Source organism: Leptodactylus fuscus, chromosome 2 (genome assembly GCF_031893055.1).
Source record: "Leptodactylus fuscus isolate aLepFus1 chromosome 2, aLepFus1.hap2, whole genome shotgun sequence".
In the NCBI taxonomy this organism is placed as follows: Eukaryota; Metazoa; Chordata; class Amphibia; order Anura; family Leptodactylidae; genus Leptodactylus; species Leptodactylus fuscus.
In genome coordinates, this window is record NC_134266.1 from 262,329,663 (window position 1) to 262,401,751 (window position 72,089).

General features: G+C 44.9%; 1 protein-coding gene across 1 annotated transcript; it reads left to right on the forward strand.

Moving 5' to 3' along the window:
* The first annotated feature begins 30,487 nt into the window (after positions 1-30,487).
* GPR83 (G protein-coupled receptor 83) lies at positions 30,488-59,456 on the forward strand. The gene is made up of 4 exons (XM_075266135.1): positions 30,488-31,042; positions 49,326-49,451; positions 52,663-52,796; positions 58,419-59,456. Exons 1-4 carry the CDS (start codon positions 30,656-30,658, stop codon positions 59,041-59,043), a joined length of 1,272 nt encoding a protein of 423 aa, XP_075122236.1. The 5' UTR covers positions 30,488-30,655; the 3' UTR covers positions 59,044-59,456.
* Positions 59,457-72,089: the final 12,633 nt, after the last annotated feature.

Below are 72,089 nucleotides of genomic sequence, written 5' to 3' on the forward strand. Positions count from 1 at the left end.
CGTCCAACTACATGAGAGGAACAGATGTCTCTATTGGCTGCCGTGAATCTACTTAAGATTTTATATAAATATGTGCTCCAGGACTTTGTACCGAAATCAAAATATCCACTGCCATGTAATTTGTACGGCCTCCACCGCTCCCTTATAGCCGGCCAGCATAAATCATTAATTTTGAGTTTGTGCATATCTATAATAAAGCTGGAGGTAGATACCATTGGGGACATCACTGACTATACCTCAAATCTCCCCCCCCTTCAAATATCACAGACAATACTCACTACACTCTCCAGTAGAAGTCAATGAGATGTTTTCTAACTTGAGTCAGCTATTTTCCACCTTTACTCCACAAATTCCATTAAGAATTTAAGTTTCCTATGACAGAAATTCAACGTTATTGCAACATGCTACGAAAACCCTCATCAGGCCACAAATCGTATCACAACCATTTGGCGACCACATATAGACAAATAAAGCAAAAAACAACTCCAAGCAGAGTATCACAAAACCATGAGGTTTTTTTTGGCCAACTTGTTCCAGACATCTCATTATATTTCAAGAGAAGAGGAAAGGTATGAATTTCATGAGAAAATTTTAGGTCCCCGGGGAGAACTGTCATATCAAGACCTTGGAGGGTGAGAGAGCTACTATTGAAAGGGGAAGGATGTCTCTCTCAATAGCCATAATGAGAAATCAGCAATGCACAGAAGAATCCAGAGCACCTATTCTCCTGCAGAACAGAGCCAATGAGCTTTTGTCCCAACTTCATGGCCGCCATGGCCAGTAAGTGCCAATCAACACATGTCCCGCACAGCTACATGTGACCATTGATGTGATGGACAGAAAAGCCACCATGACAGTGGTGACTGTTGTAAACTGGATGCGTATTATAGTAGCGGCACCCGATAGTAATTACTGCAAACTGCTATAAGGGTCCTACCATAGACATCCAGAACTGTAGATACAGGAGAACAGCAGAATAGAGGCTGCGTTGCAGGGCCTAATTTTTCGTATAAAGGGAACTCCCAACCCAAGGTCTCAGCCAAAAGTCTTGGAACTACTGCCCTATTGGACAGCTACGGTATTGTATACGTCGTTGCCCAAAACAGAGTCTTCATGAGGAGGAGCCACCCATGTACAAAAAACTGTTTTGGAGTTCTTCCCTTTTATAGGTGAAGGCTCGGTGAGAGGCCACCGATGTAGTTCTAGGGGGAGGACGAAAAGTTGGTATAAGGAATCTTATAGGTCAGGCAGAATCAGTGTTGTAGGTCAGTTACCTAGTAATAGTGTTGTTCCAAGTCTAAATAAAACAATAATTCAATTAATACTAAGATTTATGTTGGTCAAAGTCGTCAGGTATCATTCCGTCTCTAGCGCCCCCAGTGGCGGCTTATGTACCAAGTGCACAGTTCACACATTTATGAGACCAGCTCTACTTCTTCTAGGGCTTAAAACAGTACAACAATGTAGAGCGGGTAATACATCACATCGAAATTGGCCGTGTCATATTATATATAACTCAAAGCTCTATCATCATCAGTCAACGTAAGAAGGTTTCTGCCCAGTGACTGAAATGATTCAATTTGTTTATTCAAAGCAGCATTTAAGAAATTGCATTTAGTTGATGGAGTATTTCAATTAATTCCAATGAGATATGGCGTCTACTATCTCATGGCAGGAAGAGCGATGGTCCTGTGCTCAGGCAGCTGGCAGAATCCCATACTTGGTAAAATCCGGTTTATCCATATGTCTGTAGTGATATCATTGAGGCATGACGCACTCGCTTCTTTTTGAAACAACTGACTTAATATGGTGAAACCTCTATGATGACCACCCAAAATTTCATGAGATCATCATCAAGATGGTCCTGTCAAAGATTATGGCCTGTATACGCACTACATGGATGATGGAACCAAAAAAATGTCACATAGGTCCCTAAGTGGACTCAAAGAACATAAACTCGAACGCAGGTGGTATGGTGGATCTAAGTTTCCATTGTAGGGCGTGACATCACCAATCCATTTCTCCATCAGTTTTTTTAAATCCTTGAGACAAATACATCTATCCTGCAGCATGCTGTAGACCGGTCCTGCTCCCAGGTGCTGCCACCATGACTGTCTGGAAGTTTCTGCTCCTGAAGTTCAGTTTATTGCAGGCCACATTTCTCATCTGTGACTTTAAAGGGGCTGTCCAACGTTGCATACTCGCTAGTCTTCGCTGCAGTAAATTCTTCTGTCTTCCGGCTTTGTTGCGTCATTGGTGGGCGGGGTTACATATGCAAAGCAAGCGGCGAGAAGTCGTTGCTTCTAAGCCGCTGGCCCTGCGTGTGCGCTGCCAATGCACTAGGCATCGGACGTACAGCCTTCACAATGTAATACAGACCCGGCATCCGCTGTAATAGAGAGGCGGATGCCGGGGAGTGTAGATGCCGGCACAGGTGAAGCCAGCAGCGGCAGGACCGATGCTGCTATTCCGCTCCTCCGCCCCCCCCCCTCCCCTTCCGGAATAGCAGCATCGCTCCTGCCGCTGCTGGCTTCACCTGTGCCGGCATCTACACTCCCCGGCATCTGCCTCTCTATTACAGCGGATGCCAGGTCTGTATTGGAGGCCCCGTCCCTCCCCCCAAAGTGTAAACTACCCCCCTCCAGGCTCGCTCCCGTGCACTTAGCCCCTCCCCCCTCAGAGCAGCAGATACATCACTTGACTTATGAGCAGATAAGTCAAGGGATGTGTCAAAAAAAAAAAGAATAAAGTAAGATAGTGGACAAACAAAGCAGGTTTGCTGAAGCAATGTATTTAGGAAAAGTCTTACATTCACATTATCAAGCAGTATAGATAGGATCCTTGTGATGGGACAACCCCTTTAACTTCAATGAGGTCACCACGTGTTGGGCCTTACGAAGACAGCGTTCTGTCGGCACTGAAGTAAATTGGGCATGTTGCTCTGTTGGTTTGTAGAGATCAGAGCCCTATAGATCAATAAACTCTTTGAAGTCCACATCTGAAGTCACTTAATATGTATTCATACTGCAATCCTATGGAGACGACCAGAAATGGGAGTAGTAGTTTTCAACGGCAGTCCAGAATAGACTACTTTAGCTCACCTACCAGATTGGGAAGTGCTACGAAGGCCTGCAATGTACCTCATGGTGGAGGTAGTGGTCCCCACGGCACTCCAGTTGGCGAGGGGTCCTTTCTTACCCTGGGCCATGTGGAGGTCTTCGAAAGGACCTTGTTGGTAAACACAGGAAGGATTCAGGAGGCAGCAGTGCAGATGAGCCAGGATGTAACTTTACTGAGGTCACTGATAACACCTGCAACGTTCCTGATGGGAGCAGTCACGATGGACTTCCTCTGTGGTGGCCGGTCCCAATCTTGGAATGAGTGATGCCCAACTTTAAGATGGCGCTTTTTCTTCGCTCAAATAAATCTATGCCTTACCACTCACAATATGACTATGGGGGCAGTATAAAAAAAATCCCCTGGCTCCCTGGATGCTGCAGGATCTTGACTGGTGGATTCCGGAATCCTCACCTTCTCCAACGTGGCCCACTTTCTCCCGTTTTGGGGGCTGATGGCACTGTGGATACTGTGCAGGTGACTCTTTGAAGAACCTGTGGTCTTGTCTGCGCCACTACCAAAACACAATCCTCTGGCTAACTGTTGCCGGAGACTCTTCGTCTCCACGCCTTGTTGGGCCTAGGAATTAACCAAGTTCTTTTAAATGGAAACGACAGAGGATTACTCCAAGGGAGAGGAGGAAGAAAGCTATAGGGAAAGCTGCAAAACGTACAAATTACATGTAAACGGTATACACAAACTATATACAGACTGTGGGACGCAAAATAATAGAAAAACTAGCAAAAATATCTTAGCAGTGTCCACGTGGATGCCGAATACATTGATGTGGATGTTGATTTGGACTTGCATTGTCTCTACGTCTAGAAACGGGAGCAAAGGAGTAGCGAGCATTAAACGTGTAACTTAAGAAATGGAAGCTTTTTCCTGTAATATGTAATACAGACTTTTAGATGTTGCTTCTTGGAAATCTTCTTGAAAGTAACAACGAAATCTGTTCCTCAGTAGAAAACCAGTGATTGAAGCGTGGTAGATAAAAATCCTTGTTTACTTCTCGAGCCAGAAAACCATCTCCAAGCCTAAGGCGTCTTGTGTCCATCTCCTTGGGATTCAATTAGACTCTGCATAACAAAACGCAAGGATTTGTGAAAGGTTCAATAAGGATTAGAAGCCTAAACTGTTCCCATCTATTTACACTTGCGATAAAAAGGGGAAAAATTAATTCTGGATGTGACAACCATCTCCGAGCTGAAAAGGAATCTCCTGATACATCAGTGAAATGCTAAAACAGCTGTATATAGGGCCCAAAGTATGTGGATACCTGGCCATCACCTCAAGGGGTTTATGAGCCCCCAAGGATTTTTCAGAGCCAAAGGTGATAGAAGTAGAGTTGCAATACCTGGCACCACCACTGGATGCAGCTAATCGTGTGCAGTTGGGATGCACCAATTGGATATGATGACCAATCATTAAACAATGGATGCTACCCTGTCGATGGGGACACGGTATATGGTCATCAATAGTCAACCACCTATTATTTTTTTATTTTTTACATAGTATTGCAGCACATTGCACATAGGCTTCTATGTGTTATAGGGAGCGGCAGTCAGAAGGTTGTTGCTTTGCCTCCTCGATCTCATGGCAACTCATCGGACTCTTATCGTAGGGGATCCAATGGGTGGCAAGAGACTGGGATGATCTTTCTCCTGGGATCGCTATTGATCACGTCATCCAAGGGGTTCTGCTGCAGTAAGTGCTAGTCCCAGACCTAAGCAGTGTGTAATATAGCCGAGTACCGGAAATAACACCGTAGGCGGCACAGCTCCTGTACAATTACAATGCCGAGCGTTAACTACAACGTAATAGTACAGTGCAGAGCAGGAAGGGGTTAAACACACATAACACGCAGTATAACCAACAAATTGCAAGAAACTGGAGTTTTAAGAGAGTGATCAAATAAGTCTCTGCAAATGAGATAAGGACCCCCATCATGTGACTTATTGAAGGCTCAGCTGGGAGGAAATTGCCCAATAACAACCCAAAGTAATAGGTAGGAGATGAAGAACCAGCAGGCGCTCCCCTGCTGTCCATAATAGTTTATGCCCCTGTTCTGGAGTATTGACATTACAAGCTGTGAGATTTCACACTTTCATCATCGCGTTACTATATATAGTGGAATGGCTTCAATAATGATTAGGTTGTGGGATCAGCCCTAGGTATAGATTTTTCATTGTGACCCTGTTGCCTACTCAGAACACAGTAAATAATATGAGACTCATGATGACAAATTGTAAGGCTGGTTTGTAATGTCACAAAGCTTTAACCTTGGTGACAACCTTAGTAATGAATGTATTTGTGCCTTTTGTGTTACATTAGATGGGTTAAAGTAACCATCAGAATCTCAACTCATTTGACGGTACAACCGATTCATTCTTTCATGAAGATAATGTAACTTCTGGTTCTTCGAGGTTTTTCGTCAAGCTTCACACCCTGTCATTATCACTTTGAGATACGATTTGTTTCTATTAGAAACCTAACGCAAGCAATGAAATGTTCCTGTGATGGCCTCTAAATGGAATAAACAAACATCATTACCCAATTCTACATGACAATAAAATCGAGACAATCCAACCATTATGAAAAGCCGGGCTTGGAAATTTATCAACTAAAGGGCTCCTCACATTACTACCATGAGATACCGTATATACTCGAGTATAAGCCGACCCGAATATAAGCCGAGAAAAGCTGGTCTTGACAATGTCTCTTCTAAAGAGCTTTCCACATCACCACCATGAGATAAGTCTCATCTACACCAAGAAGCTAACCAAAAATTGGTACATTCGTATAAAATTCTTCAAATTTAATAAACCAACCTCATCACCAAATTCCCTATAAAGGCACAGTAAGACAAACCAACCATCATCCAGTTCTTTGAAGGCCTTGGAGGAACTTCATATCTAGATGTCTCGATAAAGGGTTCTCCACATGACATCTTGAGACAAGACCTACATCTATCCAAAACCTAACTCAACAGAAGAAAACATTTATATGAAGTTAATCCTTGGTCCAATAAATCACATAAATGTACGCAAAATTGACCCTTATACACCTTTACAATAATGGTTGATGCTTCATATGTGTGATGGCCCACATGTCAACAAAAGAAGAAGGACTTGGAGACCATGGCCTTCTCTAATGAGACTAAAATACTGCATGCTGGAATTTTTTTTAGTCCGTGTGGACCTATTTGTCTTTAAGTCCAATGGACACGTGTGCAATCCATTGGACACCCAGCAGACAGATCAAAAATATGTTTGTGTGAATTAGCCCTAAACAACCCAATCTTATCACCTCAGTCCCTACATATGAGACAAAGCAACGTTCACCCATTTACATGAGGAACTTCAACAACCGACCTTCACATCAATCCTGATGACGTATGATCGATCCCTATCAGGTCATCTGTAGAGGACGAGGCCATCAGAAGAAAGAGAAGGTCAACTAGTATTGATCTGTCCAAAAAAATGATTACTGACCAAAGATAGACAATGAGGCTGCTCAACCAAAATTACCACCAAGTCAAAAGGTCAAAAGCACTGTATAAAGACATAAGGAACAAAACCAGCCTTATGGTACCTAATATGGGTGCCTTTATGGGTAAGGTTGTTCTGTTCACCAAGGTAACAATAATCACCTGCCCAAAAATACATACTCTGTATATTATTTCAAGGTCGGGGAATCCGTATTAAGCATTTCGCTCGATCCTGCCGTGGACTCTGTGGCTTATTCAGCTACTGAACCCAAGGTGCGATTCACTCTCCCGATAAGTCCCATGTGTGAATGGCCCTAAATGAGGAAGAACGGGGCAGCATGAGAACTACAGGCAGTATTCAGCAAAAATACTCTGTATCTGGTGGCGGTTAGTTCTGTAATGCAGAGTCTCTGATTCAGCTAATGAGAAGATGACCTCACGTCAGAACATTTCCCCTAGTGCGGATTAATTGGTTCATTTACAAGAAGCAGAGAAAATAGTTATGCACATAATTGTAAGAGAGAACCTTCTTGGTACATGGCCCTATAAAGATACGTTATGATGACTGCTCATTGTCTTTGGGCGCGCCTTCTGGAATCAAAAGTTCACCCTGGATTTATATATATCGGGTGATATACAGTATAGAGATGGGAAATCTGCTCCGTCATGTGCCAGGTTTGAACCAAATATCCCAAAATTTTTTTTTATTAAACCTAAGGGTAAATTCACTTGGGTTTTTTGGTCAGGATTTTGAGGCCATATTCGCCTCAAAATCCTGACCAAAAAGACCGCTCCCATTGAAATCAATGGGAGCTGCTCTAGAGTCGAGGTGCTCATTCTTCAGGTCGTTTTGCCTTGCGATTCAGCCTGAAGACACTCCAGACTAAGCACATTCATTGGGCCTAATCCGGAGCAGAGTGCGCAGCTGGATGCCGGTGCAGTGCACTGGCTTTCAGTTGCGGTTACCTGGCTTTTGGATCGGAACCTGAGGCGTCCTCCGCCTCAGGTTCCGGTCCAAAAAACCCCGTGTGACTTACCCTAACAGTTGGAGGTTTGTCTGCAGGTTGTCTGAGGTTTGTCTGCAGAAAATTATTATACTCTGGGGTCTTTTCGGGGGAGATTGAAAAATTAATTTGTACTCACCATTCCTCACCTCTTTTGGTCCTCGTCATGGCATCGGGCGTTGTTCTGGTGATGTCATGCAGCCAGGGTCACTACTGAGGCCTGTCATTGGGCCACAGAGGTCTTATGGGCACATAAGTGTCATGACGCTTGGTGTCCCCCTGTCAAACCTTAGACCCAGACCCCGGGCACATGACATCCCTGAGAGAAAGCAACGGACAGTGCGAGAAGGCCCAACAGTGGTGAGAGAAGGTGAGTATAAGTGTTTTTTATTTTTTACACCCCCCGGGCCTCCATCTATTACAGTCTGGTATCTGAAGACATCTCAGAGTGCAATAATATCGCGTCCTGTTCGTACCAACCTTTTGTCCCGAATTCAGGGACCCAAACCCTACCAACAAATCTTCTGAGGTTTGCCCCTCTCTAGTTGTATTCTTTGCAATCCAGTCATCTGGCTTCTTGAGGGAATGGGGGTAGGAATAGGACAGACAAGCTTTCGGGAATGTTCACATGATGGAATTTCAAGATGAATTTCAGGCGACCTTCCTCAGAATTGTATTATTATTACCAATAAAACCTACTTGGACTGGAAGTTGGTGATGAAATCCAGCCCCGAGATCTCTTACCTATTGTGGTTTAGATTGCAGAAGGAATTGAATTAAGAAGTCTATTTCCAGACGCTACATAGATCCTTGGCTGATAATAACACGGGGTCAAAGCCTGTATTCATCAAGGCCAACAGAAGACCTCTTTATTAGGTTTGCATGCTATTAGATTCCTGCAGCGTACAGAGCATATAGGGCATGCTACTACCTTCCGCAGGGTATATACAGATGTAGCAGCGCTGACTTTATCAGTACAGCAGAGATGAGGAATTGCAGAAAGTAAAATAAAGGAATCTTCCAATGGGGTAAACTAAGGGTTAAATGTTAAATTTGCAGTTTATGACATGTTCTGTTACCCATGTTTCTGGGATCGTACCACTATGGTCTGAGCTGAGGACAGAAAAAGAACCCTTCAACTTAGTACATCCTTAGAAAGTTCTAGCTTATGGTGGGTAAGTCTTTCTAGGCTTCCATCACCCTTTGCTCTAATATAGGGACATAGAATTTTCAGAGGACCTCATAGTCACCACTAGGACCATTAAGCTTAGCACCCTTGAGTCCACCTCCATCCCGAAGCCTGGGCATTGTAGATAGTTTTTAGAACTTTGCAAAACTTTGAAACTTCAGGACAGGAACCAGGACTTACTGACCCTTTGGAGACCCATCGGTGACTCCCTGTTTTAGCCTAGAAGGCTCAAGAACCTCCATTGTTGGACGACTACACATTGTTTGATGTGCCTTGCTGAACTACAGTAAAGAGCCATGAGTTACTTGCAACATTACCTACTGTCTCCTGGCTCTTTTAATTCCACACCTCACCACCATGGGCACCCCAAACACCATCAGGCTGGAGACAATACCACCGGGAGTGCCCGAGGAAAAGTACTGCTCTTATCTTCTATCCATCCTGGATTCAGTAGGACAGTCCCATGTACTGTCCTGGGCGGTAAGAGGAACATCTCAACTTCAACTGTATCTGAGTCTGGAGGACTCCCTCCTTCACCATCTAACCCCTGTCTCGCTCAATGAAAGCTTGGAAGCTGTCTCGCCCAATGGAAGAGAGGTATTACATTTTTTGTTTGTGCTTTTTTTCTGTGAGGGTCACAAGGAGGAGACATTACTTTTAAATGGGGGCCACGATTAAGGGGACATTATACTTTGGGGCCAGAATGAGGGGGACATTATACTGTGTGGGGACCACAATAAGAGACATGCTATGCTGTAGGGGCCATCCAAACTACAAGCCCCCTTATCATGACACCAGCCTTGAGGAGTGTGAGTGGTTTTGGTAGGGACGACTACAACCGAGGTTAACCAAACAGTAGTATCGGACTACTGCTCCCATCCTCTCCTCAGTCCCAATGGGTTGCTGCCGAATCCTAATCTATTATATGTGGTTTTACATAGTGCTGCTTGTAAAACCTCCAAAAACTCAAAACCCCTTTTCTTGCACTAGGTTGTAGCATTATATATACAGATATAGAGCTAACCCGAATTTCTGCAACTGGTTAACCTGCTGCAGTGCAATATCTTAGAGGACGATGCAAACCAACGAAAAGTAATTGGAAAAACATTTCTTCTGTGATAAGATATCACGCTGCAGCCAATGGCAGAAGCTACAACTGTATATTGGATTTACTCAGCAGAATATATAGCGATGCCCTGGATTTGTGTGTTTGGAAGGCGGGGATGTCCCCGGGTGTTGTAAGATCCAGAAAGGTTCCCCACATAAAATCTATAGTGCCAGCGGTTGAGACATCAGTTAGTATTGATCAGACTATCACATGAATGTTTTATTAATGGATTATTTACTAGTGAGTGTTAATGTTGTGTAACATTGTTATATGGAGTGTATCAGAAACTGAATGAATTCACCATATAACCCAACTCGTCGTCATATACTTGCTTTTACAAATGTTAGTGACAGAATGGCCGGTTCTCTCAAGTGTTATCCTGGAGTCAGTGTTGGACTTAGGCCCGCCAGATACAATGATTCTGGAGGTTCACCCACCAAAAAGCTATATGAAATAGGCCATAATGTCTCATAATGCCCAGTGCTGGATGGAGCGGTGTAAAGTACAATGCCCAGTGCTGGATGGAGCGGTGTAAAGTACAATGCCAAGTGCTGGATGGAGCAGTGTAATGCACAATGCCAAGTGTTGGATGGAGCGGTGTAAAGCACAATGCCAAGTGTAGGATGGAGCGGTATAAAGTACAATGCCAAGTGTTGGATGGAGCGGTGTAAAGTACAATGCCAAGTGTAGGATGGAGCGGTATAAAGTACAATGCCAAGTGTAGGATGGAGCGGTATAAAGTACAATGCCAAGTGTTGGATGGAGGGTGTAAAGTACAATGCCAAGTTCTGGATGGAGCGGTGTAAAGCACAATGCCAAGTGTTGGATGGAAAGGTATAAAGTACAATGCCAAGTGTAGGATGGAGCGGTATAAAGTACAATGCCAAGTGTTGGATGGAGCGGTATAAAGCACAATGCCAAGTGTTGGATGGAGCGGTGTAAAGCACAATGCCAAGTGTTGGATGGAGCGGTATAAAGCACAATGCCAAGTTCTGGATGGAGCGGTGTAAAGCACAATGCCAAGTGTTGGATGGAAAGGTATAAAGTACAATGCCAAGTGTAGGATGGAGCGGTATAAAGTACAATGCCAAGTGTTGGATGGAGTGGTATAAAGCACAATGCCAAGTGTTGGATGGAGCGGTGTAAAGTACAATGGCAAGTGTTGGATGGAGTGGTATAAAGTACAATGCCAAGTGTTGGATGGAGCGGTGTAAAGTACAATATCAAGTGTAGGATGGAGCGGTATAAAGTACAATGGCAAGTGTTGGATGGAGTGGTATAAAGCACAATGCCAAGTGTTGGATGGAGCGGTGTAAAGCACAATGCCAAGTGTTGGATGGAGCGGTGTAAAGTACAATATCAAGTGTAGGATGGAGCAGTATAAAGTACAATGCCAAGTGTTGGATGGAGTGGTATAAAGCACAATGCCAAGTGTTGGATGGAGCGGTGTAAAGCACAATGCCAAGTGTAGGATGGAGCGGTGTAAAGTACAATATCAAGTGTAGGATGGAGCGGTATAAAGTACAATATCAAGTGTAGGATGGAGCGGTATAAAGTACAATGCCAAGTGTTGGATGGAGCGGTGTAAAGCACAATGCCAAGTGTTGGATGGAGCGGTGTAAAGCACAATGCCAAGTGTTGGATGGAGCGGTGTAAAGCACAATGCCAAGTGTTGGATGGAGTGGTATAAAGCACAATGCCAAGTGTTGGATGGAGTGGTGTAAAGCACAATGCCAAGTTCTGGATGGAGCGGTGTAAAGCACAATGCCAAGTGTTGGATGGAGCGGTGTAAAGCACAATGCCAAGTGTTGGATGGAACGGTGTAAAGCACAATGCCAAGTGTTGGATGGAGCGGTGTAAAGCACAATGCCAAGTGTTGGATGGAACGGTGTAAAGCACAATGCCAAGTGTTGGATGGAGCGGTGTAAAGTACAATACCAAGTGTTGGATGGAGCGGTGTAAAGTACAATACCAAGTGTTGGATGGAGCGGTGTAAAGTACAATGCCAAGTGTTGGATGGAGCGGTGTAAAGCACAATGCCAAGTGTTGGATGGAGCGGTGTAAAGCACAATGCCAAGTGTTGGATGGAGCGGTGTAAAGCACAATGCCAAGTGGTGGATGGAGCGGTGTAAAGCACAATGCCAAGTGTTGGATGGAGCGGTGTAAAGCACAATGCCAAGTGTTGGATGGAGCGGTGTAAAGCACAATGCCAAGTGTTGGATGGAGTGGTGTAAAGCACAATGTCAAGTGTTGGATGGAGCGGTGTAAAGCACAATGCCAAGTGCTGGATGGAGTGATGTAAAGTACAATGCTGCCACTGAACTCTGGAGCAGTGGAAATGTGTTCTGTGGAGTGACCAATCTCACTTTTCTTTCCATTACTCTGATAGACCAGTTTTGAAGAACACTGACTGCATTGTGTTAATGTTTGATGGAGGAGCGGTAATGCTATGGGTTGTTTATCAGGGTTAAGCCTTGGCCCCTTAGTCCTAGTAAAGGGAAATATTATTTCTTCAGTGGACCAAGACATTTGGATAATTGTATGCTTCCAACATGACTTTGCCCCAGTACACAAAGCAAGGTCTATAAACACATGGTTGGGGGAGTCTGGGGTTAAAGAACTTGACTAGCCCGCACAGAGCCCTGACCCCATCCAATACCTTTAGGATGGACTAGGAAATGGCAAGCCTAGTCCTCTCATCCAGCATCATTGTCTGCTCTCTTCTTTCCCAGAAGAGTAGAAGAAAGGTGGGAGCAAATCGAATGTCATAAAAGCTCTTGTAGGTGTAACGCGAACATACTTTTGTCCACAGAATAGCTGACATCCTCTATGATTTTCTTCTTCGAATCACATAACAGTAACTATACAGCAAAAATATCTAATTCTTAAGAAGCTCTGTAAATGTCTTCGATACAGCACGGCAACTTGAAGAGCATACACATCATTATCTTCTGTGAAATTGTTCTGGTCGGTTAGTCAAAAGTCAAGTATGGTCTGTGGGGAAAAGCTCGGGCTTGGATATCACTAAGTGATGAGTTATGGTTTCTGCCTCACGTAGCGAATCAACTCCTGTAGCAAGGAAGTAGCTAGATAAGTTTTGACGAGCGGAATATTGCATTATGACCCGTGACCCCCGAGATGCTATAAAAAAGTCATCTCCAAGCCAATGAGTCTGTCATATCTGAGCCATCCATTGTGCAAAGCTGTCTTTTTTTGTGGAGGTTCATGAAGTTCCTATACTTTGCTACAAAAATACAGATCTCTCATGATGAAGAACATTCCCTTGCCAACATTTCCGTAGCCAAAATTGGGACATTTAGGCCTGGCGACTGGAAGAGCCCCCAGATCACCCAGAAATGCAACCAAAATACAGACCCTTGGATGAAGTTTGCATAAACCTTACTATTTTGTGGTCTGGATTGTGTGATTGACCTCATAAAGTTGAGTGTGTTGGTGATTGCTCAGTTCTTCGTCTTCTCTACTCACTCCAGGGAAACATCTTTACATGTCAAACCCATTAATTTCCATGGTACAAATGAGAAAGAGCTACAGTGTTGGCCAAAAGTATTGGCACCCCTGCAATTCTGTCAGATAATACTCTTGTTCTTCCAGAAAATGATTGCAAGCACAAACTCTTTTGTAATATCTTCATTTATTTTGCTTGCAATGAAAAAAAACAAAAGAGAATGAAAAAAAAAAGTCAACTCATTGCTCATTTTGCACAAAACTCCAAAAATGGGCCGGACAAAAGTATTGGCGCCCTCAGCCTAATACTTGGTAGCACAACCTTTAGACACAATAACTGCGCACAACCGCTTCCGCTAACCAGCAATGAGTTTCTTACAAGGCTCTGCTGGAATCTTAGACCATTCTTCTTTGGCAAACTGCTCCAGGTCCCCCCTGAGATGTGAAGGGGGCCTTCTCCAAACTGCCACCAAGAGATCTCTCCCCCTCCCCCACAGGTGTTCTATGGGATTCAGGGCTGGACTCATTGCTGCCACTTTACAAGTCTCCAGGGCTTTCTCTCACCACCATTTTCTAGTGCTGACCTGAAGTGTGTTTTGGGTCATTGTCCTGCTGGAAGAGCCCTGACCTCTGAGGGAGACCCAGCTTTCTCACACCGGGCCCTACATTATGCTGCACAATGTGTTGGTCGTCTTCAGACTTCATAATGCCATGCACACGGACAAGCAGCCCAGTGCCAGAGGCAGCAAAACAACCCCAAAACATCAGGGAACCTCCGCCATGTCTGACTGTAGGGGGCGTCTTCTTCTCTTTGAAGGCCTCTTTTTTTTTCCTGTAAACTCTATGTTGAGGCCTTTTCCTACTTTTGTCTCATCTGACCACAGTAAATTCTTCCAAAACATTTTTGGCTTTCTCTGGTAAGTTTTGGCAAACTCCAGCCTGGCTTTTTTATGTCTCTGGGTAAGAAGTGGGGTCTTCCTGGGTCTCCTACCATACAGTCCGTTTTCATTCAGACGCTGACGCTGGATAGTACGGGGTGACACTGTTGTACCCTCGGACTGCAGGGCAGCTTGGACTTGTTTGGATGTTAGTCGAGGTTCTTTATCCACCATCCGCACAATCTTGCGTTGAAATCTCTTGTCAATTTTTCTTTTCCGTCCACATCTAGGGAGGTTAGCCACAGTGCCATGGGCTTTACACTTCTTGATGACACTGCGCACAGTAGACACAGGAACATTCAGGTCTTTGGAGATGGACTTGTAGCCTTGAGATTGCTCATGCTTCCTCACAATTTTGCTTCTCAAGTCCTCAGACAGTTCTTTGGTCTTCTTTCTTTTCTCCATGCCCAATGTGGTACGCACAAGGACACAGGACAGAGGTTGAGTCAACTTTAATCCATTTCAACTGATTTAGTTATTGCCACCACCTGTTAGTTGCCTCAGGTAAGTAACAGGTGCTGTTAATTACACAAATTAGAGAAGCATCACATGATTTTTGAAACAGTGCCAATACTTTTGTCCACCCCCTTTTTTATGTTCGCTGTGGAATTATATCCAATTTGTCTTTTTGACAATTCTTTTTGTGGTTTTCCATTGAAGACAAATTAAATGAAGATAATAATACCAAAGAATTTGTGATTGCAGTCATTTTCTGGAAGAACAGGAGTATTATCTGACAGAATTGCAGGGGTGCCAATACTTTTGGCCAACACTGTAAATGACCAACTCAGCTACATCTGTCCATACAGATATTATTGAGGGTAATATCATACCAGATAATCACCTTTCCCTTCCCCTCCCTTCTCATCAACAAACATCTGTCTATGTTGTGCCACATGGATGTGTTGTCACCAGGCATCCTTCAAGATGCACAGATGGTTCTACGGATGAGTAGGAGTAAGACGCCTAATGACTTTCATAAATATAAGTCTACATAATTAAATATACATTAAAGACTATGGACACATTTGCATTGCATTTTCTTATCACTATTTATTTACTTCCTCAAATTTTATATTGAGATATATTCGTCATGAACAATTTACTTCCATTTTACCGTTGTAGAATCTAAACTCTTCACCTAGATGGCTGTTCTGTTGAACTTGACAGATCTGACAGTACAGTGCTATGTGCTCTCACTCTCTTTTACGTCAGTGTTAGAGATCACATCAAAGGGGGAGCACGGAGGTTTTAAACAGCAGATCACAGAGTTAAGACGAACCATCCAAGTCATCGGGGAGGGGTTGATCACACCGACTGCTGTAAAGGAGGTCAACACACACCGACTGCTGTTAAGGAGGTCAACACACACAAGATAGTGTGCAGTGGAAGAGGGAGAGTTGGATATCATTAAGGCTGTGTATCAGTGTACAGAGAAAGGAGAGAACCCATAATATGGGGAGAAAAGAATCACACATTCCTCAGCATCAGTATCTGCCAGCACAATTGAGAGCTGGAGAAGGAAAAATCAGTTCATGAGTGAAGCTGGGCTGATATGTGAAAGCTAGGTGGCAGCATCATCCTGGCTGGTACTATGTTATTAGGAGAGGTGTACCCATATAAAGTCTCAAACTAGGAACAGAATATTACAGCGATCTAAAAATGAGTGAATAAATGGATTTTGCAGCTTTGAACGTGCAACATTTTTTAACTCACAGTAACCATTAGCTCATGTAAACATCATTTTTCCATGTCAAAGGCGTTTCATTGACCATCACAGACTCTCATTAAATCAGGTCTAATCTAAGTGATAGCAGAATATACAGCTGACATCTACTGCCTAACCATTGACTAACTATCATTTATTGCGAGCCGTGTGTTGTCAGAAATCACTAGGGACAGATCTGTATTACAGGGGTCTTCTATAATGTATGTTTAATTTCCTCAAAATCCATATCCATAGGCGGAGGCGACTGGACTTGTCATTCTTGGAGGTATCTCTACGGTAGGCACCTATGTTTTCCCATATTGGGGAGTAGGAAATGGTTCAAGAAAGGGGATCTTGTGGGCAATCCTAAAATGTTTGCCCTGATCCTCATTTTACATCAGCCATGAGCAAAAGAATCCCCTTCTATAAAAAGAATCTCCAAGTGGGCCATTTATATGGATACTGCTAAATAAAATGGGAACGGTTGGTGATATCAACTTCCTGGGAGGGGGAAAACTTTTATAGATGGGTGGTGACCATGGTGGCCATTTTGAACTCGGCCATTTTGTATCCAACTTTAGTTTTTTCAGTGGGAAGAGGGTCACACCTTTTTGATGAAGTCATCTGGAATTCTAGTAAGCAGTTACAACATCACAAAGATCCGAAGGCCTAGTCCATGAGTGGGAGTGTCTCCTTTGTGGACAAGAGGGACATCAGGGGCGTAACTATCGTAGAGGCAGTGGAGGCAGCTGCCACAGGGCCCAGGCCATTAGGGGGCCCGGTGACAGCCGCTGCGTTTTTTTTTTTTTAATTGGCCGTTACGGGCCCTATTCACTTGCCGATCCTGGCTGTTCCGGGATCGGCAAGTGACACCGCGAGCCCCACAAACACTATCATTATACTCGGGGGTCTTTGCAGACCCCCGAGTATAATGATCGGCGGACCGGAGAAGTAAGAAACATAAAAAACTGTTACTTACCTCTCCACGATCCTGCCAGGCCTCCGTCCTACTTTGTCTGACGTCTCTGACGTCACATGAACCCGGCATGCTTCCCGGGTCATGTGATGTCCGACGTTATTAAAGAAGGGCGTGAGCGGCGGTCGACAGCGTAGGAGCCGGGGAACAGGTAAGCAACAGTGGTTTTTTTTTAATGTTTTTATTCCCCCGGGTCTCCTATTATTATACTCTGGGGTCTGAAAAGACCCCAGAGTATAATAATTGTTTATGGGTGTCCACAGAGGGACATAATAGTGTGTGCAGGGGCCACTATTGGGGTTAATACTGTGTGCAGGGGCCACTATGGGGGATAATACTGTGTACAGGGGCCACTATGGGGGATAATACTGTGTGCAGGGGCCACTATTGGGGTTAATACTGTGTGCAGGGGCCACTATTGGGGTTAATACTGTGTGCAGGGGCCACTATGGGGGATAATACTATGTGCAGGGGACACTATTGGGGTTAATACTGTGTGGAGGGGCCACTATTGGGGTTAATACTGTGTGCAGGGGCCACTATGGGGGATAATACTATGTGCAGGGGACACTATGGGGCATAATACTGTGTGCAGGGGACACTATGGGGCATAATACTGTGTGCAGGGGCCACTATGGGGGATAATACTGTGTGCAGGGGCCACTATGGGGCATAATACTGTGTGCAGGGACCACTATTGGGGTTAATACTGTGTGCAGGGGCCACTATGGGGGATAATACTGTGTGCAGGGGCCAGTATGGGACATAATACTGTGTGCAGGGCTTACTAAGGGACATAGTAGAGTGCGGAGGAGGGGTCGGTTGAGGTTTTTGACGTCAGTTGGGATGGGGGGGCCCCATGTCAAAAGTTCGCCACGGGGCCCCGCCATTCCTAGTTACGCCACTGAGTGACATCTATCCCATTGTGAAGACTCCAGGTGACTGACGTGCGCTGTAGAGTTTTGTGTGTACTCTGTATTCCTACATTCAATATTAGTAAAGTTTCGATTCTGGTATGTGAGTGCCAGGTGTTTTTTTCTGACACTGGTGCACTGTGCCAGGAACGTATGCAGCATTTTTTTTAAAGGGAAGGGTCCATACTTTCCCCCTCTTCTCACCACTATACAGTTTTAAGCGGTTGTCCGTGGAGTATTTATTCACCTGGTCTGGCAGAGTGCTTTGGATGGACCTGGGGGTTCCAGTGATGTCTAGACACCTGGGTCATGTGATTGGAGACAGCATTCAGCTTCCCACTTCATTCTGCCTCACAGTCGCTCTGCCCAGTCTTAGCAACTCAGGAGCCAAGCATTACCTCTGATCACATGACCCCGGGACTGTGATGACACCAGAATCCCCAGGTCCATCCAAAGCATTCCACTGGACCAGGAAAGTGAAAAAAATACTCCCCAGACATCCCCTTTAATGTTTTCCTTAATAGTACAATACCCCCTTATGTGGAATTGATAAGGTCAAAGCCGTGTTTATGACTAATTGACCAATAATCCTGGGTAACGGTTGTCGTCCTAATTAATTAGGCTGAGTGCCAGGCGGTAAGGAAGTGACACCGGACACACAATGTTGGTATTAGTTCCTCTCTCAGCTAAGAAGGAAATACTGACTAAAATAACATAAATAAATAATAGCAGAGAAAGGAAGAGAGATAACAACAACATAAGTTTTCATATTCATTCCTGATTGGTATGATACATCTTAATCAAACAGAAAACGTTTGAGCAGTTCTATATATAGCCAGCTACTCCCGGTCCTGCGTAGTGACCTTGGGGAGCCTACTTCTGGCAGCAAGCCAAGCATTTGTTTTACTTGCACCCATCCTGGATGCAGGCGCCATCTTATCATATAACATTATACCAGTTTCAAGCATAAGCAACTATATCTAGCATTCAGCCTTTAAGGATAACAATGTTTTTCATACATTACATGATGACAACCTTCACAGTATAAAGCATCTCTGTGGTCCATACACATTATAATGTCCTTCACATAGAATGTATAATGTTCCCTTTAGTGCCCTCCTACACAATATGCTGCCTTGTGGCCCTACAAAGTATCACAAATGAATAAATGGAGATTTCAGTTTGCAAGGTGCAATGTTTTTATCTCACGGTAACCATTAACACGTGTAAAGTTTCTCCATCGCGTTTCATTGACCATCACAGAATCTCATTAAATCGAAGGTAATCTAAGTGAAATGTACAGGTCACATCGACATTGACTAAACATCATTTGTCAAGAGTCGTGTGCTGACAGCAATCACCACGGACAGGTAAAGTATTGATGTGAATTAAAGGGGTCTTCTATAATTTATGTTTAATTTCCATACAACCCATATCCAGAGGTGGAGATGCTGTATGAAGGTGTCTTTGGCACTTATGAGCTGTCTCTATGATAGACACATTCAGGGGGGGATGGACTAACACCAGTGTCTCCTACGCTATTGTCGATCAATCCCCTGCTGGCACAAGGTACACCTGACAGAGCCAACAGCGCATGCCCACAGACCACAAGAAAATGGCCGCTTACTTACTGTGTAAGCGGCCATTTTTATTGTGGCCGCGGGCTTGCGTAGTAGGCTTTGTCTGAGGCCTACAAGTTTCAAAGCCTGCGCCAGAAGACGACACAGGAAGAGGACGTTCCTGAAGAAGATGGAGGCGGAGCTGCAGAGTTCTCTGGACGCCCCCAGTGCTGTTTGAGCGCTGGTGCCCACCCCCAGTGCTGTGAGAGAACTCATTTGCATACCGGTGAAAACCGGGATTTCTACGGAACGGCGGTGCAGAGAAGACATCTAAAGGTAGGAGAAGAATAGCCTTTCTTAAGGCTATTCCTACATGTTAGGGACCAAAAATTGCTTCTGAATGATAGGATCACTTTAAGAAGCTTCTAAAGAGGCCAGGAAGTATTCCAGATGGGGGTGATGGTGGACTCTCCTGAAATTTTTGCACTGCCCCCCACTTTAAAATAACCACGAGCAGTAGAAGCCCCATCAATAATGTCCATACTCTTTAAAGACATGTTCATTTGTGTTTGTATTTCCATTATTTGATATCTGAATAGCATTAAAAAAAATAGTGGACATGACCAGAGGCATTCAAGACCCAACAGAGACATCATATATAAACACCCTACGTGGATTTTTGTTCACCTCTGATTTCATCATTAGCATTCCCGAACCTATGACTGTTTGGTATCTTCGAGTACACATCCAAAAATACCTACATGTTCTAAAAATCTGTAGATTTGTAATAAGTGTTCTTTTTACATGTTCAGGTCAGGTTGGATTCACACCAGTGCTCCGTCTCAATTTGGGGATTCTGTCCCCCATTTCGCTTGGACAGAAAAGTCCTGCTTGTTTCCAATCATGTTTTTGGGATGGAATCCAGGTGGAAACCCAGCAAACCCAATTAGAATTTTTCACAGGTAACCACTTTTTTTTAACAAATTGGGTTTCTGTTATTCGGGTCCCCATGCAGACCCAAAGACTCAAAACCCAACCTACAGATGTGGACCTAGTGTTAGTCTAGTACTAGTAAAAAAGTGCCTGCAATACTTGAAGGTATCTCAAGAGGAATGCGAGAGTGTTGGGATGTCTCCCAAAATAGAACAGAAGGAGAACATTTCGTCCGAGAGAGACGATTCCTATCAAGAAAGATGAGACAAAAAAGTTGTGCAAGTGGACCCAAATGGGTGGAAGAGAAATGTTCAGTAATTCTCTATACAGCTTTGCATTGTCTCCAAAAGCGAGGAACAATTTTTAAGATGCCACCTCCTCATGGTTTTAGATGTTTAACCCTTTCTTTCACTTTAATTTGTAGGTGCAGTCATCCATTAACATTGTACGTAATGAGAACTCTTCTTCTTCTTGATCCTCCCGGGAACACCTGACGTGCTAATACTATATGAAGCTCCAGATATAGTCATAGTGTGACACCACCGAGGACATCGTGTCCATCTTCACAATGTGACAGCAATGAGATTCATAGACAATTAGTAAGTGGAAATTATCTCTCTGGCTACATAGACCCCGAGCATCTAATGAGGGTCAGCCATTCGATTAGGACTCCACGGGGCCACCTGCGAGTCACAGCAAAATGACTAGATAACCATTGGGTGACCTCAATCTTTGCAACCATCAGAAAGAAACTGATCATGTCTGATTTTGTTGTGAGGTTATGAGGCCACTTGTTACTTATCTCCCATTTTACCACCATTTGCAGGGTGACCTAATGTTGTAATGGAACTTCTGATGTTTTCTAGAAAAATGGGTCAGATTTACTAACTCTGTCTAATAAGTCGACAGTGCAAACTTAGGTTAAGCTGCTTTTTTTGTTGCAGATTTTGCTCCAGTTTTTGAGCCAAACACAAGAGTAGCTACAAAAGGAAGGGGAATTATAAATTGTGCTCTTATAGTTTTCCATCCTGCCCAATCCCCTCCTGGTCTTGGGTAAAAAAAAAAAAAAAAAACTTGCAACAAAAAGATCAACAATGCAATGTGGGGCCTTAGCTTTTGGAGAAAATGGTCATGAGAGTAAATTTTGTGGCACTTTTTTTTCTTTGTTTTGTCAAAATTTCCAAAATTGGCATAAATGTTTTATTTAATTTTGTGCATGCGTTAGTAAAAAAAAAAATTCTTTTTTCCACTGCTCTAAATTTAACAAAAGTTTCCTGTGTTTATTTTGGTGCAGTTTCAGAAAACTGGAGGTTTCCAATATTAAGGCTTTGGCTTAGTGTATTAAATAAAAAACATTTAAAATATGAGGCATGGTTCCCCTATACTATCTGGGAGAGAATATCTATGGGTTTGTAGGAAAGGTCCCCAGCACCAACCATAACTAGTCCTCAAGGGTCACCAGCTCCAACCAACCATATCTAGTGCTCAAGGGTAATTAGCACCAACCATATCTAGTCCTCAAGGGTCACTAGTAGAGATGAGCGAACACTAAAATGTTCGAGGTTCGAAATTCGATTCGAACAGCCGCTCACTGTTCGAGTGTTCGAATGGGTTTCGAACCCCATTATAGTCTATGGGGAACATAAACTCGTTAAGGGGGAAACCCAAATTCGTGTCTGGAGGGTCACCAAGTCCACTATGACACCCCAGGAAATGATACCAACACCCTGGAATGACACTGGGACAGCAGGGGAAGCATGTCTGGGGGCATAAAAGTCACTTTATTTCATGGAAATCCCTGTCAGTTTGCGATTTTCGCAAGCTAACTTTTCCCCATAGAAATGCATTGGCCAGTGCTGATTGGCCAGAGTACGGAACTCGACCAATCAGCGCTGGCTCTGCTGGAGGAGGCGGAGTCTAAGATCGCTCCACACCAGTCTCCATTCAGGTCCGACCTTAGACTCCGCCTCCTCCGGCAGAGCCAGCGCTGATTGGCCGAAGGCTGGCCAATGCATTCCTATGCGAATGCAGAGACTTAGCAGTGCTGAGTCAGTTTTGCTCAACTACACATCTGATGCACACTCGGCACTGCTACATCAGATGTAGCAATCTGATGTAGCAGAGCCGAGGGTGCACTAGAACCCCTGTGCAAACTCAGTTCACGCTAATAGAATGCATTGGCCAGCGCTGATTGGCCAATGCATTCTATTAGCCCGATGAAGTAGAGCTGAATGTGTGTGCTAAGCACACACATTCAGCACTGCTTCATCACGCCAATACAATGCATTAGCCAGTGCTGATTGGCCAGAGTACGGAATTCGGCCAATCAGCGCTGGCTCTGCTGGAGGAGGCGGAGTCTAAGGTCGGACCTGAATGGAGACTGGTGTGGAGCGATCTTAGACTCCGCCTCCTCCAGCAGAGCCAGCGCTGATTGGTCGAGTTCCGTACTCTGGCCAATCAGCGCTGGCCAATGCATTCTATTAGCTTGATGAAGCAGAGTGTGCACAAGGGTTCAAGCGCACCCTCGGCTCTCCTACATCAGAGCCGAGGGTGCGCTTGAACCCTTGTGCACACTCTGCTTCATCAAGCTAATAGAATGCATTGGCCAGCACTGATTGGCCAGAGTACGGAATTCGGCCAATCAGCGCTGGCCAATGCATCCCTATGGGAAAAAGTTTATCTCACAAAAATCATAATTACACACCCGATAGAGCCCCAAAAAGTTATTTTTAATAACATTCCCCCCTAAATAAAGGTTATCCCTAGCTATCCCTGCCTGTACAGCTATCCCTGTCTCATAGTCACAAAGTTCACATTCTCATATGACCCGGATTTGAAATCCACTATTCGTCTAAAATGGAGGTCACCTGATTTCGGCAGCCAATGACTTTTTCCAATTTTTTTCAATGCCCCCGGTGTCGTAGTTCCTGTCCCACCTCCCCTGCGCTGTTATTGGTGCAAAAAAGGCGCCAGGGAAGGTGGGAGGGGAATCAAATTTGGCGCACTTTACCACGCGGTGTTCGATTCGATTCGAACATGGCGAACACCCTGATATCCGATCGAACATGTGTTCGATAGAACACTGTTCGCTCATCTCTAGTCACTAGCACCAACCATATCTAGTCCTCAAGGGTCACTAGCACCAACCATATCTAGTCCTCAAGGGTCACTAGCACCAACCATATCTAGTCCTCAAGGGTCACTAGCACCAATCATATTTAGTCCTCAAGGGTCACTAGCACCAACCATATCTAGTCCTCAAGGGTCACTAGCACCAACCATATCTAGTCCTCAAGGGTCACTAGCACCAACCGTATCTAGTCCTCAAGGGTCACTAGCACCAACCCTATCTAGTCCTCAAGGGTCCCCAGCACCAACCATAACTAGTCCTCATGGGTAATTAGCACCAACCATATCTAGTCCTTAAGGGTCACTAGCATCAACCATATCTAGTCCTCAAGGGTCACTCTAGTCCTCAAGGGTCACTAGCACCAACCATATCTAGTCCTAAAGAGTCACTAGCACCAACCATAACTAGTCCTCAAGGCTCACCAGCACCAACCATAACTAGTCCTCAACAGGTGTTTCATGTCATTGCTTAGTAGAAGTTGGATTTGGTTTTGCTGATGTGAGACGGGTAAGTTCTACTTAAGTGCCCAACCAATATACTCAAGGTCTCAATTTGGACTTTTTGGGAAGTTCCTCCCTCATAGGCACTAGAGACAGGAGAACATTGACATCTTTAACTATCTCAACCTTACGCCAACATTTTTCTCTAGAGGGACGTCAGTTTTGGAAACTCCACTATGAGGTTGAATTCAGACATGGCAGATGTTGCACAAATGTTTAATTAAAATATGAGGCATAGTTCCCCCTTTACTATCTGGGAGATAATATCTATGGGTATTGACACTCACCAGCCTAAAAATACAAGTCCACAGCCACCTCAGAAAAGGACTAGCATTTTAGGTGGTCTGGGTCTGATAATACCCGGCTTTTTCTGGTACCACTGATGCGGTAATAGTAAGTGAGTTTAGTATCAGTTTTTCGGCTGTCTAACACTAATCCATAGCCTCAGTAATGGAAAGCTGTAACACAACTCCATTACTAAGGCAGTTAAATAGTTAAAACAGACCTATAAAAGCTTTATTGAAATAAAATCTTCGTCACACAACGTCCTTTGCCAATTTAATTAAAAATTTAAAATAAATGGTCTGACGTAGTTTTCTGAATCTGACGGAGTCCACAGGATGCTGACCACATGCAGAGAGATTCTTAAACACACGAACAAAGGGTTAATACCCAGGACATGAAGTCTTGAAGGAACAGCCAGGCCTACAATATCTCATATAGGTAGGATGCAAAAATGAGAAATTACTTTGTATTGAAGTAGATCAAAGTATAGCTGCACAAAACAGGAATCCTGCCAATGGACTGATATGCTAATACTAATAAAGCACATCACTTTGATCATTTAGACCCTCCCTATGTCGAGGTGCAATATCTGGAAGGGCTTCTTGATTTTGGTCCTGACGTCTCCAGTCTCCTCTGAGCATCTGCTGGTGATCCTCCTCCATACCCAGATATCATCTTTCTCAATGGAATTCCCTGCAGCGACAGATACATTGAGCAGTTTCATTCCGATACTAGAGACATGCTCTGAAATCCTAATTGTGAGTGCTGGGGTAGTCAGCCCGTGTATCCCATATATAACAGGGTGAGTGTCACAATTTATAAGGTTTTAACCCATTTCTGCTTTTACACATTAGATCTGGCTCCTCCGCACTCAACGATGGCAAGTTCTGACAAGCATGTTATATTAGAAGACATTTAAAGTAAATTCCCAAGGACACCGACATGCCTGGCTTCACAATTAACTCCTTCCTGAATAATAAAACCCAGAATAATGGCATGAAATAATAATAATTCATAACAGTGAAGTGAATATGGCAGATGGCGGGGAAGATTGGAGATCCTGAATCAAGAAGCCTTCTGGATCCTACACCTTGTCTTCAGAGTGGAAAGTGTCAGAGTAAATTTCTGTACACTAAATAGTTCACAGTACAGGGATAATACACACAGTGATGTCACAGTACAGGGATAATACACACAGTGATGTCACAGTACAGGGATAATACACACAGTGATGTCACAGTACAGGGATAATACACACAGTGATGTCACAGTACAGGGATAATACACACAGTGATGTCACAGTACAGGGATAATACACACAGTGATGTCACAGTACAGGGATAATACACACAGTGATGTCACAGTACAGGGATAATACACACAGTGATGTCACAGTACAGGAATAATACACACAGTGATGTCACAGTACAGGGATAATACACACAGTGATGTCACAGTACAGGGATAATACACACAGTGATGTCACAGTACAGGGATAATACACACAGTGATGTCACAGTACAGAGATAATACACACAGTGATGTCACAGTACAGAGATAATACACACAGTGATGTCACAGTACAGGGATTATACACACAGTGATGTCACAGTACAGGGATTATACACACAGTGATGTCACAGTACAGGGATTATACACACAGTGATGTCACAGTACAGAGATAATACACACAGTGATGTCACAGTACAGGGATAATACACACAGTGATGTCACAGTACAGAGATAATACACACAGTGATGTCACAGTACAGGGATAATACACACGGTGATGTCACAGTACAGGATAATACACACAGTGATGTCACAGTACAGAGATAATACACACAGTGATGTCACAGTACAGGGATAATACACACGGTGATGTCACAGTACAGAGATAATACACACGGTGATGTCACAGTACAGAGATAATACACACAGTGATGTCACAGTACAGAGATAATACACACAGTGATGTCACAGTACAGAGATAATACACACAGTGATGTCACAGTACAGGGATTATACACACAGTGATGTCACAGTACAGGGATAATACACACAGTGATGTCACAGTACAGAGATAATACACACAGTGATGTCACAGTACAGAGATAATACACACAGTGATGTCACAGTACAGGGATAATACACACAGTGATGTCACAGTACAGAGATAATACACACAGTGATGTCACAGTACAGGGATAATACACACAGTGATGTCACAGTACAGGAATAATACACACAGTGATGTCACAGTACAGGGATAATACACACAGTGATGTCACAGTACAGGGATAATACACACAGTGATGTCACAGTACAGGGATAATACACACAGTGATGTCACAGTACAGGGATAATACACACAGTGATGTCACAGTACAGAGATAATACACACAGTGATGTCACAGTACAGAGATAATACACACAGTGATGTCACAGTACAGGGATTATACACACAGTGATGTCACAGTACAGGGATTATACACACAGTGATGTCACAGTACAGGGATTATACACACAGTGATGTCACAGTACAGAGATAATACACACAGTGATGTCACAGTACAGGGATAATAAACACAGTGATGTCACAGTACAGAGATAATACACACAGTGATGTCACAGTACAGGGATAATACACACGGTGATGTCACAGTACAGGATAATACACACAGTGATGTCACAGTACAGAGATAATACACACAGTGATGTCACAGTACAGGGATAATACACACGGTGATGTCACAGTACAGAGATAATACACACGGTGATGTCACAGTACAGAGATAATACACACAGTGATGTCACAGTACAGAGATAATACACACAGTGATGTCACAGTACAGAGATAATACACACAGTGATGTCACAGTACAGGGATTATACACACAGTGATGTCACAGTACAGGGATAATACACACAGTGATGTCACAGTACAGAGATAATACACACAGTGATGTCACAGTACAGAGATAATACACACAGTGATGTCACAGTACAGGGATAATACACACAGTGATGTCACAGTACAGGGATTATACACACAGTGATGTCACAGTACAGGGATAATACACACAGTGATGTCACAGTACAGAGATAATACACACAGTGATGTCACAGTACAGGGATAATACACACAGTGATGTCACAGTACAGAGATAATACACACAGTGATGTCACAGTACAGGGATAATACACACAGTGATGTCACAGTACAAAGATAATACGCACAGTGATGTCACAGTACAGAGATAATACACACGGTGATGTCACAGTACAGGGATAATACACACAGTGATGTCACAGTACAGGGATAATACACACAGTGATGTCACAGTACAGGGATTATACACACAGTGATGTCACAGTACAGGGATTATACACACAGTGATGTCACAGTACAGGGATAATACACACGGTGATGTCACAGTACAGGGATAATACACACAGTGATGTCACAGTACAGGGATAATACACACAGTGATGTCACAGTACAGGGATTATACACACAGTGATGTCACAGTACAGAGATAATACACACAGTGATGTCACAGTACAGGGATAATACACACAGTGATGTCACAGTACAGGGATAATACACACGGTGATGTCACAGTACAGAGATAATACACACAGTGATGTCACAGTACAGGGATAATACACACAGTGATGTCACAGTACAGGATAATACACACAGTGATGTCACAGTACAGAGATAATACACACGGTGATGTCACAGTACAGGGATAATACACACAGTGATGTCACAGTACAGGGATAATACACACAGTGATGTCACAGTACAGAGATAATACGCACAGTGATGTCACAGTACAGGGATAATACGCACAGTGATGTCACAGTACAGGGATAATACACACAGTGATGTCACAGTACAGGATAATACACACAGTGATGTCACAGTACAGAGATAATACACACGGTGATGTCACAGTACAGGGATAATACACACAGTGATGTCACAGTACAGAGATAATACACACGGTGATGTCACAGTACAGGATAATACACACAGTGATGTCACAGTACAGAGATAATACACACGGTGATGTCACAGTACAGGATAATACACACGGTGATGTCACAGTACAGAGATAATACACACGGTGATGTCACAGTACAGGGATAATACACACAGTGATGTCACAGTACAGGGATAATACACACAGTGATGTCACAGTACAGGGATTATACACACAGTGATGTCACAGTACAGAGATAATACACACAGTGATGTCACAGTACAGGATAATACACACAGTGATGTCACAGTACAGGGATAATACACACAGTGATGTCACAGTACAGGGATAATACACACGGTGATGTCACAGTACAGAGATAATACACACAGTGATATCACAGTACAGGGATAATACACACAGTGATGTCACAGTACAGGATAATACACACAGTGATGTCACAGTACAGAGATAATACACAAAGTGATGTCACAGTACAGAGATAATACGCACAGTGATGTCACAGTACAGGGATAATACGCACAGTGATGTCACAGTACAGGGATAATACACACAGTGATGTCACAGTACAGAGATAATACACACGGTGATGTCACAGTACAGAGATAATACACACGGTGATGTCACAGTACAGGGATAATACACACAGTGATGTCACAGTACAGGGATAATACACACAGTGATGTCACAGTACAGAGATAATACACACAGTGATGTCACAGTACAGGGATAATACACACAGTGATGTCACAGTACAGAGATAATACACACAGTGATGTCACAGTACAGGATAATACACACAGTGATGTCACAGTACAGGGATAATACACACAGTGATGTCACAGTACAGAGATAATACACACAGTGATGTCACAGTACAGAGATAATACACACAGTGATGTCACAGTACAGGGATAATACACACAGTGATGTCACAGTACAGAGATAATACACACAGTGATGTCACAGTACAGGATAATACATACAGTGATGTCACAGTACAGGGATAATACACACAGTGATGTCACAGTACAGGATAATACACACAGTGATGTCACAGTACAGAGATAATACACACAGTGATGTCACAGTACAGGGATAATACACACAGTGATGTCACAGTACAGAGATAATACACACAGTGATGTCACAGTACAGAGATAATACACACAGTGATGTCACAGTACAGGATAATACACACAGTGATGTCACAGTACAGGGATAATACACACAGTGATGTCACAGTACAGAGATAATACACACAGTGATGTCACAGTACAGAGATAATCTATCTATCTATCTATCTATCTATCTATCTATCTATCTATCTATCTCCTATCTATCTATAATCTATCTATCTATCTATCTATCTATCTATCTATTTATTTATCTATCTCCTATATATCATCTATCTATCTATCTATCTATCTATCTATCTATCTATCTATTTATCTATCTCCTATATATCATCTATCTATCTATCTATCTATCTATCTATCTATCTATCTATCTATCTCCTATCTATCTATCTCCTATCTATCTATCTATCTATCTATCTATCTATCTATCTCCTATCTATCTATCTCCTATCTATCTATCTATCTATCTATCTATCCATCTCCTATCTATCTATCTATCTATCTATCTATCTATCTATCTATCTATCTATCTATCTATCTATCTATCTATCTATCCATCTATCCTATCATTGCAGTGAATGACAATATTGTAGCTTAGCTCTGTTGTATACTATGTATATATCTTGCTCTGTGTATATAGATCAGCACCAGGATGAGAACAGCGACTGCACCCGCACACACCAGCCCTTTACATGCAGGAGAACAATAACAGATTTCCCTGTTGCTTCCAGGCAGACACATGCTATACGGATATATCCGGGCACCTTGTCCTCTATAGGGACCTTCGCATATAGGAAATGAGAAGACTCTGCTCATTCATTCTCCTAAATGCCTCTCACAAAGTAGCAGCAGGAAGGTCTTTAACTAGGTAAAGAGGGAGTATTGGGGGACGTCACATTTGTAAATGAGCTCCAGCCCAATGAGCGGAGAGCTTTCCTTCAGCTGCCTGGGAGCTTAGCGTGCCTGAATGTCATATAAGTGTGATGTCAGGGTAGACCTGCAAGGATAGAGAAGCTGTGACTGAGCACTGAGGACATCTGTTGTTATCGTGAGTGACAATTCCCTCCTGACTTCTCCACTCAGGCATGAAGATCCATTGTGGAGCTCCTCGCCCTACTCTACTTCTTCTTCTCATCCAGTGTGTGGGATAAATGCGTAGTCCATGTCCGTCCCGTGTTTGGTGAGAGATGGAATCTTATCTCATGTGGCTCTTTGTGTTGGGTTCCTCCACCCTTTTGAAAAAATCGGAAAGTTTCCACTTCAACACCAGCCTGAAAGAAACCTTCCAGCTGCCAAACATCACCGGCTTGTTCTCCTGGAATAACTATAGTCTGGTGGAATGGCAAAGCTTTGTAGGGAAGAAGAGATACGGAGCTGAATCCCAAAACCCCACGGTGAAGGCTCTTTTAATAGTAGCCTATTCTTTCATCATCGTCTTCTCACTTTTTGGGAATGTCTTGGTCTGTCACGTGGTCATCAAGAACAAGAGGATGCATTCAGCCACCAGCCTGTTCATAGTCAACCTGGCCGTGGCCGATATTCTCATTACTCTACTCAACACACCCTTCACACTGGTAAGGGCATGTACCACCCATGTACCACCACCACCAGTCGGTTTTTAGCAACGGTCACCAGCACCAACCATATCTAGTCCTCAAGAGTCACCAGCACCAACCATAACTAGTCCTCATAGGTCACTAGCACCAACCATATCTAGTCATCAAGGGTCACCAGCACCAAACATATCTAGTCCTCAAGGGTAACCAGCATGAACCATATCAAGTCTTTAAGGGTCACCAGCACCAACCATATCTATTCATCAAGGGTCACCAGCACCAACCATATGTAGTCCTCAAGGGTCACCAGCACCAACTATATGTAGTCCTTAAGGGTCACCAGCTCCAACCATATGTAGTCCTCAAGGGTCACCAGCACCAACCATAACTAGTCCTCAAGGGTCACCAGCACTAACCATAACTATTCCTCATGGGTCACCAGCACCAACCATATCTAGTCCTCAAGGGTAACCAGCATTAACCATATCAAGTCTTTAAAGGGTCACCAGCACCAACCATATCTAGTCCACAAGGGTCACCAGCACCAACCATATCTAGTCCTTAAGGGTCACCAGCACCAACCATATGTAGTCCTCAAGGGTCACCAGCACCAACCATATCTAGTCCTCAAGGCTCACTAACACCAACCATATCTAGTCCTCAAGGGTCACCAGCACCAACCATATCTAGTCCTCAAGGGTCACCTGCACCAACTTAGCAGAAGTTAGATTTGGTTTACCAATATGAGACAGGCAAGTTCTACTTAAGTGCCCAACCAGTATGCCCAAGGTCTCAATTTGGACTTTTTTAGGAAGTTCCTAGGCACTAGAGACAGGAGAACATTGACGTCTCTAACTATCTCGACGTTACTCCAACACTTTTCTCCAGAGGGACGTCAGTTTAGGAAACTTCACCACGAGGATGATTTCACATGTGGCACAAATTTTTGCGACTGTCCTAGTTATTTGGTTAGGGTTTGCAGAAATCCCTGTTTTCCATCAAAACATCCTCATTTCGGAGACTGGACCCGATACTGTATTCAGGCACAGAAATTTCAGCAACAATTCTGCCACGTGTGAATCTCCCCTAAGGCTAGGAACACACATGAAGTTTTTGATGCAGTTATTTTTGAGCCCTAGCCAGGAGCGTACCCAGCAGAAAGAATATAAGTCCCCGAATATTCCCCTTTTCTACTTCTACAAAGGCAGAAGGTACAGTCTGAATATGGCCAAACTCAAAAAGACCCAACTAAAAAAATTACAAAAATTTGATAATCTTTGCGATTCCGAAAAAATTCCAACCCAAAAATTTCAACCATCTCAATTAAGGCAAATGCTTTTATGTTTTTGAAATATTTGGGCTTGATCTTCTTGAGTATGACCTTGCACATGTCTTCTTCTTGACTTCATAAGGGTTATTAGAATTTTGTAATTTTTTGATTTTTTTGATTTTGTCCATTACCTATCTTACGTCTGTGTAGTTATATCGCCAGGGTATGTGGCTGTGGTTATAACCCACCGTGGTGCCAGCACCATTTCCTTCCAGGATTCACTACTACTATTGCATGTAATCGTGCAGGGCTTGCCAGGGAACTGAGATTGCAGAATATAGGATGTGATCCTCCTGTAGAAACTGCTGTCTATATACCTGCAGACTCCATCATGGAAGCTGCAGCATAAACACTGACTTGTATTATGTAGCAGAGCTGACATTGTTGGAATAGCAGTGGTGAGCTTGTCATATGCTTTTTTTTTGACTGCAGATATTATCATGATGTATTCAGCTCCGCCAGTAATATTAGTAAGAGGAATCTCCTGAGAGTTTACATTCTATGGGTACAAATGCATTATAAAGGAGCAGCCATGTCTGTTTTATAATAATTGTATTCTTCATAGTATAATAATTCTGCAGCATCTTTTTGCTATTTGCTGTCCCTCTGTTATTCCTCCTAGAAATTTCTAAATAAACGGCAGCTGGAAATTTGCAAAAGAAATTGACAACAAGGTGCTACCGTTCCGTTTCTCAGAGGGGTGTGTCCCTGCCTAGGGTTGAGCAATCGGGATCGGGAAAGATCGGATCCCGATCGGCGATCGAGCAAATTTCATGATCGGGATCAGCTGGAAAATGATCGGAAATCAGATTTTAAAATCGATCCTGAAATCTCGAGATCGGCTTAATCCTAGTTATAAGAAAAGTTGCTGCAGAATTGTAATGTTATACAAGTATTTACTAAAACAGACATGTCAGGGGCGGTGTCTTGCGGTAGTCAGTAATCTCTTCTGCACAACCGGATCCATCAGTAAGGAGGCAGGAAGTCGTCCATGCTGATTGTCTCCACCTCAGTGGTAAACTAGGACTCAATGGGCACCTGACCATTTACAGCAAACCAATGGGCTTAGTAGTGAACCAGAGATTGGCAGCCATATCTTTGCATGCCGAGATGGCTATCAATCATTTAGTAGGACCGCCTACTGGACTCCTAAGTCTGGAATGAGCATAGATATGAATGAATTAAATACATATACTGATATATATCAATCTGCTCAGCTCCTCCTGCTCTATAACCTGCTGCAATTCAATTACAACATGACAGGTTCCCATTCACGTGCCGTAGTTTTCAGTTCTTGCTCATAACAGGTCCCTGCACTAACCTGACTATTTCCTGCAGTGTCAGCAGAATTGCAAAGCCTTAGTTTAGGTGCGATGCCTCACCTCGGATTATCATCGGCAATCTCGTGCAAAGTCTCACATTCGTATCATTTAGCGTCATTGCTTGTCACCTTTTTTATATCCTTACATTTTACTTTGTGGAAACCATCAGTAAGCAGGCTATCTGCTATCGTTTGTGAAGATTGCTCTGGAAAAGGGGTTTTTGAACATTAATAGTGATATTAATGATAGACTATAAGTAGTCACTTAGGTCAGGTCATTTGTCATGTGTGCCAATGCTCCAAGATAAACCAGCAAGATGCCTATTACGATGTGCACTGAGCTCATATACCCCACTAGCCCCCTCCCCTTCCTCTTAGGATAGACCATCCATTAAATTATCTGTGGGGTCCGACACCCAGGACCCCATCTGATGAAAGAAGCCATGTCTACGTTTCAGGCCATGAGATGTCACATTCATTGGTCAAGGGAATGGGATGAGCTGCAATACCATGCACAGCCACTATACAATGTATGGCGCTGTGCTTGGTAAGTACTGATGAGTTGCAGCCTCTTCAAACAACTGAACAGTGTCGGACCCTCCTGGATGACTTGTCACAAGTAGTCTGGAGAACCCCTTTAACCTTGTACCAGACAAAATCAGAATACCCAGAACCCTTCCTGCAAGATGACTAGGAGCTAAAACTGAAATAGAACAAATCTCAAAATTAACCCTTGCCAATACAGTTAAGTGAATGCGTGCAGTGCACTGCGGTGATACCATTCACCACCACTACACCAGGTATGGTGCTGTGCTGATGCAATACCCATTCCAGAGAGCAGCCGTCCAGCCAGGGGGCGCTCGTCTAAAGGACTTCCAGAACCATGTAAGTAAGGGGACCCCATTCATTCTATCTTCCGGTTCAGATCCCTTGAAATGGAATATCCTAAATTTCAATGGAAAAAAAAAAAAGTGTTACCAATTTTATTTTATTTATTTATTAAAGCCAAAATCAATCACTTTTTATTCTAATCCATTTTTATTTTCTGATTGTTGATTTTTTTAAATTCCATTTTCCGTCCATGATTAGGGGGGCGGCCATCTTGCCTGAGCTTCCTCTCTGCACTATTTACGGCATTTAGTGATCTGCTTTACAGCCTAGTCATGGCCATAGGCGGGACTGAACTGGGATCTATGGGAGAGTTGTATAGATGTTATCTATGCAGGGAAGGGGAGGAGATAACTGTGACATCACCTATGGTCAGTAGTGGATATCATAATGGGTCAGTGGTGTTATCTATAGAGGTGTTATCTTCTATTGTGATACTGTCTGTTGCATTAAATCCGTCTACAGATAGATACAGTGGTGTAACTACCACCATAGCAGCAGAGGCAATTGCCACAGGGCCCGGGACATTGGGGGCCCGGTGACAACTACCCCTGCTACCCCCGCTCTTATCACAGACAAACTGTTGTAACTGCGATAAGATCGGGGCAAAGCTTGTAGGACCTTGTGTGACGTCAGCCGTCACATGACTAGGTGGGCGTATCTTTATAGCCCGTGCAGTCCTGCAAGAGATGAAGAGAAGGAGAGATGTGGTGTACTGCTAGGTACTGAAGGGGAGGGGGGATGTGAGATGCAGGATGGAGAGTGTGTGTATGTGTGTGAGTGTGTATGTATGTGTATTAGGAGGAGGGGGGGGGAGTATCAGTAGATGGATCAGTACTCTACACATTGTTTGTATTCAGACTTGCCTGCAATTGCTGTTACTAATGACTGGTAGTCAGGGGGCGCTCTGTGTATTGTATTGTATTGTACTGAAGGGGAGGGGGATATGAGATGCAGGATGGAGAGTGTGTGTGTGTCTGTGTGTGAGTGTGTATATATGTGTGGTGTGGAGCAATTGAGGAGCAACAGTAACCTAGGGGCAGAGATGGAGGGGAGGACATTAAAATGGAGGTAGATGGAGGGAGGGCATGAAATGTCATGTGACATCTATGCGTTATTAAAGATGGCTAACACCACCAAAGACTGCAGCGGAGCCGGAGACAGGTAAGTAACAGTAGTTTTTTATGTCTGTATCTCCCCTTGGTCTCCGATCATTATACTCGCGGTTCTGAAAATACCCCAGAGTATAATAATTGTTCATGGGTGTTCATTATGGGGCATAATCCCGTGTACAGGGGCCACAGTGTGGTGTAATACTGTGTACTGGGGCCACAATGGGGTATAATACTGTGTGCAGGGGCCACTATGGGGCATAATACTGTGTGCAGGGGCCACAATGGGGTATAATACTGTGTGCAGGGGCCACTATGGGACATAATACTGTGTGCAGGGGCCACTATGGGGGATAATACTGTGTACTGGGGCCACTATGGGGGATAATACTGTGTGCAGGGGCCACTATGGGATATAATACTGTGTGCAGGGGCCACAATGTGGTGTAATACTGTGTGCAGGGGCCACAATGGGGTGTAATACTGTGTGCAGGGGCCACTGAGGGATATAATACCGTGTGCAGGGGCCACTGAGGGATATAATACTGTGTGCAGGGGCCACTGAGGGACATAATACCGTGTGCAGGGGCCACTGAGGGATATAATACCGTGTGCAGGGGCCACTGAGGGATATAATACTGTGTGCAGGGGCCACTGAGGGACATAATACTGTGTGCAGGGGCCACTGAGGGATATAATACTGTGTGCAGGGGCCACTGAGGGACATAATACTGTGTGCAGGGGCCACTGAGGGACATAATACTGTGTGCAGGGGCCACTGAGGGATATAATACTGTGTGCAGGGGCCACTGAGGGACATAATACTGTGTGCAGGGGCCACTGAGGGATATAATACTGTGTGCAGGGGCCACTGAGGGACATAATACTGTGTGCAGGGGCCACTGAGGGACATAATACTGTGTGCAGGGGCCACTGAGGGATATAATAGAGCGCGCAAGAATGTGTGTGTGTGTGGGTGTCGGTCGGTCAAGGTCTTCGGTGTCGGTCAGGAAGCAGGGGGGGGGGGGGGGCATGTCAAAAGTTCGCCACGGGGCCCCGCCATTCCTAGTTACGCCACTGGATATGTATATTTTTTTATCTCCAGGCTAGAAAGAAGTTGCAGTGCGGATTTTGCTTATATATTCAGTCTATTCATATACATATAGATGACTTACTGGCGTCCGGAGGATTTCCTTTGTGCCGTCAGAATCATTATGTCCTATGCGAGTCTATTCTGATCAGATAGAAGGAGTTCAGCTCTTGCAGTGAGGGACAGATGTTGGAGGTCAGGCCGCTGTAAGTAGGAACAACAACGCGTTTCGGTCTCTCATCCCGTTGACATTTTGCTAATCGGATGAGGCAGGAGTTCCTTTTATCTGCATTATGGTTATACAGATGAAGGGGGTACTGGGGGGGTTCACTTACATATGAGTGATCGCCGCCGTTGTTACAGGGGGTGTAACGTGCAGAAATGTAATCATAGGAGAGTTAATGTCACCACAGACTGCGGCCTACCAGTTGTCGCCTCTGGCTGAGAATCAGAACATAGCCCTGGCAATGACGTCCGGTCTGCGCGGTGCGGGAGAAGGTCAGGACATACGGAGTCCCAGAATAACAGCAGGCCTCATATTTTATTAACATGGAAAGGCCATCGCTGCGGACGGATATTTGCTGAACTCGTAAAGAATCAAAAAGGAATTACAGAATAACTTCATGACGATGGCTCTTAAAGGAGAATTACACATTAATGCTTAAAGGGATTGTCCCCTTCTGATTAGGAGAGTCCTCCAGGGAGAAGCCATACCGCTCCGGAATCAGTAGGACAGTCCCGGTGCAGAGGGAGACATGTCCTGGTTTCAACTCTATCCGCATTGAGTACAATGGCGAAGCAGGGAGACATATTCTCTGTTTCACCGTTCCTGTCAGTCGCCTGGTAGCGGACAGTGGTGACGTAGTGATGTCGCTCCCAAGCTGCCGGCGTCTGAGACCAGAGAGGCCCGGGGCGTGACGTGAGTATTATTGTTATTTTTTTATGCATTTTAATATGGAGGCCACAATGAGGGGGCATTATAGTGTGAAGGGCACATGGGGCATTATACTAGATGAGGGTCACAAGGGAGACATTATACTATGTGGGGCCCACTAGCATGAATATCTCGCTCCCATAGGAATGCGTGTAAGCGGCCGAACACCAAGGGGTTAAGCGCAGTGACTATTTGCCGACCGCTAACACGCATTCCTATGGGAGCGAGGGATTCGACAAAATTAGTATGTGACTTCATGGAGACTCCAAGGGAGCGTTATAACTTGTCATACCATTAAAGGGGCACCAATTGAAATCACTGGGCTTTCATTGAACATTTGGGTCCTCCTTAGAGATTGTCTTTTTAGCTATGAATAATGGTCTTGATTGAGGAATCTCCCTGTATAAAAGAGGTTTATAGGGCCAGAAATCTTCAGTACTTGCAGATCCAGCCCTGGTCTTGTTCTTGGGATATGTGCAGCATTGTAAGTTATCCTCATTTTAGTGAACCCCATTGACAGTGGCAAAACTAGGAATGGCCTGACCGACCCCGACCGATCCGCATTCCTGCCCACAGTATTATTCCCCACAGTGGCCCCTGCACACAGTATTATCCCCCATAGTGGCCCCTGCACACAGTATTATCCCCCATAGTGACCCCTGCACACAGTATTATCCCCCATAGTGGCCCCTGCACACAGTATTATCCCCCATAGTGGTCCCTGCACACAGTATTATCCCCCATAGTGGCCCCTGCACACAGTATTATCCCCCATAGTGGTCTCTGCACACAGTATTATGCCCCATAGTGGCCCCTGCACACAGTAATATTCCCCACAGTGGCCTCTGCACACCGTATTATTCCACATAGTGGTCCCTGCACACCGTATTATTCCACATAGTGGCCCCTGCACACAGTATTATGTTCCATAGTGGCCCCTGCACACAGTATTATCCCCCATAGTGGCCCCTGCACACAGTATTATGCCCCATAGTGGCCTCTGTACACAGTATTATCCCCATAGTGGCCCCTGCACACAGTATTATCCCCCATAGTGGCCCCTGTACACAGTATTATCCCCCATAGTGGCCCCTGCACACACTATTATCCCCCATAGTGGCCCCTGCACACAGTATTATCCCCCATAGTGGCCGCTGCACACAGTATTATCCCCCATAGTGGCCCCTGCACACAGTATTATCCCCCATAGTGGCCCCTGCACACAGTATTATGCCCCATAGTGGCCGCTGCACACAGTATTATGTCCCATAGTGGCCCCTGCACACAGTATTATCCCCCATAGTGACCCCTGCACACAGTATTATCCCCCATAGTGACCCCTGCATACAGTATTATCCCCCATAGTGGACCCTGCACACAGTATTATCCCCCATGGTGGTCCCTGCACACACTATTATGTCCCATAGTGGTCCCTGTACACAGTATTATCCCCCATAGTGGCCCCTGCACACAGTATTATGTCCCATAGTGGCCCCTGCACACAGTATTATCCCCCATAGTGGCCCCTGCACACAGTATTATACCCCATAGTGGCCCCTGCACACAGTATTATGCTCCATAATGGACCTTGCACACAGTATTATGCCCCATTGTGAACCACCCATGAACAATTATTATACTTTGGGGTCTTTTCAGACCCTAGAGTATAATAATCGCAGACCCAGGGGAGGATACAAACATAAAAAACAATGTTACTTACCTCTCCTGGGCTCCGGCGCACTCCCCGCTGATGTCGGCCATCTTCAATGATGAACGGGACCTCACGTGAGCTAGGCTTGCATCTTTATGCCCTTATGGCCCAGGTGATGCCTGGGATGTCACCAAGTAGGCCCGAAGCCTTCCAGAGCCCTGGAGAGGTAAGTAACAGTGTTGTTTATGTTCCCTCACCTCTCCTAGCCCTTCGATCATTATACTGAAAAGACCCCATAAGTATAATGATAGTATTATTTATGGGGTTCGCGGGCCTGCAGTCTTACTTACTGATTCCCTCTCACGGCCACCTGCGCTCCCCTTCTGCAGAGGTGGCCATGAGCAGGAGCGAGGATCAGTAACTAAATAAGCCAACTTATGTCTGAGGACTCTTTAATAATACCCCCACTGCCCCATTTGTGCCTCCACAAACAGTATACTGTTCCCTTAGTGCCACCACACACACAATATAATGGCGCCTTAGTGGTTCCTACACTTACCTGTCACATCAGCTGCCATCATGGAGCGGCTTCAGAAGCTACTGCAAATTAGGAGAGATTCATGAAGAATGGCATCAACAACTCCAGTCTTCATAATCCCATAGTTGGCATAGGGTGGTCCTCATTTATGAGGAGGTCCACACCCTCCACGTAGAGGCATAATAAATTTGCCCCATTATGTCCAGGCGCTGACATGAGGATGTTATACGCAGCAGCACGCTGACTTGAACAGGAGGAGCTAGAAGCGAGAAGAAGTGACTATTAATATTAGGGCAGACTAGATGGACCATGTTGTCTTCTTCTGCCATCTATCTTCGATGTTTCTTTGTAACACTGCGTGTTACCTATTGAAATAATCCAATAAACTCTGGGACCTCATGCAATTGCTTGGTGGGTAACACTGCAGCTGTCTATAAATCTAAGTTCAGCCCTTGAAACAGGCCTTGGAACAGGAATAGAATATAACCCAGACCAGATACTCGTTTGCAGACAGCTGATTTGAGTTGATTGAATGGATAGCATTAGAGATGAGCGAGTACTATTCCAAACTCCCGTTTTGAATAGCATGCACCCATAGGAACGACTGCACGCAGGGGGTTAAGCGACCGGCCGCCAGCAAAATCTGTGTGCTGGCCGCGTCCATTCATTCCTACTTTCTAACTTCCTGCTATTCAAAACGGCCATTTCTAATAGTACTTGCTCATCTCTAAATAGCATGGAACCCAGGCTGAAACACAGTACAACAAACATCTCATACACACTAAGCAGCACAGAATGGTGCTGGAATACCATCAAGGCTCTTAGGACAGATAGGTACCTATTAGAGATGAGCGAGTACTGTTCGGATCAGCCGATTTGAACAGCACGCTCCATAGAAATGAATGGATGCACCTGGTACTTCCGCTTTGACGGTGGCCGGCCGCTTAACCCCCCGCGTGCCGGCTACGTCCATTCATTTCTATGCGAGCGTGCTGTTCGGATCGGCTGATGCGAACAGTACTCGCTCATCTCTAGTATCTATAAAACATAGTGTAGAACACTGCCAAGGCTCCTAGGAACCTATCTATAAAATGTAGTGTATGACACTGTCAGGGCTCCTAGGAACCTATCTATAAAACACAGTGTATAACACTGTCAGGGCTCCTAGGAACCTATCTATAAAACATAGTGTATAACACTGTCAGGGCTCCTAGGAACCTATCTATAATACATAGTGTATAACACTGTCAGGGCTCCTAGGAACCTATCTATAAAACATAGTGTATAACACTGCCAAGGCTCCTAGGAACCTATCTATAATACATAGTGTATGACACTGTCAGGGCTCCAAGGAACCTATCTATAAAACATAGTGTATAACACTGCCAAGGCTCCTAGGAACCTATCTATAAAACATAGTGTATAACACTGTCAGGACTCCTAGGAACCTATCTATAAAACATAGTGTATGACACTGTCAGGGCTCCTAGGAACCTATCTATAAAACATAGTGTAGAACACTGTCAGGGCTCCTAGGAACCTATCTATAAAACATAGTGTATGACACTGTCAGGGCTCCTAGGAACCTATCTATAAAACATAGTATATAAGACTGTCAGGGCTCCTAGGAACCTATCTATAAAACATAGTGTATGACACTGTCAGGGCTCCTAGGAACCTATCTATAATACATAGTGTATGGCACTGTCAGGGCTCCTAGGAACCTATCTATAAAACATAGTGTAGAACACTGTCAGGGCTCCTAGGAACCTATCTATAAAACATAGTGTATAACACTGTCAGGACTCCTAGGAACCTATCTATAAAACATAGTATATAAGACTGTCAGGGCTCCTAGGAACCTATCTATAAAACATAGTGTATGACACTGTCAGGGCTCCTAGGAACCTATCTATAAAACATAGTGTATGACACTGTCAGGGCTCCTAGGAACCTATCTATAAAACACATTGTATAACACTGTCAGGGCTCCTAGGGACCTATCTATAAAACACAGTGTATAACACTGTTAGGGCTCCTAGGAACCTATCTATAAAACATAGTGTATGACACTGTTAGGGCTCCTAGGAACCTATCTATAAACATAGTGTATGACACTGTCAGGGCTCCTAGGTACCTATCTATAATACATAGTGTATGACACTGTCAGGACTTCTAGGAACCTATCTATAAAACATAGAACATAAAAAATATATAATAAATATAAAACATTATTATTCTTCGGGATCTTTTCATATCCCAGAGTATAATAGGTGGAGGCCCAGTGGAAGTGACAAAAAAAACAAAACATTAATACACATCTTCCGTTGCCTCTTTTGGGCACCTTTGTGCTATCTGGCACCCAGTGGTCACTGTTGAGACCTACGATCATGGGCTCATGATGTCATCACGAGAGCATCATGCACCTTGAGGAGACCCAAAAGAGGTAACAGAACATGAGTATGAATGTAGCAGTTGTGGAGCCAGAATACTTATCCCGTCGGCTCCTTTTCATGATCATTCCCATAGGTTAATATGGATTCACACTATGAAGTCTGCGCCTGTCAATGGTATTGGACTGGTTTCAGCAAAGGTGAAGTCAGATAGCATCGATCCATTGTACGCCATACTTGCCTTCTAAACTAATCCTGACATTTCTGAGGTCTGTATTATTGGAGAATATTCATCCTAATTGAACATTCCCATGTGGGAGGTGAAAGGTTCTCATGGCTGACCCCCAACTAAAGGATCTAATTAGAGCAATGGGATTTGTTGACTGGGGGCCAACACATAATGTTATCTTGGAAGGTTTTTATTAGAGAAGTCTATATGACGTCATTTCCCAGATTAATATAAGATATTTAGACACAATCCTGTTCTATTACAGATAATCTTCAGTTACTCGACTAGAATTAACATTGTTTCAATTCAACACAAGTAAATACATTGCAAAATCCAATTTCTTTCCGATAGCCCAGGGCTGGTTTACATGATAATATCTCCTCCAGCTTTGTAATATCGCACAGCCCATGTTCCAGGGAGTCCTTCATCATTATACATTGGAAATCTAATCATGTACACGCTACATACAAAACGTCACCATCGGGGGGTAGAGCTAAAAAAAAAAATCACATCGCAAGCACTATGAGTTATGGAGAATAGGATGCCGAGGCTGGATATAGCGATAAGATGTGGATTCAGAGATGAGTCTGTTTGGTGGAGAAAATAAATCACAAATCCGAAATTATTTGCCCAGTATCTGAAATGCGTCAATTCAAAAATATGTAAAACCAAGTGCAATACCATGTACGACCAGTTGGTGCACTGTTTATAACAAGCATGCTCATGAGCTTTATAGAGCACGGTGCATTGTTACACAGGTAAGTGTAGTGCAGTACTCCAGTGCCCCACCTAGTGTTGGAAATATTTAGTACATGAAAAGGATTTTCCTAAGAAGGAATTAGGCAAAGTCTGAATTTGGACCTTACCTATCAAGTCATTAGGTGGTGCTGTAGAGTACTGCTGTACACTTAAGGGGCATTAGGTGGTGCTGTAGAGTACTGCTGTACACTTAAGGGGCATTAGGTGGTGCTGTAGAGTACTGCTGTACACTTAAGGGGCATTAGGTGGTGCTGTAGAGTACTGCTGTACACTTAAGGGGCATTAGGTGGGGCTGTAGAGTACTGCTGTACACTTAAGGGGCATTAGGTGGTGCTGTAGAGTACTGCTGTACACTTAAGGGGCATTAGGTGGTGCTGTAGAGTACTGCTGTACACTTAAGGGGCATTAGGTGGTGCTGTAGAGTACTGCTGTACACTTAAGGGGCATTAGGTGGGGCTGTAGAGTACTGCTGTACACTTAAGGGGCATTAGGTGGTGCTGTAGAGTACTGCTGTACACTTAAGGGGCATTAGGTGGTGCTGTAGAGTACTGCTGTACACTTAAGGGGCATTAGATGGTGCTTTAGAGTACTGCTGTACACTTAAGAGGCATTCCAGATAATGGCCCCTCTTTGCCTTCATTGATTTTAGCTTGTCTAGGGTTATGGCCATTGCTGCGGTCTGGCAGCAGTGGCTACATTTGCGTGGTAAAGATGGCCTCGGCTTCAGGTAGCTTGCTGCCCAAACCACATTCTGTAGTTCCATTGTGGTCTACATGCAGCAATCCATTAGGAGTAGTGGCATGTGAATTTGTCACAGTGGCTATGGACTCTTCCAATACCTCTATTCCTAGGGTGGTGCAGTGCTATGGGGGCCTGCAGTCTACCTGGTGGAGGTGGTAGCTTCTCTTCCTGGGGTGTGTCAGCTTTCTGAGCCTGATGGAGGTTGGAGTGCTCATGATGGTTGCACTGGAAATAGATACTGGAGACACAAGGTGTTCAGAAAAAAGAGTAACTTGCAGCTTTAGGTAGGTAGGATACAGGCTAGCAGCTTCTGCACCCAGAGAGGGTCTTACAATTTTGCCAATACCTGCTGAGGTCAAGGAGGCCGTTGGTTCAGCCGGTTACAGTCTTCACTCCCCTTGTGAAAACAGTCTCTACTCCTCCAAACTAAGGCCCCTGAGATCTCAGGATGGCGCAGACTTCTTTGATATATAGACTAGATTTGGAAAGCCTTCTTTTCTCCTGACTATGGCTGTTGCAAAAAACTGGGCTGGATGGAAGGTCTCCAAAGCAGACAGGGGTCGGGCTCAAGATCACAACTATCTTCCCCAAGAAACAGAGAAGTTTCCTCCACCACTCCAGAATCCCCCGAGCGGGTTATACCAAGTCTCTTCCCCCATCTACAGTGGCAAAGTCCCAATTAAAGTGATAAACACTTTTAACAGTACAACACAGAATATACAACAATATACATTTTGGGCACCCTGGTGGGACGCTGCATATGCTTGGCTCCAGGGTATGGCAGTAGTCCTGGAGCTTTTCATTCATACTGCAGAGCGATGGCGTAACTAGGAATGGCGGGGACCCGTGGTGAACTTTTGATATGGGCCTCTCCTGACCAATCGACATCTCACCCCCCGCACGATTATGCCCCATAGTGGCCCCTGCATACAGTTGGATGCCACCATAGTGGCCCCTGCACACACAGTATGTTGCCCCCATAATGTCCCCTGCACACACAGTATGTTGCCCCATAGTGGACCCTACACACTCAGTATTATGCCCCATAGTGGCCCCTACAGACACAGTATTATGTCCCATAGTGGCCCCAGTACACAATATTATACCCCATAGTGGCCACTACACACATTATGTCCCATAGTGGCCCCTGCACACAGTATTATGCCCCATAGTGGCCCCTACACACAGTATTATGCCCCATAGTGGCCCCTGCACACAGTATTATGCCCCATAGTGGCCCCTACACACAGTATTATCCCGCATAGTGGCCCCTGCACACACAGTATTATGTCCCATAGTGGCCCCTGCACACACAGTATGATGACCTCATAGTGGCCCCTGCACACACAGTATGATGACCCCATAGTGGCCCCTGCACACAGTATTATGTCCCATAGTGGCCCCTGCACACAGTATTATGCCCCATAGTGGCCCCTGCACACAGTATTATGCCCCATAGTGGCCCCTGCACACAGTATTATGCCCCATAGTGGCCCCTGCACACAGTATTATGCCCCATAGTGGCCCCTACACACAGTATTATATCGCATAGTGGCCCCTGCACACACTATTATGTCCCATAGTGGCCCCTGCACACACAGTATTATGTCCCATAGTGGCTCCTGCACACAGTATTATCCCCCATAGTGGCCCCTGCACACACTATTATGCCCCATAGTGGCCCCTGCACACAGTATAATGCCCCATATGTCCCATCGTGCACACCCATGAACAATTATTATACTCTGGGGTCTTTTCAAATGATGTTTTGAAATAATAGATGGGATTTTACTTGAGGATACTCCAAAGGTTCTCAGTAGGGTTGAGGACAGGGTAGGATGGTGGCCACATCATGAATTTCTCTCCTTTTATGCCCATAGTAGTTTATGACAAAAAAATTTTTTGTACCATGGACGAAAACGTTTGGTAACAAATGGCATATACTTTGCAGAAGTCATTTCCATTCCTTCAGGGAATCTAGGGCCTACCAGCTATCTCATCATGATTCCTGTCCAAAACATGACTCTGCCAGCTTCTTGCTGACATCACAGCCTTGTTGGAACATGGTGGCCGTCCACCAACCATCCATTACTTCACCCATCTGCACCATCCAGGGTTGCACGGCTCTCATCAGTCTTCGTGTATGTCTGGGTCCACTGCAACTCTTCCTCTCCCCTCACTACACTCCTTCCATCCCCAGCCAACCCCTCCTGTCCCCTCACTTCCCGTCCCCTCCCCTCACTACACTCCTTCCATCCCCAGCCAACCCCTCCTGTCCCCTCACTTCCCGTCCCCTCCCCTCACTACACTCCTTCCATCCCCAGCCGACCCCTCCTGTCCCCTCACTTCCCGTCCCCTCCCCTCACTATACTCCTCCCATCCCCTCATTTCCCATTCCCTCCACTCACTATACCCCACACGACATACTTACCTTTCCTTCCTGTCAGGTTGCGTCATCAGCAACGCATGCACAGCAAACGATTGTGGGCTATTGCGCATGCGCAATCTGCCTGGCATCATCAAAAAGATGGCTGCTGGTGGTGATGTGGGCCGGCTACGTAGGGAACAAAAGAGGGGGAGTAATTTAAAAGGGAGGGGAACAATGAGTGTGAAATGGAGGTGTACTAATGGAGATCTAGGATTCTAAAGATGGCTGCTGGGGTGTAGTGGGCGGGCTAGCTAAGGAAACTGGGAGGGGGAGTGTGTGAGAAAGGGAAGGGGCCAGTCAGTGAGAGAGGGCAGAACAGTGAGGTATACTGGAACTTGTACAAAACACAGAAGTGGAAGTTATAGATGTAAACAAATGCAGAGAATGCAATGAGCTCTCCGAGAACTCCAGAAATCACTCAAAACACTGCTCAAGGTATTTGTTAACCCATTAGTAGTACTAACAGACCTTTTTAGTAAAATTATTTTTTTACCCGGAAAACTCCTTTACGTTTACACATGTCGAGTGTTGGTATAAGCTGTATCGTGTGGGTATAGGAATGTGACCATATGACCACTCAAGGACCCTTTAAGAGCACACGACTTGTATAAAGTAAAACCTTTTTCTCAAACCTCATCTTGAGCCCAGCGCATGTACGAGAAGTCATTGATTGTCACATTACTTGACATTTTCCGTGTCATTAGTCCTTCCATTGTCGTTGGGCTCTCGCTGGTTTCCTCCTTTGCTGTAATTGGCGGTGCTGAGTGCTCTATTGATCACAGACAATCTGCATATTCCCAGGTTCATGGCGCTCACACATCTGACTGATCAGAGCCAAGAAACAGTGGGAACGATAGCTTGGCAGACAGGAGCGCTTCATCACCTTTAATGATATTAGGGAGGTGCAGATATGGGGGATGGAAACCACTAGCAACCTCTGAAGGCGACCGGCCTGAGTTGTTTATGCACCTGAGGAAGGGCAACTAGCCCGAAACGCGTTGTGCTTGTTCGTTGATATTAAAGTTTTGGAAGATTTTCTGGTTGACCATTGGTGTTTGTGCGCGCGTATCCCCACACCTCCACGCCAGCTTGGGTAAAGACCCTGAGGGACGTTTTGATCTCTGGTGGATGTCTGATCATGTTCTGATCTCTAATAATCTCTGGTGGATCTCTGCTAATGTTCTGATCTCTGGTGGATCTCTGCTAATGTTCTGATCTCTGGTGGATCTCTGATGATCTTGCGTGGATCTCTGACGACGTTCTGATCTCTGATGATGTTCTGATCTCTGGTGCATCTCTGATGATCACTGGTGGTCCCACTGATCAATAGAATGGGGGTCCCATGTCTGTACTTGCTTAAAATTTTAAAAGTCCAGCAAATCGGCATATCAAGAACGCTTTACAAATAGGGGCAGGGTTTAGACAAATCCCACCCAAATGTAGCTGCACCTGTCCACTTAACCGAAGGTCCCGGGGGCATAACTTAAATGTTCCAGCTTTGCTTATTGAAATTTTTGTAGTATCTTTGTTCTTCATCCGAATGGAGAGGCGATCACTAGAGATGGCTGAATCAGTTCTCTTCAGACCCCAGAGTATAATAGGTAGAAGCCCAAGGGAGGTGTAAAAAACCCCCCAAACAATTCTACTCACATTCTCTCTGTATTTCTACAACTCCTTGCAGTATCTGCAGCTCTTTCAAGTCCTCATTTATGCTTCTGTCTCCAATCACAGGCCTCAGTGGTGACCCCGGGCACAACATATCACCAGTTGTGTTTTTTGAGATTGCTTTCTAAAGGAATGGGAAATATTTCGGAAGCCCTTATACTTCTCACTTCTTCTATATCCATCTTTGGCTCGGGCTCAAAAAAGTGCTGCAAAATCAGTAACAAATAATTCTCCACTGGGGGACTACTGAGGCCTGTGGTTGGGCCTAAGGGGTCACATCAGGTGCACTGACAGCATGAAACTTTAACACAATTCTCAAGATGTTGGTGTGCGCCATGAGACCACTGAGGCCTGATCACAGACCTCAGCGTTCCCCCAGGGGCATGGGCCATCAGCCACACAAGGGAAGAACTCAAGGGAGTGTTGGATGCTGCGAGGATACTCAGGAGAGGGGAATATCAGTGTGTATTATGTGTTCGCACCTCCATTTATTATGCTCTGGGGTAGGAAGATTTGGGTTTGTGTTGAGTCTGACATTTTTGGAGAATTCAAGTTACATCTGGTTCAATCTAGACCTGTTCGGTCATCTTTGGTGCTGGATGTCAGAACCTCACCATCAGATAATCGTGACTAGAGATGGACAAACCAACTCATACCGAGCTGGGTTTAACTTGAATATTACAAATGGAGACAAAGTAAAATGGCTGCTGCATTATACGCTGGAGTCTTTTCAGACCCCAGAGTATAATAGGTGAAGGCCCAGGGGAGGGGGCAACAATTGAACATTCATACTCATCTTCCATTCACGCTTTTGGGCCTCCTTGCAGCGTCCAGTGCTCTCCTGGTGATGTCTTGTGCCTGCGATCACTCCTGAGGGCTGGGACTGGACCAGTAGCGGTCACATGGGCACATTGAGCGTTACGACATGTCGCCAAGGAGGCCAAGACAGAGTAACAGGTGCTGCAAGGAGGCCTAAAAGAGGTAAAGGAAGGTGAGTATGAATGTTTTTGGTTTTTTTAACACCAACCCTGGACCTCCATCTATTATACTATAGGACCTGAAGAGACAATGTCAAATCAAAATATACTACAAAAATAGCACAGAATGTTGAACCGGGAAATCACTGGGTGTTGATGTTGGTGGATACGAAATTCTGAAGTATTAGGTTCTTTTTGTTTTTTCCTCTCTGGTCTATACTAATCTCGTCGTTCCCTCTCCGCAGGCCCGCTTTGTGAATAGCACCTGGATGTTTGGAAAGGGCATGTGCCATGTCAGCCGCTTCGCCCAGTATTGCTCCCTGCACGTCTCTGCCTTGACCCTCACAGCCATCGCCGTGGACAGACACCAGGTAAGACATACGGCATCTGTGCACTTCCTTAAGCAAGTAAATGCAGTGTATTGAATGTTACTTTTGGGTCGATAACCTGTCGTCTTGAATGGTTTCATTGAGTGACGCAGAATTGTGGCTGTCACCTGCTGGGGTTAAATGTAAGCCGGCGTGTTATCTTCTATTATCTCCACGTCTTCAGTACATTTCTTAAGGAGCCTGTTCAATAAGTGAAGTACAATATACCGGCGTTCATGTACTTTAAAGGCCAAGATCCTCAATGCAATCATATACAAGCACTTTACTGAAAGCCATTGTGGGACATATCTCACTGTAAAGAGCCAACCGGCTGCTATGGAGATGATTGACTTTTTGACATATTACATATCCAGGGTCAACTCCAGGTGTCTTCGAGCTTTTTCGGAACAGATACGCAAAGGATCCTGTATATCCAACCTGCAATTTGACATGCGAACAGGATGTTTATTTACATCTGTATGGGCCTTCATTGCACTCTAAACGGTTCCCCTGATGTTGCCGCCATTGTCAGACACATTCTTCAACATGTAGAACATCTAGTCGGTGCAGGCCATGGACACGTCCAGGATATCAAGGTCCTGGGCTTAGGTGTGATACAATTTTGGTAGAAACCTGTTTTTTTTTATATACATATAAACAGCCATATCAATGAATTATGGTAGAATTTTTATAAAAAGTATAAATAGTTTAGCATGTAAATCTGCAAATGCAAAGTAAGTTCTGGAATGTCGGAATGGAAAATTGGATGGGTCATCCATATCACATCGATGGGCTCCGACACCCGGGAACTGTTTCAAGAGTGTTAGACTGGCCCACCACAGAGTGCACTGTTCTTCTAATTACATCCTGGAGAATAGATTTGCATATTTTTTACCCAGAATCCCTAGCGGAGCAGGAATGACTTGTAAGTCTCCGTACGCCTATGTAGGCACACACTCTCCCTGATGTGTACGATTATCCCCTGACCCTGGTCTATAGTTTCTCACTCTGCCAAATCAGTATCCCTACACTATGCTGAGGAGGCCCAAAAGGCCGTAACAGCGCTGTCCATAGCTGGGAATCTGTTCCTTTTGGAATAGAAATACTAATTTGGCAAAATTACTTCATCTGGTCCGCTCAAGGAACTCCAATTCAGCACTGGTTTTGGTGATGGCTACGGCCTTTTCACTAAATACCAATCACTTTAAATGTTCATATACAGAACCCATAATGGAGCTGTCCATTCAGATGTTTGTACTACAGGTCTTTCATTCACTTCAATGCACTAACCACACATTACAGTCATCTGTTATTATACTATAGATACAGTAAAGTTGCAATCCGGTCATGGTCACTACCGACCTGCTTTCTTTTCCTAATTTTTCTTAAATAACCTAAACTAATACATTTACTGTATTCTCATGATTGACAATTACCACCTATCCACAGAATTGATGGGGTCCCACGATAAGAACCCCACGACCCACCTACTCAGTAAGAAAGTGATTGAATGGTGTTGGACTAATGTAGATACAATAGACAAGTAGAGTGCTTGGATTCCTCTATAAGTTCCTGTGGTAGTTTATAATGGTGGCACCATGTCATCTTACAGCTCAGTTATATCGCTATAATCCTATTAATATTATAAATGTGAAAGTTTGTGTGTTTGGATGTTTGTGTGTTCGGATGTTTGTTAGTCAATCACGGAAAACCCGCTCGACCGATTTGGCTGAAATTTTCCACAAACATAGTTAATACACCCCATTGCGCAATAGGCTACTTTTCGTCACAATAGCGCACATACGTTTTTCCCAGGACCCCCACAAACCCCAAACTCACATCACCATCTCTGCAATCTCACACACTTTGGACCATAGCAAGCCACAAAATTCCTATTGCCCTCTACAGCCTCGCCCCTAACCCCACACAATCACATATACATATACTTTACCACTTTGCCCCTCACCTTAACGATACTCCAGGAGGCTCTCTTTAACGCTCCAGAGCAGCCATGTTTGCCAACCCCCACCGCTCTGACAATCCGCGACACCGCCCAACCATGTCAATACCCCTAGGCGGTCTAATAAATGCAAAAAAAAAGTTTAAAAAAAGTAAAAAAAAATATTAAAAACAAAAAAAAAAGGATTAAAAATTCAAATCACCCCCCTTTCCCTAGAACACATATAAAAGTAGTTAAAAACTGTGAAACACATACATGTTAGGTATCCCCGCGTCCGAAATCGCCCGCCCTACAAAGGTATACAAATATTTTTCCTGTTCGGTAAACGCCGTAGCGGGAAAAATGATCAAAAGTGCCAAACCGCCGTTTTTTCACTGTTTTGATTCTGATAAAAATTTGAATAAAAAGTGATCAAAGCAATAACATTTCCTGAAGATGGTAGAACTACAAAGTACACCCGGTCCCGCAAAAAAAGACGCCATATACATCCCCATACACGCATGTATAAAAAAGTTACGGCTGTCGGAATATGGCAACTTTTCAAAAACAAATTTTTTAACAGTTTTGGATTTGTTTTTAAGGGGTCAAAATGTAACTAAAACCATATAAATTTGGTATCCCCGGAATCATAACGAAACACAGAATACAGGGGGACATGTCATTTTGGTTGCACAGTGAACGCCGTACAACCAAAGCCCGTAAGAAAGTCGCAGAAATGCATTTTTTCTTGAAATCCACCCCATTTTGAATTTTTTCCCTGCTTCCCAGTACATTATATAGAATAATTAATGGCGGCATCAGGAAGAAAAATTTGTCCCGCAAAAATTAAGACCTCATATGGCTCTGGGAGCGGAGAAATAAAAACGTTATGAGGTTTAGAAGGAGGGGAGTCAAAAACGAAAATCAAAAAATGCCATCAGCGGGAAAGGGTTAACTTCAAATACTTCTGTCCCAAAGTCACTATGTAAAGTTTCTCACAACACCGTATATATAGCAGCTCAAATACAAGTTAACTTCAACACAAAAGTCTCACGTATTCTCTGAATTACAGAAAAAACAAGATACAAACTTACATTTCATATCCCATACCTTATACACAGTACGAAAACCTTACCCACGCCTGTATATACCCACTGCTACAATCACCGCAGACGAAGTCGCGGGTACCAGCTAGTTTACTATAAATGTGCAGAAATTAATGTTATACTTCTTATAGTAATGGGCGACTGAGCTTATTTATTATATCTCCTTAAGGTCATCATGCACCCCTTAAAGCCACGGATATCCACTGTTAGAGGGGTGGCTTACATCGCTATCATATGGATCATGGCGACTTGTTTCTCCCTGCCTCATGCTATCTACCAAAAGCTCTTTACATTTGAATACAGGTGAGTGAATGAAATAAATATACAATGTACATGAATGTTGATCCATAGATTGTCCACTGCACGTTCTTGTCTAAAATGATGATGTCCATTCTGAGCCAGGATTTTTCCATTGTGATATTTCCTTGTGATATGACCTTTCACCACCTCTACCAACATTTTGTCTCCACCGCTCCAATGACCCCAGTGCAGTTGGGATTTTTCCCCAGCCTCCACTGTTCCCAAGTCCCGATCAATTAGATATGGTGCCCAATATGATAATTAGACTCTACTGTCAAGTTCGTGGTCTTAGGGCAGAGCAGTCAAAGAGTTTGGAATCTCATTGTTTGTACTCCTGCTTCTTCATCGTGTATCCATTGTTCCCTTCAGTTGCACCTATTGGTTTAAGGTTGCAATGCTTACCCGTCAAGCTTTGGCTGGGTAATTTAAGATTAGGGTTGAGCTGATCTTGAGATTTCAGGATCGATTTTAAAATCTGATTTCCGATCATTTTCCAGCTGATCTCAATTGCTATAGTGAAATTTGCTCGATCGCCAATCGGGATCTGATCTTTTCCGATCCCGATCGCTCAACCCTATTTGAGATGCAGAGCCAACCAGTGTGCTGTCCAGGCCAGAGCTGGGGCAGGGTATTTAAACCTAGCTTTCCTATTCCTTCTCCCCAGGGTATAATAATAGGAGGCCCATAGGAGGCATCTAAAAATAATAAACAGTCATACACACCCTTCCTGAACATTCCTGGTCTCCCTCACGACATCATGACACTGATAGACTCCATGAAACCACTACGAGTGCTGACATCATCCAGGAGGCCAAAAGAGGCCGGAATACGCCCGGAAACAAATACCAGATACTGTGAAGGAGCCCAGGAGAGCTGAGCTGATGGCCAAACCTCTAAAGATATGTTTTTGTTCTGTGTTCTGGTGGTTTGGCCCAAAAGATTCATTCTGGCAGAACTTGTTTGTCATGAACTGGAACTGGAGACTCCAGAGCATAATAATAATTCCTGGGTCGTTAACCCCAAAAGATTTTGAGTTTGGCAAATTTTGGAAAATTTGTAACAAACCTGGCTGGTTATAAACCAGATTGCTCATCTCTACCCCTTAAAGGGATTCTACCATTAAACTACCTTTTTTTCTAATGAACACGTCGGAATAGCCTTAAGAAAGGCTATTCGTCTCCTACCTTTAGACGTGGTCTCCGCCGCGCTGTTCCGTAGAAATACCGGTTTTAACCGGTATGCAAATGAGCTCTCCGCAGCAATGAGGGCAGGCCCCAGCGTTGAAAGGCCGATGAGCGCATCCCCATTGCTGCCCAGAGCTCTTTCCTGCGCCGCCTCCTTCTTCTGCAGCAACTCCGCCTCTTCTGGCTTCTCTTGCTCTTGTAGTTGTATACAGGAGCATAGAGAGGCCACCCCAAAATGGCCGGCGGCCAGCTCCTGTATTGAACTGTAAGAGCGGCTACCCAAAAATGGCCGCCGGCCATTTTTGGGTAGCCGCTCTTGCAGTTCAATACAGGAACCGTCCGCCGGCCATTTTGGGGTAGCCGCTCTTGCAGTTCAATACAGGAGCTGGCCAGCGGTCATTTTGGGGTGGCCTCTCTATGCTCCTGTATAGAACTACAAGAGCAAAAGAAGCCAGAAGAGGCGGAGTTGCTGCAGAAGAAGGAGGCGGCGCAGGAAAGAGCTCTGGGCAGCAATGGGGACGTGCTTATTGGTGTTTCAGCGCTGGGGCCCGCCCTCATTGCTGCGGAGAGCTCATTTGCATACCGGTTAAAACCGGTATTTCTACGGAACAGCGCGGTGGAGACCACGTCTAAAGGTAGGAGACGAATAGCCTTTCTTAAGGCTATTCCGACGTGTTCATTAGAAAAAAAGGTAGTTTAATGGTAGAATGAAAAACAGCCAGTCTTGATCTATAGAAATGCTTGAAGATCTGTTCCAGGTCTCTCATCCTGCTCATACCAAGTGCCGGTCTGCATCACATATCTTGGCTGCTGGATGTAGAAAGTGAAAACACAGTCTAACACATTACAAGTGAGGACAAATGGTTCTTTTAGATTGAACAGCGAGTGTATAGCGATCCAAGCCCGGATGGACGAAGGCCAAAAACTTGATCTTTTGTTGCATCCGACAAAAAAATGCCTCCCCATATGTCAAGTCTTACTGAAGCCATAAAATGAGACTCTGCTTGGCAAAGAGAGTTGGAAACAAGAGACAACCGCGTAATAATCTGTAAATATTTTATTATAGTATTTGCTTTTTTATTGCTTTTGAATATTGGACTTGGAATTGAATATTGGGCATTTAGCAAAACCTCTTTCCATTTGGTCTACTTTCTGGATATGATCTCCTTTGGTTTAGCAGTTGGTAGACCAAAACTTTTAATGGTTCTGCACAGGGACGTAACAAAAGTCTTTTGTCCGGGGCCCCCTACCCCTTCCCTACAGCTAATTTTTGACAGTGATGGTTATGGGTGCTGAAGCGGTATCTCAGATACTGCAAAAGGACACAGCTGTAGTACCCAAAACTGCAGTTATCAAGAATATGATGAGTGAGCAGCGCAGCGCCCGGCATATAAAACCAATATTGGAAGCTACATGCTTTGGGAAACAGCTGATCTGCAGGGTCCTAACAGTCTAAGAGATATAAAGATCAGTAGGGGTCCAACACCTGGGGCCCTTGCTGATCAATTCTTTGAAGTTACTGTGGTGCTTTTGTGAGCACCGTGACTCCTTCCCTATTCTCATTGCACAGCATCAGTTTTATGATCACCAAACAATGTTATTATAACCTGTAATAATAGTGCATGGCTGCTATAAAACAGATGGCGTGTGATGTGAATAGTGAAGGGGCCCCATACAGTATTATATGCTCTACAGTGGCCCCCACATAGTACTATATGCTCCACAATGGCAGCCACACAGTATTATACACTACACAGTGGCCCCCACATAGTATTATACACTACACAGTGGCCCCCACGTAGTATTATACGCTCCACAGTGGCTCCCATACAGTATTATATGCCCAGCAGTGTTACCCACACAATACTATACGCTCCCCAGTGGACCCCTACACAGTACTATACGCTCCACAGTAGCCCCCACATAGTACTATATGCTCTGTGGGCCCTCACACAGTATTATATGCTCCAAAGTGGCCCCACATAGTATTATATGCCCAGAGGTTGCCCCCACACAATAGTATACGCTCCCCTGTGGACCCCTACACAGTACTATACGCGCCACAGTAGCCCCCACACAGTACTATACACTCTACTGTGGGCCCCCACACAGTATTATATGCTCCAAAGTGGCCCCATGTAGTATTATATGCTCCACAGTGGCCTCCACACAGTATTTTATGCCCAGCGGTGGCCTCCACACAGTATTATATGCCCAGCGGTGGCCCACACACAGTATTATATACCCAGCGGTGGCCCACACACAGTATTATATGCTCCAAAGTGGCCCCAAAGTGGCCCCCACACAATATTATATGCCCCTTGTTGGACCCACACAGTATTATATGCCCTGGCTTTTGCTTACGTTAATTTTTGCTATCCACCCATAAACTCAGTGATTATATCCCAATATCAGATATGGCATGATTAATGCAACCAACTAAAGTCTACGACAAGGATGGCGAGCGCAGCTGGATGGTATTATCTTCAGAAATGAAGCTGAGAAAAGCTTGAAATCAATTAGGTGGTCTCCTGCCGACAGCTACTGGCACCTTATCCGCTTGTTGCAAGTATAATACATGCTTTTCATCATCATGGCAGAGACCGATGCACCAACCAAATACATCATGGAGGGCACTGGATTTTCTGTAAATATATTCTACAGAGAACTGCGTGATTAACAGGCTGGGAGCTTATATAGAAATAGCCTACTGTTATCTGTACTGTCCAGAAGACTCGTATTATACACAATACACTAACTCTGCAGAGATGTAAAACTGAATTCTGGGTAGTGGCCACCAAACCTCTTATGGACTTTAATAATAATCCAGTATCAACTACTTAAAGGGGCACTCTATGAGTATATCAATATGAGTATAACTTTCTAATGTACTAGGTGATCCATGAGTGATGGGGCTACTGATAGAAAGGAGAAAGATGGGGACCTGATATATATATATATATATATATATATATATATATATATATATATATATCAGAGCATATCTATGCTATATTCTTCACCGTTATCTATGGATTGATCTTCTTTCATATAAGTCAGGGTTCACTGCAGGAAGATGATGCGAGGCAGGAGATAGAGAGAACTGTGCAGCTGTAGGTGAAGAGAACACAGTTCTCTCTATGATTAGGAAAGAAATTCAACACCTTTCTACCTGGTAAGAGGTTTTCTGTCCCATCATTGACATTTCTATCCACAGGATAGGTCATAAGTATGTGATCTGTGTGGGACTGATACCTAGAACCCGCACAGATCAGTTGTTCCAGCAACCTAAAGGTGTCAGAAGCTTCTAGCAGAGTGGAAGCATCACTTCTATTTAAGTACAAGGAGTGGCACTACAATGCTATGCAGTGGAAGGGGCTCCTGAACCCCTTCTATTAGTTGAATAGCATTCAGTACCCAGAATCTGATCTGTGCAGATTCCAGGTCCCCCGACCCCAGCAGATCACATACTGATCTTTTTTTTTTAATGTAGATTGGGAATCCATATAGAGCTCACAATGTACAGTATTTCTTTGGAGTATGGGAGGAAATCCACACAAACACGGGAAGAACATACAAACTCCTTGCAGATGTTGTTCCTGGCAGGATTCGAACCCAGGACTCCTGCACTGCAAGACTCAGTGCTAGCCACTGAGCCACCGTGTTGCCTCGGTAGAGCACATACTGATCTATCCTATGTTTAAGTCATTAGTATGAAAATCTACTTGGAGCAAGAAAACACCTTTAGGGGACAGCTTAGCAGGGACAGAATTACACTTAATGGGGTGAGGTTTGTTCACTTAGTACCTTGTACATACTATATATTTTTTAAGCAATAAGAAAAAATCTTTGCAAAGATTGAACAAGTCTAGTTTTAAGTTAGAAGACCCAACAGTGCCAGATTCACCTGTTTCCCTAGTGATTGAGAAAAGTGCTCATAAAGCAACCATGAAAACAAGTGCCCAGCCACTCGCGCCTCACTGTCCTCTCTGTTCCTGGCACTTGTCCCTATAATAAATGCAGGACAGAAAGGAAAGCTGAACACAATGAGCACGTTACATTCAGCCATTTCTAGGAAACCTACAGAGAAGATCAATAGACCACTCCAACCCTCTTCGACCCTGGACCACCATGGAAGTTGCTATTAACCCTATCCAATACCCTGAACCTTCACAGAAGCCAATATAAAATTCTGCACTACCCTGTTGTCTAAACGCGACCTAGTAGAGACATATTTGTATATATAGCAGACCTCTGGACCCCTCCCTGGCACTTATTGGGGGTATTTACCAAATGTAATGGTAACCTTTAGTTTAGCACTTACAGAACACTGTTCGAAATATTCATGGTGACAAGTTCCTACGAGCAATCTCAGGATTTTTATTGCATTTTCTTTCTCTATAGATAGAAAATCTAATTCAATATTCTCTTTTATTTCTAGTGAGGAGAATATACGAAGCTTATGCCTCCCCGACTTCCCAGAACCTTCTGACCTCTTCTGGAAGTATCTTGATCTGGCCACCTTCATCTTACTCTACGTCCTACCATTACTGATCATCTCCGTTGCTTACACCACTGTCGCCAAGAAGTTGTGGCTCCGGAACGCCATTGGAGATGTCACCACCGAACAGTATTTTGCCCTTCGTCGAAAGAAAAAGAAGACCATCAAGATGTTGATGCTTGTGGTTGTCCTCTTTGCTGTCTGCTGGTTCCCCTTGAACTGTTACGTCGTCCTCCTCTCGAGTCAAATAATTCGTACTAACAATGCCGTTTACTTTGCGTTCCACTGGTTTGCCATGAGCAGCACCTGCTACAACCCATTTATATACTGTTGGCTCAATGACAATTTCAGGTCGGAATTAAAGGCCTTGCTCAATATTTGCAAGAAGCAGCCTGGACCACAGGAGGATATGCTTCCCTCCAACTTGCCTTCATACAGAGTGGCTTGGCCTGAGAGCCGAAGCTTCAAGAGGTCATTGGTGTCACATGCCCTCCCGTCATCTTCTAACATCCAGTCTGGAAAGACTGATATCTCAGCGGTGGAGCCCATTGTCTCCGTTGGCTAATCTTACATCGACATCACCAAGGAACAAGACCAGTTAATGTTCTCTTTGGATCCTTCAGTCACCGGTGCTCAAGAAACCATGATGATGATATGATATTTTACTTGAATGTATTCCACAGTGGAATGTTTTACTGAATGTGTAAAGACATGGAGCAAGAAGAAGACCTCAACTAGAAGACAAATGACTGAAATGGTTAGAGGTAGTTGTGGCACCAAGGATGGACATGGTGGACCTAAGCTTTGTGATATCATGAGATGGACAACCGTTCCGCTGGTACGGCCTACGCAATCACTTTGTAAGAAGCGCATCTGCTTAGTGTACATTGTGATTTCATTATTTTGCTGCTAAGTCATCTTTTGTACAATGTCGTGTGCAAATGAAAGAAAATCATTAAAATCCAGACAATGAAATGAAGGCAGATCATTTATAAATAAAGAGATGCAGTCACAATGGCTTGGTGTGCGTATACTTCGTATGACATCAGTAGATCATTCTTCAAAGATCATGCCAAAGCCGTCTATGATACCTTCAATACCTCGGCAACAATAGGCTTCCCTGTGGCTAGTTCTAGGGTGGCATTCTTCACTGAAATTGATTATTGTTCAAGGGTTTTTTCTGGCATCCAATTTTTGGAGGAATAGAGCGCTTTGCAATACATTATTTGTAAAACATCTCCCCCTTCCCATCTGCCATGAGGCGACGGCCTCCGGCGGCATCTCATGATATAAATTGGCATTTTTTTAATTGGCGACTACTTATTGTATCATTGCAGTAGCTAATGACCATTAATTTTTACTCACTTGTCCAGGTTCCTGTTCACCAGACTTAAACAAAATTAGATTACTGGTAATGACAGGGTTAACTGTCCAGTCTGTGTGTCTTCAATTCAGCAGTCATCTGAATCTCAAAGAGCAGCACATCCATGTCCTCTCTCCTATTGATTTCTATCACTACTCGGCCTATGTAGTTGCATAAGTTCCTATGGCTTTTCAGACGTGAGCTCTGTATAATGCAATGAGATGAATCACAGACCCGACTACTAGCAGTACCCGCGACTTCGTCCGCGGAAGTGTTCCCACTTTGCACGATCCACCTGCAGCGCGGGCTCTGACCCCCCCCATTGCATCCCTTTTCCAACCCCTCTCCCCCGACTCCCTTTCCACCACCCCCCACAATCCCGACCCCCTTTCCACCACCCAAGCAACCCCCGGGCTCCCTTTCCACCACCCGTCCTGTACAACCCCGGCCCTCTTTCCTCTCCTGCGACTCCAGCCCCCTTCCCCCCCACCACCTGCGACCTCAGTATTAGCCCCCTTTGCACCCCCTGCACAACCTGGCCCCCTGCGACCCCGGTTCCCTCTCCACCCCCCCATACCTTGTCCCACTTTACAACTTTACAGGAAGCCTCCCCCCGCGACCCCAGCCCCTTTACAACTCCCCCCTGCTGCAACCTTCTTTACAGTAAACCCGCGACCACGGACTCCCCTCCCCACCACCAAGCCTCGGCCTTCTCCTCCCCACCCTCCGTGCGCCTAGTGTGCTTAGGGTCTGCAGTCTGCAGGCCATGCTAGGGGAAGACAGCGGCTTGGGGAAGTGTGTCCCAGTAACTCCTTCAGTTTCCCACCCCCAGGACCCTGGAGGACTTACTTCTCCAGGCCGGGCGGCGGGCTCCACCGATGGCTGCCTACTCTGTCCTCCGCATACGCGATGCCATCTTCTTCCTGTCGCTCGGCGGCCGGCTTGTGTGTCTATAGCTCCGCCCCTCTCTAGCGCACAGTGTCCATCGCCCCGCATGTGACGCGAACCTATCGGAGGCCACCTGAAAGAGCCGGGCTGACGTCATCTGAGGTCCCGCAGCGGAGCCGGAGCAGACTTTCACCAGTAACGTTCGGGATTTCGGCGGCTGGAGCGGTATACCAAGTAGCCTATCGATCCTTCCTGGTTGCCATCTAGGTATGTGTGAAATCTCACGCCATTCCGTTCAGCGGTTTGGGCGTGATTGAGGAACAAACATCCAAACACACAAACCCATAAACATCCAAACACACATACCTTTATAATATTAGTAGGATCTATGGCATCAGCAGAGGAAGGGGTCCGGCTGTCAGGTGACGTCAGGTTGTGCTAGAACTGAGATGAATTGCCATTTGTCTGGTTTCGTAAAAAAAAAAAAAAAATCGAACAATTTGGAATATTCGGGTCCACCAGTGGAATTCATTCTAGGGGCCCACTAAACTGCTACTGGTATACAAGCAATTAGAAAAAGTTTTGTCACTTTTTTGGCCCTGACAGATTTATCATTATTTATCATCACCATCACAGATACCAGGTTTCTGCTCATTCGCCATATGATTTGCACTGCTGCAGTACCTAAACCCACCACTACACATTGGTGAGCAAAAAGTGTGGTCCCTGGAATTGTTAACATTACTGGTAGCTGAGTTATATCAGGAAAGCTGTTGGACCCCTCCAAATGTAATGTTGAGGGCTTATCCCATGGATAGGGACCTTTAACTTGATTGCACATGAATTGTAGCAACCCTCGTGGCAGGCACCAGTGTCCATTCAGTCTTATGGTGGCCACTTCTTGCCATGAGTCCTGTGCCTCGTATGACCACTGAGACAATTAGTGACCTCATTGTCTGCTGGTAAGGCACTGGTGATGTATGCGAGTGATGTCACCAGTCTCTCCCCAGCGGTCCCTATGGCCACTGATTGCTCTCAGTGGTAACACTGGACTCAGGACGTCCAGCAATTTGAAACCAGCATGAGACTGAATTGACACTGAAGGCAGAAATGGGACGCCGGGGACAAATAAATACCTATGTTTACCTTTTATGCCATACAGCTTGTAGGTCACAGGTCTAATATGGTCTGCAGTCTACAAGATGAAGAGAGGTAGAGCAGGAAGCCTGTGGTTTCCTGCTCTACCAGTAGCAGAACCAGGTCAGGGCGCTCCTTTTTCCCAGGTCTGCTAATTTGGTTGTTAAAAATACAAATGGATCGCAGAAGCTGGAAGAACCTGCTGCATTCACGTACCAATCCCCGTTCCTGCGCACAGCGTTCTCCGCTTTCCCTTTAACCCTATGGTGCTGAACAACACGTTCTGATGCAATGACGTCATGTGCGGCACAGAGGGTCCCCTGGAGGCTGTTGGCAAGAACAGGGATCGGTAAATTAATAACATTGATTACCAACTGGACTAATTTAGTTGGTAAAGTCCTATTAAAATGCAGCGGCGGGCCAGTAAGACCTTCTGAAGATGAAGGGCCCCTCGGGAAATTCACCGGTACTGAGCCTGAGCCTGCCGCCCACTATATATTGATGTCACTTGCCATCATTGTAGAAGAGGGCAGTGAGCGCTCCTGTCCTGAGAAATATCTGTGACTAACAGATCTAGTCGTTCACAAGGCCTTTTACTTTATAGTCATCGTAATCTCTTATCCCACTGTTAACTCTTTGATCTCCAGGATTATGTACACTCATAATGCTACCTTCAGGTGGGCAATGGCCGGTAGGGAAAGGCGCCAGACATTGCCTTCCGGCAGTCCAAGTCCACATCTGGTAAGTGAAGGAGCAGCCGCTTCCTTTAGTTGATCCCGTCCAGTAATATTTGTCTTGGCCACCACATTTGTAGAGGAGCTGTTGAGATGTTACAGAGCAAACATGGTTAAGCGCCCTCGGGTCAGACATTGTCTATTTCTTCACTTCAATGCGCTCATTTGTCTTATTGCAAATCACATTTAATTACCATCCGCCGCCGCCGCTGATCTGCTTGTCCTGACACCATAATAATAAGCGCTACAAGGCATTGCAACATTAGTTTACATAAAAAATGTTAGAGTCTAATTTGTAATAATTCAGAAATCCCCGGGTACAAATATGATAAAGTGCCGAAGGAAATGTATGAGGACAAGTCACACAACATCATCATATCACAATGCCAATATACACGTGCGCCCACCCCGGGAGAACCGTGCAGGAGGCTGGACTATCACGGTGACCTTATAGGCACCAGAACTCCCAGGAGAGGTGCACAGGGAAATAGGCAGAGTCAGTTAGTTGTGACGCCAGTTGGAGTATGGAGACACCCGCTGGTCCCTGGGCTGAGATGGTGATGTGGGTGCCAGTGCTCTACTCCAACAAAGAGCTTTAGCCCAGGGCTTAGCTACAGGGAAGGCAATGTCCAGGCCAGGATCAGTAGAAGTGCTCACTGCTTTATTGTAACAGGCATCTGCTGGTCACTTGTCCTGTAGCAGTGAGCTGTGGCACAGTGGCTTGTAGCTGGCTGACACCTTCCCATGTATTAGCAGAGAGTCTTAGATGTCTGCAGATCCAGCTTCTGGTCTACTGCAGGGGCTCAGTTACCTTGTAGAGGTAGGTGCAGGCTGCCGGGGTTATAGCTCTGCTTAGCCTGATGTAATTCCTGTCCTCTTACTGATAGTGATGGGGGCGCTGTCACACAGCTTCTCTGTCCTGCTGTTGCTGTGGAAATCCTCACAGCACAGTGTCTGAAACACAAGATGGCCACTGCCACACTTCTTCTTCCCTGGCTCTTACAGAATACTACTTCCTGTCTCTGCTATGACTATTTCCTGTTCCAGCTACAGATCCACTCACCATAGTGTGTGTTGCTATGGAGACCACAGCTCACTAGGACAAGTGAAACCAGAGAACAACAGCTTAACAACATTACACAAATGAATACAGAATAAACATGGCAACATATACAAACTATCATAACATGTAAGGCACTTATATGGCCAAATAACCATTAGTAACTCCTGTGAGGGGGTTACATCCCTCCCTTCTTGAATGTAGCACGTCCTCGGGCTACCAATAACACAGAAAACAGTCAATGGCTTAAATATCCCATAGTCCAAAGTAAATGGATTAAACGTTAAATGGGTTAGAACCAAATAAGAGAAATAGAGGTAGAACTTTGGGCAGTCCAAGCATGGTGTCGCCACAATGGCACCAGGTATATGGCTTATTTGTTGAAATGAAGATAAGTTTCCAAGGCAGATGATCAGCTGAAATGCACAGTCTACTATGGCTGATCTGGGCATGCTCCTTTAAGGGCTGTAGCGAACTGAGGGTTTACCCTTATTTACCCTTTGGGATCTCCTTTGAGAAATTGTTTCAGGCTCTGAGGCCTCCTCTCTCTCAACAGGGAGTACCTGAGTATCCGGAGTCTCTGATACAAAGTCCTCTAAGGAAATGGAGTCACTTGTTTCCCTTGACACAGAAGGAATCTCTCTTTGCAACGGTGTAACCGTAGGTCTCACAAAGAAGTATAAATTAGGGGAAGCCAGAGCAAGTCCTAATTCTGTACCATGTTGGCCAGGAATGGGTATACAGGGTAATGTCCGTCTTGGTTGTGACAGAGCGTGTGGAGTAGCCGGTAACCGACGGGTCACTCTAGGACTTGTATAAGAGGAGGGACAGACTTTGAGATCATCTCGAGACACTAGCTGGGATGGACCTTCTCCATCCTCTGGAACAATTTTACACACTTTAGAGTTATCATGTGGTGCCTCTTGGACAACATAGGCGTTGTCTTCCCAACGATCCTCTAACTTATGATGCCTAACATGTCGCCTTTTTAGGACCTTATCTCCAGGTTGCAATGGTTGAGCATTTGCTCCTTTGTCATACTGGAGAGCCTGTTTGTGTCTAGCCTGGTCCAGAGATTTACACACAAGTTCCTGAAGTTCTCTACTAACCCTTAGTCTTTCTGCTACCCAAGTGTCATTTGGTAAAGGTGGGGACCTAACCTCTGTAATCACTCCCATTTGGTGATCAGCGGGGAGCTGTCCTAACTGTCCTCTAAGGAGGTATGCAGGAGTGTACCCTGTGGAATCCTGTCTGGTGTTATTATAGATCTCAGTGATCTCTGGCAATAGCTCTGGCCACTCAGATCGTTTTTCACGGGCAACTGTTCTCAGCATGTTGATAATGATTTGATTGGCTTTTTCACAAAGCCCATTACCCTGGGGATGGTAGGCTGTAGTGCGGATCTTTTGACACCCATAGAGGTTGCAGAACTCTTGAAAAAGCTCTGACTCAAATGCAGGACCTTGATCAGTAAGGATCTTTTCAGGATAACCGTAGGGTCGCCCAAAATGTCTTTGGAATTCCCGAGCTGCTGTTTTACCAGTGAGATCTTTTACTGGGACTACAACCATGAATTTTGAAAAATGATCAATCATTGTTAATGCATAAGTGTAACCTGACCGACTTGGAGTCAACTTGACGTGGTCAAGCGCTACCAACTCTAGTGGTCTGACTGTGACAATGCCCTGTAGAGGGGCCCGTTGGTTAGATCCTCTCCGCAAAGCACATTGTGCACAATCCCGGCACCACTGTTCAATTTGAGGGCGCATTCCCACCCAGTAGAAACGATCCTTAATGGTTCGTTCTGTCTTTTGGGCATTGAAATGTCCTGACTGATTATGATACGCATCCAAGATCAAAGGAGCGTCTTGTCTTGGTATCACAATCTGAAACACTCGCTCATGGGTACGAGGATTTACATAACGGCGGACCAGTTTTCCCTGCAGATAAGTTAAACGACCGCGCTCTCGCCAGAGATTTTGAAGTTCAGGGCTTGCATTGTTATCTGGACCTATTGAATTTGAATCTTTTAAAAGGTCTTTTAATCTTTGCAATGTTGGATCTTGTTTTTGGACTTGTTCCCAATCCATATGATGGAGGGACTCAACCCGCATGGTCTGAAGGTTACAATATTTGGTCCGGACATTTTGATTAACACGTTGAGTGACTTTGTCATAGAAGTCAGGGAGTTCAACTTCTTCCCATTTGTCAGGGTCATCTAGGTCATTAATTGACTCTTGGGGTAACCGAGATAAAATGTCAGCATTAACATTCTCCCTCCCTGCACGGAATTTTAAGGTAAACTGATAATTGGCAAGACGTGAAGCCCAACGCTGCTCAATTGCTCCCAATTTGGCAGTGCTAAGATGGGTCAGAGGATTATTATCTGTGTATGCAACAAAAGGAGTGGCGGTGAGATAATGATGGAATTTTTCGGTAACCGCCCAAACCAAGGCCAGAAACTCCAACTTAAAGGAGCTATAGTTAGAGTCATTACGTTCAGTCGCCCGAAGCGATCGACTGGCAAATGCAATGGGTCTAATCAAACCTTCTTGTTTCTGGGAAAGGACAGCACCAAGTCCAGTTTTACTTGCATCTGTTTGCAGAATGAACGGTTTACTGTAATCAGGGTAAGCAAGGACATTTGGACCGACTAAGGCCGCTTTTAACTCCTCAAATGCTTTTTGCATTTCAGGGGTCCATTGGATAGTTGGACTCTTACCAGATCGGGTGGTAGACTGACCTATCAGTACAGCCTGTAAGGGTGCAGCAATCCGGGCAAAGTTTTTTACAAATCGGCGGTAATAACCGGCGAACCCAAGGAATCTACGGATGTCTTTTACCGTTTCAGGAGTTGGCCAGTCGCGTATCCGTTCAGTGTACTGAGGATCTGGCGACACCCCATCAGCGCTCACAATGTGTCCCAGGTATTGGATTTCAGATTTTAGGAGATGGCATTTGGAAGGTTTGAGTTTCAGACCATAGCGATCCAAAGACTCAAACACTCTCGCAAGGTGATCCAAATGCTCTGCATATGTTCTGGAGTAAACAATTATATCATCCAGATATAACAGGACAGACTCAAAGTTTAGATGACCTAAACAGAACTCCATGAGCCGTTGGAATGTGGCAGGCGCATTGCACAACCCAAATGGCATCCGGTCAAATTCAAACAGACCCATTGGTGTTGTGAAGGCAGTTTTTTCAGCATCAGTTGGGGACATAGGGACCTGCCAGTATCCACTGGTAAGGTCCAGGACAGAGAAGTAGGCTGCAGACTGAAGAGCTGCAAGGGACTCCTCTATCCGGGGCAGCGGATATGCATCCTTGTGAGTGATATCATTCAATTTGCGGTAATCCACGCAAAGGCGAATAGTACCGTCCTTCTTTTTGACGAGTACTAAGGGAGCAGCCCAAGGGCTTCGGCTGTCCCTTATAACACCGGAATCCTTCATGTTTTGGAGTAAGCCTTTTACTTGTTGGTATTGTGCTGGGGGAATGGGCCTATGTCTTTCCTTGATGGGAGGATGATCACCAGTTTGAATTGTGTGTTCTACTGCAGTGACATGCCCAAAGTCCATAGGGGACTTGCTGAAAATGTGTTCGAATTCGTGAACTACCCGCAATAACCCTTCCAGCTGAGATGAAGGCGTCTCAGGGGTTCCAAGGTGAATCTCTTGCCACCATTCTTTTTGCTCCCCAGTGGGGTTACATGTGGGTTGTGAATTGGTGGTCTGAGCTCCACAATGGACTCTCTGGAGGCAATCAGCATCCTGAACTCTGGATAATTTGGCAACCACTGTATACCGTGGTAGTGTAACTTCAGAATCCCCAAAATTCAACAATTGTACAGGGACTCGTCCATGAGTCACCTTAGCCAAACTACGGGCAGCAATAACTGTACGATCCGTAGGCATTGACTCGATGAGCACAGAGTAATCCCTGCCTTTGACACCAAACCTGGCCCGGCACCAGACCATCATCACATGACCAGGTGGTAAGATGATGGGTCTAGCGTCAGTCACCCTAGCTTTTCCGATCTCACCTTGGGAAAGTTGGACCTGTTGTTGTTGGACCAAAACCTTAATGGCCTTATGGTAGATGTATCTCTCTTTTGGAGCGGCTATTTGAAGAGTGTCAGACAAGGCAGCAATGGCTTCATCAAAACAATTAACTAGGACATTGGTCCCAATGATGATGGAGGGAGTGTCTCTGTCTTTGGCAACGTCCACAATGACAATCCCTTGATCCTTCAGTTCGGTTTTGCCAATCTTAAGGGTGGCTAGGAAGTATCCTACCTGTTTAAGTTCTTGTCCATTGCTGGCAATTAGAGTCACCTGCTCATGAGGATTGTATGGTTGTAGCTGATCTCGAGACCAATATTTTTCAAACTGGGCAAGGGGCATGGTAGTCATCTGTGATCCCGTATCCAAGAGAGCAGTCAGTGGGATGTTTTTCATATTGATGGAAAGGATAGGACGGTCTCCAATGAAATGTCGGCCCCATTCAGGTGATAGTGGACCATGGTGGTGGTTGTCTCCTGGGGGTAGGTCCTCTGCCCCAGGACGGCCTAGTTTAAAGGCTGGCATTCTCGTTCAACATGTCCTGGTAAATGACAACTTCGACAGATGGGCCTTCCGGATGAATCAAACTGGTCCGTGACCCTGCGACCGGGTCGGAATAACGGTCTGCGTGAATACTGACGTGGCGAAGGTCGCTGCCAGTGCCGGGATGAGGGAGACCTCGGTGGTGTCAGCTGAAGGTCATCCACTTTTTTGCAAAGCTTAATTAGATTCTTTGAAAGTTCAGCGATTTGTCCTTGGAGTTCAAGGTTGGAGTCAGAAGGTTGGATCTGTGCGCACTGAGCAATGGATTGTTGGATTACACAGGGCGGAGGTGCTGTAGAAGCTGAGGGCACATTATGCTGCTCCTCTGGCATTGTGTCCACTTTAAGGATTTGGATGGCTGTCTCTTTAAATAGGTTGAAGGGTCGGTCAGGGTCTTGAGAGTTAAGCATACGTAGTTGCATTTTAACTGCATCAGGTGTAGCACCCTCGATGAATTGCTCCTTCAGCGTGCAATCATAATTGTGACGCTCGTGAGGATCTAGTTGAGCAACCTGGCGGAGAGCTTCATCCAAGCTCAGAGCATAGTCTCTAAGACTTTCACCTGTGTTCTGCTTGCGGCTAAAGAACCGAGCTTTTAGTTCTGACAGAGTCTTAGTTTCAAATATGGCACGCAGTTTATCAAATATTTGCTTAACAGTTTGTTTCTCCTTAACATCCCAGGACTTAACTTCACGGAGGGCTGCTCCTCCCATCTGACCCATTAACATAGCAACCTTCTGCTCAGCAGTGAGGGGATAAACTTTGAAAGTCGCTTGCATCTTTTCTTTAAAGTCCTTTAGGGTATTTGGCTCGCCTACATAGAGTGGCAGCCATGGCACGCCTGGGTAATAAGGCATTGTGATTGGCATTACTGCAGCTGTGGGGGCTGAAACACTACACCCCTCTTCCTCATCCTCACTACTGGACCCTTGGTGTTTAAAACTGACAAAATCCCTTTTTTCTTTGTTCCTAAACATACTGGCAGTACGTGGCTCACCTGCTGTTGCCTGTGCTGTAGATTCAGGTATAGCGTGCGATGCAGGGCCAAGATGGCGATATTGCACAGTGTCGCAGTCACAGATCCTTTTTCCTGCCAGCAGCTCAAGTGCCTACCTTCTTTTTTTCAATGGCACAGCAATCCTGTTCGTGACGCCAACTGCGCCCACCCCGGGAGAACCGTGCAGGAGGCTGGACTATCACGGTGACCTTATAGGCACCAGAACTCCCAGGAGAGGTGCACAGGGAAATAGGCAGAGTCAGTTAGTTGTGACGCCAGTTGGAGTATTGAGACACCCGCTGGTCCCTGGGCTGAGATGGTGATGTGGGTGCCAGTGCTCTACTCCAACAAAGAGCTTTAGCCCAGGGCTTAGCTACAGGGAAGGCAATGTCCAGGCCAGGATCAGTAGAAGTGCTCACTGCTTTATTGTAACAGGCATCTGCTGGTTACTTGTCCTGTAGCAGTGAGCTGTGGCACAGTGGCTTGTAGCTGGCTGACACCTTCCCCTGTATTAGCAGAGAGTCTAAGATGGCTGCAGATCCAGCTTCTGGTCTACTGCAGGGGCTCAGTTACCTTGTAGAGGTAGGTGCAGGCTGCCAGGGTTATAGCTCTGCTCAGCCTGATGTAATTCCTGTCCTCTTACTGATAGTGATGGGGGCGCTGTCACACAGCTTCTCTGTCCTGCTGTTGCTGTGGAAATCCTCACAGCACAGTGTCTGAAACACAAGATGGCCACTGCCACACTTCTTCTTCCCTGGCTCTTACAGAATACTACTTCCTGTCTCTGCTATGACTATTTCCTGTTCCAGCTACAGATCCACTCACCATAGTGTGTGTTGCTATGGAGACCACAGCTCACTAGGACAAGTGAAACCAGAGAACAACAGCTTAACAACATTACACAAATGAATACAGAATAAACATGGCAACACATACAAACTATCATAACATGTAAGGCACTTATATGGCCAAATAACCATTAGTAACTCCTGTGAGGGGGTTACACACGTATACAGTACATAAGACACAAGGCATACATCCTACGACACAAAGGAAAGGATTTAGCAACACACATTGGCTGCAGGACTCGTGGACAGAGGTTTTATAGAGGAACGATGGAGTCAATGACGGTAATTAGCTGTAGACATTCTGGTGCCATCAAGTGGTGCTCAGTATGGTGGATTAGGATATTCTGCTCTAGAAGTAACTAATAGCTCCATATGTGTGACCACCTAGTGATTATGTTGTGAATGTAACTTGTCGAGGGTTTGCTAGAATGTTCCAATATTGTTTTAAATTGGTTTCATAAGAAATTGGAGTTCTTAACCAAATTGGAGCTAAGGTTCCAGGTTCTACTGTAACATCACTTGAGCAGTAGAGATGAGCAAATCCATCCAGGGCGAATCAGTTTTATTCTGGGCTTTCCAAACATTTTGGATTGTGGTGAATCAAAAGTTTTTGGATTCATTTTCGACAAATCACTCAAAAAAAGTACACAGTCCAGTCACATTAATGTGACCACCTATCAAAATCCAGAATAACCCCCTTTGGCAGAGCGGACCGCTGCGAGACGTGCAGGAAGAGAGGGGATGTTGTGATGATGTCACTGGGATGTTGAGCCATGCAGACTCCAGTGCCGTGGCCAGCTGCGCTAGGTTACGCGATGAGCATCCATGGCACGAACAACCCGATCGAGGTGGTCCCACAGATTCTCGATTGGGTTCAATTTCAGGGAATTTGCTGGGCAAGGGAGTACGGTAAACTCATCCTGGTGCTCCTTGAACCACGCACGTACACAGCGAGCTTTATGACACGTCGCATTGTCCTGCTGGTAGATGCCATCATCCTGAGGACAAGCATTTCACATGTAAGGGTGAACAGGGTCCGCAAGGATAGATGCATACTTGTGTCGATCCATCATGCCTTCCATAATGATGAGTGCAGCCAGATGGCTGATGACACGCGCCTTCTGCCATTGGTTATTTAACGTTGATGCCAAAAGTAGGCGGTGGTTACATAGTTACATAGTAGATGAGGTTGGATAAAGACATCAGTCCATCAAGTCCAACCTATAACCCTACAATCCCCTACAGTGTTGATCCAAGGGAAAGCAAAAACCCCCATGAGGCTCATGCCAATTGCCCCATTTCAGGGAAAAATTTCCTTCCTGACTCCAATCCGGCAGTCAATATAAAAACCCTGGATCAACGTGGTCACATTAATATGACTGGATCATGTAGATTAAAGATGAGCAGAATAAGATAGAGTCCTAGGAGACCTCGGAGCGTCAAGCACGACTTTGAGGGCAATCGAGACCCAAATTTATTTCCAGGAAATTCAATGCTGTCTGTAGGACAGCTTAACTGCGTACTCATAGACAGCTCGGGGCGGCATGAATATGTACGCTGATATTATATCCTATCATTGAACCTTTGCGGGTTCATGGACAATTAGTTGAGATCTCTCCTCACACCCTACTCATGTGATAATTGTCAGCAGATCCCACATATCTAATACCAAGGACAATCTACTATGTATGAGCTCTGTACACTGTGCCCCAAACAAAATGATCACATGGCCGAAGCATAGCCAGGGTGCCAATGAAGACTGGATGGCCATCAATCGGTTTCCAGATGCGTTTTGGCCACGTCACGACCACGTCTATTGTGTGGTTGCCCCCTTACTGTTATCAGATGACTCCTGCATTTGCTTATCCCCCCTCTTCCCTTCGCTTACACACTAGACCACCAGACGAATTCTAAGCGGCTGTGCAGAGAGGAGAACATTGATGAATCCTCCATAATCCTGTCTGCGGGCAGATACCA

Coding starts and splice junctions, on each gene's coding strand:
- GPR83 (XM_075266135.1), top strand. CDS start 30,656: ATGGAATCTTATCTCATGTGGCTCTTTGTGTTGGGTTCCTCCACCCTT. Junction 31,043..49,325: donor TCAACACACCCTTCACACTG/GTAAGGGCATGT, acceptor CCCTCTCCGCAG/GCCCGCTTTGTGAATAGCAC. Junction 52,797..58,418: donor CTCTTTACATTTGAATACAG/GTGAGTGAATGA, acceptor TTTTATTTCTAG/TGAGGAGAATATACGAAGCT.